A 70,002-nucleotide genomic window follows, 5' to 3' on the forward strand; every position below is an offset into this window, starting at 1 on the left:
TTTGTGAAAATGTTGCGTGCTAAGAGCTTAGCATACTCTTACACAAATTAGTCAATTGCTATGGTTCAAAAGCATATTTTGAAAATCTGAGATGACAGTGTTGTTAAGAAAAGGCTAAGCTTGAGAGCAGGCGCATTATTTTCATTTTATTTGCGATTTTCAGAACAGGAAGAGGCACCTCGGCGAGGTTCATGACAGTACCCCCCTCCTGACGCGTGGCTCCCGCAGCGCGCCGACCCCGGCCTCGAGGACGACCCGGAGGATGAGGCGCGGGGCGATCCGGGTGGAGGCGGTGGAAATCCCTCAAGAGGGAAGGATCTAAAATGTCCCTCCCCGGTACCCAGCACCTCTCCTCCGGACCGTACCCTTCCCAGTCCACGAGGTACTGCAGGCCCCTCACTCGGCGTCTCGAGTCCAGAATCGCTCGTACTGTGTATGCCGGGGACCCCTCGATGTCCAGAGGGGGTGGAGGGACCTCCGGTACCTCACTGCCTTGTAGGGGACCAGCTACCACCGGCCTGAGGAGAGACACATGAAACGAGGGGTTAATGCGATAATAAGAGGGAAGTTGCAATCTATAACGCACCTCGTTTATCCTCCTCATGACTTTAAATGGCCCCACACACTGCGGCCCCAGCATCCGGCAGGGCAGGCGGAGGGGCAGGTTTCGGGTCGAGAGCCCGACCCTGTCCCCCGGTGCGAACACCGGGGCCTCACTGCGGTGGTGGTCAGCGTCTTTCTTCTGCCGTTCACTGGCCTGCCTGAGAGAATCCTGGACTGCCCGCCAGGTCTCTCTAGAGCACTGTACCCACTCCTCCACCGCAGGCGCCTCGGTCTGACTCTGATGCCACGGAGCCAGGACCGGCTGGTAGCCCAGTACGCATTCGAATGGCGACATGTTCGTGGACGAATGCCGAAGAGAGTTCTGGGCCAACTCTGCCCACGGGACGTACCTCGCCCATTCTCCTGGCCGGTTCTGGCAATACGACCTCAGAAACCTACCCACTTCCTGGTTTACTCTCTCCACCTGCCCATTACTTTCGGGGTGATAACCAGAGGTAAGGCTGACCGAGATCCCCAGACGCTCCATAAACGCCCTCCAAACCCGGGACGTGAACTGGGGACCCCGATCGGAGACGATATCCTCTGGAATCCCATAGTGCCGGAAGACGTGGGTAAATAGAGCCTCTGCAGTCTGTAGGGCCGTAGGGAGACCAGGCAATGGGAGGAGACGGCAGGACTTAGAGAACCGATCCACAACGACCAGAACGGTAGTGTTCCCCTGGGATGGGGGAAGATCAGTAAGAAAATCTATCGAGATATGGGACCATGGCCATTGTGGAACCGGGAGGGGCTGTAACTTCCCTCTTGGAAGGTGCCTAGGAGCCTTACTCTGGGCGCATACCGAACAGGAAGACACATAGAGCCTCACATCCTTAGCTAAGGTGGGCCACCAGTATTTCCCCCTAAGACCCCGCACTGTCCTATCAATCCCTGGATAACCCGCAGACGGTAGTGTGTGAGCCCACCGAATCAATTTATCACGGACACCAAGCGGTACGTAACTTCGACCAGTCGGACACTGTGTAGGCGCAGGTTCAACCCTCAACGCCCGCTCGATGTCCGCGTCCACCTCCCATACCACTGGGGCACCCGCCGAGAGGCTGGAAGGATGGGAGTGGGTTCGATGGACCGGTCCTCGGTGTCATAGAGACGGGACAGCGCGTCGGCCTTCGTGTTGAGGGAACCTGGTCTGTAAGAGATCGTAAATCTAAAACGTGTAAAGAACATGGCCCACCTAGCCTGACGCGGATTCAGTCTCAATGCTGCTCAAATATACTCCAGATTACGGTGGTCAGTCCAGATGAGGAAAGGGTATTTAGCCCCCTCTAGCCAGTGTCTCCACACCTTCAGGGTATAGGTACCATAGCTAGTAACTCCCGGTCCCCCACATCATAGTTCCGCTCCGCCGGACCCAGCTTCTTAGAAAAGAAAGCGCAGGGACGGAGCTTTGGTGGCGTGCCCGAACGCTGAGACAGCACGGCTCCAACCCCAGCCTCGGACGCATCCACCTCCACTATGAATGCTATAACGAAGGGTCCGGATGTGCCAACACGGGAGCCCCAGTGAACAGTGCCTTCAACTGGTTGAAAGCTCCATCAGCCTCTGCTGACCACCGCAGACGCACCGGCCCCCCCTTCAGCAGTGAGGTAATGGGTGCCGCTACTTGGCCAAAACCCCGGATAAACCTCCGGTAGTAATTGGCAAATCCCAAAAACCGCTGCACCTCCTTTACCGTGGTCGGAGTCTGCCAATTACGCACGGCGTTAACGCGGTCACACTCTATCATCATCCCCGAACTGGAAATGCGATAACCCAGGAAGGAAACGGCTGGTTTGGAGAACACACATTTCTCAGCCTTGACGTATAGGTCATGCTTCAGCAGTCGCCCAAGAACCTTGCGCACCAGGGAAACATGCTTGGCGCGTGTGGTAGAATAAATCAAGATGTCATCAATATAGACGACCACACCCTGCTCGTGCAAGTCCCTGAGAATCTCATCTACAAAGGATTGAAAGACGGCTGGAGCATTCTTCAACCCATACGGCATGACGAGGTACTCATAGTGGCCTGATGTGGTACTAAATGCTGTTTTCCACTCGTCTCCTCCCCGAATACGCACCAGATTATACGCGCTCCTGAGGTCCAGTTTTGTGAAGAAACGCTCTCCGTGGAATGATTCCACCGCCGTAGCGATGAGAGGTAGTGGATAACTAAAACCCACTGTGATCGAATTGATAATCAATGCACGGACGCAGACCTCCCTCCTTTTTCCTCACAAAAAAGAAACTCGAGGAGACGGGTGACATGGAGGGCCGAATGTACTCCTGTCAGAGCTTCCGTGACATATGTTTCCATAGCCAGCGTCTCCTCCTGTGACAGTGGGTACACGTGACTCCGGGGAAGTGCAGCGTTCTCCAGGAGGTTTATCACGCAATCCCACCATCGATGGGGTGGTAATTTGGTCACTTTCTTCTTACTAAAATCGATAGCCAAATCGGCATATTCTGGGGGAATGCACACGGTGGAAACCTGGTCTGGACTCTCCACCGTCGTGGCACCGATGGAAACTCCTATACACCTATCTGACCACCCCTTAAGAGCCCCGTGTTTCCAGGAAATAAGGGGATTGTGAATAGCCAGCCAGGGAACCCCCAACACCACTGGAAACCCAGGTGAATCAATAAGATAGAAACTGATCCTCTCCCTGTGATTCCCCTGCGTTACCATGTCCAGCGGCCTCCCTGACCAGCCCTGACCCTAACGGTCGGCTATCTAAGGAGTGCATGGGGACAGGTGGGTCTATCTGCACTAACGGAATACCCAATTTACGGGCGAGTCCGCGATCCATAAAACTCCCAGCTGCGCCTGAATCGACTAGCGCCTTATGCTGAAGAGAGGGGAAAAACGCAGGGGAAAAAAAATAACAAAAACATGTGACCAACAAGGAGCTCTGGGTGAGTTTGGTGCTTGCTCACCTGGGGTGGCCAAGGAGTGTTCCGCCGACCATCTCGACTCCCAGAGGAACTCCTCCAGCACCGGTCCGAAGTGTGTCCTCTCCGTCCACAATAGGAGCAGGAGGAGCCCCCTCCTCTGATCCCCCTAGATGCAGCTCCTCCCAACTCCATCGGAGTGGGAGTGGGAGAGCTGGAGTAGACGTCGGTAGACCACTCCTCTCCCATCACTCCATCCTCTCCATCATCTGGTCCATCGCTGTATCGATCCGATGGAGGACAGCTGTGTGGTAATGGAAGCGCTCCTCCATAGTGGGGAGAGGGGTGGTCGCTGCTCCTGCTGACTCAATTTTTCTGGTGGTGCAGGCTTCTGTTACGATAACTAGGAGTGGTGGGTGGAATCAGGCGCAGAGAGCAGGGTTCAGTCGTTTTGTCAAATTTATTCCCCAGCGCAACAAAAATGGTTACGCCAGCACACAGGGCGTATATAAGTTGCCAGTCCAAACAATAGGACAGAAATAGTCCGGCGAATAAGGATATGAACAAAATAACACCATCCAACACAGAGTAACAAAAAACAAGCCCGCACAAATACCCAGCGGGCCTAGTGCCCTTAATTAACCTACAAACAAACCCTAATACAAAACAGGTGTACCCAATTACCCAATAACCAAAACAAACGGAAAGGAAATCGATGGCAGCTAATAGGCCGGCGACGACGACCGCCGAGCCCCGCCCGAACAGGAAGAGGCACCATCCTCGGCGAGGTTCGTGACAGTTGCCTCTGCCCATAAAAACAACGTCCTCTCTGGGCAGCTTCAAAAATAAAGTAAAAATATGTTTGATGTCATCTGTGCCTGTATATACAAAACATATAAATGAGCTCTCCACAATGAATTTCAATAGAACATTTGTAAAAAAAAAAAAAAAAAATTACACTGAATAACTCATTAGTCATATCTCAGTTTGCTCAGTTTGCTCGTTGCTTAGTCATGATGACTCGATTTTCAAATCAAATCAAAAATCAAATACGCAACAAATATTCCCTCTTATCTGGGACGCTAAGTCAGGCAAGCTTTATCTTGTCTATCTACAAAAGGAATATGAACTGGGTGGGCTGAGTTATTATTATTTATTTTCATTTTTATATTGAAGCACTAAACCTCTCACTAAAGGCTTCACTTCTACAAAAGTTTTACTTAAGCCGAAATGGTTCTCAAGTGGATCACTAAGAAAAGGGAAGCAGGTAGCCTAGCAGTGCTGGTTCCAAACCCCGAGCCGAATCGGTGACAAATCTGTCAATGTTCCCTGGAGCAAGACTTAATTAGGACTTAGTCCTAATTGCTCCTGTAAATTGCTCCGGATAAGAGTATCTGCTAAATGACATATGTTAATGTAAAAGCTCATCCCATGTTTAAAAATTGCCTTTTTTCCTTTGTGCAGATTTTCAATTCACCGAAAATTAAAAGTGGCAATCAAACCTTATCTCTTTTTTAAACAGGCAATACAGAGCTAGTTACCATTTCTATTTCATCCCCCGTAAAATATAGAAAAACATATTGTGGTTGAACTCAAATGTACTGCTTGAGAAAATACCTGAATTTATGGAAAATACGTTTAAGGAGGGTATTTTGTTTTTAAATGGTAGTGTACATTGAAATGGCAGAGTTGTGTCTTACATGGAGCTATACCTGGGGCTGATGCCATGCAAGCTCTCACACGCAGCATACACACAGGTCGTTACACATGTTGCTTTATTTTATCTTTTTGTTGGTTTGTCCTAGCCCAAACCATGAAAAACAGCCTCAAATCATTATTCTTCCTCCACATAACAGTTGTCACTGTGCTTTGGGTCAGGTAGTGTTCTCCTGCCATCCGCCAAAGCCAGATTTGTCTGTCGGGCTGCCAGATGGTGAAAGTGAATCATCACTCCAGCGTTTCCACTGCTCCAGAGCCCAATGGCAGCGAGCTTTACATCACTCCAGCAGACGCTTGGCATTGTAAATGGAGTTTCTCCCGACACAGACATCTGGCTCAGTAGCATCAGTTGCACGTTTTATGTAGAACATGCAGTTTTTCTCACATTGAGATTCAAACATGAATCACTGAGCCACCTCGTAACCTGGACCATTACAGTAGTGAGTTATTGTGCAGCTTGTTTGCTCTTTGCATTATATTTGACCCAGTACAGACAGAAGGCAGATCATTAATATACAGGCTGAACAGGAGGGGTTCCAGTATTGACCACTGGGGCACGCCCACATCATAGCTGAAAGTGGGCGAGAGCTCATTGCCACACTTGGTTCTGCCTTCAAGGTATGATTTCATCCATTTCAAGGCATCAGGGTAAAAATTTAACTTGGACAGTTTTGTGATGAGAACCTCATGGTTAACAGTATCAAAAGCTTTCCTTGGGTTAGAAATGCAGCCCCAACAACGCCACCTTTGTCCATCTTGGACTTTCACCTTTTCCAGAAGAAAGCAGTTGGCCGTTTCTGTGGAGTGTTTTGCTCTGAAAGCCAAACTGCACAGAGTGTAATGTAAAGGAGTTGTTGTTGAGGTGGACTATCAGTTGCTCTGCTACACACATTTCAGCAACCTTCAACACCACATGGAGTATATTGGATGAGCCTGTAGTTACTCATGTCAGCAGGATCACCTGATTTAAAGATGCCCATCTTCCAGAGCCTTGGAAAGACCCCTGACCAATTGATGTGTTAGTGACCTTAGTAAATGGGGTCAATGAGTGACTCTGTAGTTAAGGTAGAGTCCAACCCATCTTTGGCTAAGAGTTCGTTAGTGAGCTAATTACCTTGTTCACCTCTGACTCAGAAACCTCCCTTAGTGAATGACACTCAACCTAGCCCTGAGCCCAAGAAACCAGTGGGGAGGTGTTCTGTGTCAGTACTTTGACAGAGTAAAAAAAAAAAAGTCAGAATTGAAGACTTGCTATTTTGACTGCATCCTGTCATTCACATTGATTTCTAGTATTTTGCAGTGTTACTATGGTCTTTTTGAAATTGCTTTGGCACAGCTGTCAATTTTCTGGTTCTTAGATTAAACTGATATACTTTTTCACAATTTACTACCACCAATTTCGTTTTTTAATTCAGAGCCGACAGACAAGTTCTTTACTTTCTCCCCCTTCCACTTTCCTTTCTGTGGTAATGCTGCAGTTAGTTGGTTGTAATTTTGGGTAGAGCAGACATTTTCATAGATGTTAACTACATGTGTGACAACTCCAGTCTTATTTATGATATCACTTAAAGATTAAACAGTTTAAAAAATATATGGGTTTATTGTCAATTGGTATATTTGAGTTTAACCAAAATATTTGTATTGTTGCCAATGCTACAAAAGAGCAAAATGAGATAATAACTAGGTAAGACACTAAAGTGAGAGTGGTGTGGAGCCGTAGAGGGACTCCGCAGAACCGTCTTTGTTTCGGAGATGGCCTTAGTGTTGCGACGAGACCGGAGCTTACAGCTGCCGCTGAGAAAGCAGGGAAAGCTGAAGTACTAACACTAATTGCCTACCAGAATTATTTGTATTTATTAGGGATCCCCATTCTCTTCCCGGTGTCATGACTGAGTATCGGGTTACAGTCCAACAGAAATCTAACCCTCCCACAGAGGGATTGATGGAGGGAGGTGGTCTTATGACCTCACGCCCATCTTAAGATATAATGCAGGAGCAAACTCCCTTCTCGTCTCTAGTGTGTGAGACTGGAATGTTTGTGCCCTACATAGGAAGACTTCACAGCCCAAAACTACAGGATATCAAATTTCTTCAGCCAACATGGTGGTAACAATGACAGATGGAATATGAAAATGAATGTCAATTTTGTGATAACGAAAACCTGGAAGAGTTTCAATAATGTGTATATGTTTACATCCTTTTTGTTGTGTGGAAAATATCCAGATCAAAAGAGGAAGTTCATTGTTACAAAAACAGTGGTTTTAGTTGTCTAAACGAGATTATAGTAAGTTCTAATACCTTGCAACTGGCTACGCCCCAAGGAACCCAGAGAGCATGTCATAAAGACGGGAACGCCCCCTTCTACCCTGGGGTATAAAACATGCGAGTTAAGAATTTACATAGCACGCAGACCGCTAGTCTGGAGATAGGGTCCACGATTAGTCACGATCCCAAAACGAGGTTGAGGAAGACAAAGGAACCTCTTAACAATCAATGCTACGGTTGATTGCTGTATCTAGGAAGGTGAATTCAAGCAGGACCATCCGGTTGTTCTTTTCAAGTCACCGGTTGTCTACACGGCCTTCCTACCCACGGCTGATTAGCCGTCCTCGGAAGACCACTCTCACAGAACGAGTGCAAGGAAACAGACAACTAAAAAAGGACATTGTGACATCTTGTGGCCTCATCACATTAACATCACGACACTGGGGTCCAAACACATTAACTTCTTATGGCCAAAAGCCAGGGAAAATGCAACGCGGCAAATGCAAATAAAATTATATCAAAATCAAACTTTCATTAAATCACACATGTAAGATACTAAATTAAGCGGAGCTAGCATATGTGAGAGGCTCCTGCAACTTTTTTGCGAAATAATATAATTTAACCTATTTTATGGCACTTTTTACAACAAACGTTTCTTTCTAATACAAGATTAACTTTTTATATGAAAATTCCGAGTAATAAGCGACCAACGGACAATAAATCCACAGCGGAGGCCTACTCCCCACTAAACAACCAGACAGACATGGCGGAAGGCACATGCAACAACGTGACACTTACAGATCTTAGCCGAGCTTTGGGGGAGCTACGTGTTGCTATAGCTGTGGATCTTAAGGCCACTATTGCTGAACTGGACACCAAAATCGAGAGCATCATTCGAACGGTCGCTTCGCATGACCAGAGTATTGTGGAGGCGGGCTCTCGCCCCACCGACTTCTTCGCCAAGCTATTGAAGGATGCAATGGGTTCGGATGTTTTGGCTTCGGATCCCCAGCTGGACCGTGCACATCGCTCCCTCGTCCCTGTGCCTGGACCGGGCCAACGTCCTCGCCCAGTAATCATCTGTTGTCACAGTTTCAAGACCAAGGATCTTATCCTGCATGAAGCTCGAATGAGGGGCAACCTGTCACATAAAGGGCACCCATTCCATGTCTATGAGGATTATACGCCCGATGTGGCAAAGCATCGCGCCCGACGACAGAGATGTCTTGACCAAACTCTACAAACTCCATCTTCGCCCAGCCTTGCTCTTCCCTGCAAGACTAAGAATTACCCCACCTTCCGGTAAGAAGATTTGGCTATCCTCGGTTTTGGACGCAGAGAAGTTTATCCGGGAAAAAAAGCCAATCCCCCGTACACCTGTACGGAGTGCCTTGTCATTGTGTGTTAGGGTCTGCTCTTGGACTCGAATCCATACTATACCATAATGGGTGAAACCGTATTAAACGGTCTCAACAAGGGCTACCGAACATGTAAGATGCTGAGCCGACCAATGGATGGCGGTCAGAGCTCTCATTTAACGTTACGTTCACTTTCATCCCGGCTGTGCTCAGAGCATGCATATTTTTACTTCCAGGTTTGATCATTGACACTTTCGGATGGATATACTTATATTCCCCCATTTTTGTTTTTTTTCGTTATTTATTTTACAATCCTTAAATTATTCTTATTACCATACAATTTATTTATTGCTTGCAGGGGACTGGGGTGATGGTTGGGAAGGGGCAGACACCTGAATAGCAAGTTCATGTTTTGTGCCATTCTGACTTTGTCTAAGATGTGGGCCGCTCTCCCGACTAGATTCCCACCAGGCCTTTGTAGTGCTTGTGTCTGTGTGTAGGTGTGCGTACATATAATTATTATTTGTACTTTATTATTTTCTCTTAACATTTTGGTATTATCTATGTGTATATTTTAAATCAGTGTAGATTGTTATTCTGGGGTATTAATTTTTATGTGTGTATATGTGCATATGGATGTATATACATATTTCTTTTGTGTGTGTGTATATATGTGTATACTTATTTTCCACCATAATTTGCAAATAAATTCATAAAAATGTTTTTTTTCTCATTTTTGTCTGTCATAGTTGAAGTGTACCTATGATGAAAATTACAGGCCTCTCATCTTTTTAAGTGGGAAACTTGCACAATTGGTGGCTGACTAAATACTTTTTTGCCCCACTGTATCTACAATACAACATGTATATACTGCCATACAACAATGAACGTGCGTAGATTGCATGTGCGTATGCATGTGTACAGTGGTTCTACCTTTAAAAGTTGCATCAAACTGCGGCACCCTGCATGCTACTGCAGCATTCTGTGACAAATCTTTTAATTCTCAGCCATTTCTTCAGTTACTGCAAGTTATTGCTAGTTTGACCACCAGAGGGCATCTTTGAGAAGCATTTGATAGCATTCTGTATTGGCATTACCAGAGAATTTAAAACCTTTTTATAATAACAAAGATTCGTTTTATGAAATTTGGCTTTATTAATTTGATTAATATTATGGTGTTTCCATTCAAAGAAAAAAATTGCAGAGTAGGGTTGATTTGAGTGTTCTGGCCTTACAACAGCAGTCAAGCACCCAAGCTAACGTTGGCTAGCTACTTCCAGACACAAATGAGACCACTCTGACAATTTTACTTGCCCTAGCAGAGCGAGGCAGTTTTCGTGTTAACCATAGCGTTGGTAACTGTAAATGTGCTGCTGGAAACAATTTAATTACGATATTCAACAGGTGTTGAGCGCTGGTAAAGTAATTATTCTGAGCTCTGGTACACTCAGACGAGAGTGCTTTGAAATCCGTGTAGATGGCAGGCTGGACACATGACATTTTTAACAATGTTCTTTTCTGATAACTAGTTCATTGCATCCGCCGTGGAGCTCAGTTTCATAATTTGGCCATAATTCCCAGCTGATTGCCGTCGGTTTGAAGTAATCGCGAAAGAAAACATACCTTATTTTAGTGCCTTTTTCACCCTGCCAGCTCCTATCAGTATTGAGCACCAACTCGCCTTCCGACCGTTCTAGTCCCAGTTTATTGTTCAACGTCACAATGCCTGATTCGTTGGCAGTGACACCTGCTCACATTGTTTTGCAGTTAAAATGTAAACAACAAAAATAATACTGGAACACTGTGGGTTTCCCATTGTTTCCTATGGGGGAAAATATAGGCTTGTCTGTCTATTTCTCCAAATATCTCGCAATGTGAAGAGGTGGGTGTAACCGGTGTGAAATGGCTAGCTAGTTAGCGAGGTGCGCGATGATAGCGTTTCAATCGGTAATGTCACTCGCTCTGAGACAATCAAATTTTATTTAAAGCTGATGTCACAAAGTTCTGTACAGAAACCCAGCCTGAAACCCCAAACAGCAAGCAATGCAGGTGCAGAAGCACGGTGGCTAGGAAAAACTCCCTAGAAAGGCCAGAACCTAGGAAGAAACCAGGCTATGAGGGGTGGAGATTATAACAGAACATGGCCAAGATGTTCAAATGTTCATACATGACCAGCAGGGTGAAATAATAATAATCACAGTGGTTGTCGAGGGTGCAACACGTCAGCATCTCAGGAGTAAATGTCAGTTGACTTTTCATAGCCAATCATTCAGAGTATCTCTACTGCTCCTGCTGTCTCTAGAGAGTTGAAAACAGCAGGTCTGGGACAGATAGCACTTCCGGTGAACAGGTCAGGATTCCATAGCCACAGGCAGAACAGTTGAAACTGGAGCAGCAGTACGGCCAGGTGGGCTGGGGACAGCAAGGAGTCATCAGGCCAGGTAGTCCTGAGGCATGGTCCTAGGGCTCAGGTCCTGGGCGAGAGAGAGAGAGAGAGGAGAGAGAGCGCATACTCCACACAGGACACCGGATAGCACAGGAGAAATATCTCAGATTTAACTTCTTGGTGACAGGGGGGCAGTATTGAATAGCTTGGATGAATAAGGTGCCCAGAGTAAACTCTGTCCCAGATGCAAATATATGCATATTATTAGTAGTATTGGATAGAAAACACTCTGAAGTTTCTAAAACTGTTTCAATGATGTCTGTGAGTATAACAGAACTCATTTGGCAGGCGAAAATCTGAGACAAATCCAACCAGGAAATGGGAAATCTGAGGTCTGTAGTTTCATGTATGTGATTGCCTATTCAATATGCTGTGTCTATGGTGCCAGATTGCACTTCCCAAGGCTTCCAGCAGAGGTGAACAGTCTTTAGAAAGTTGTTTGAGGCTTCTATTGTGTAAGAGGGTCGAATAAGAGCTGTTTCAACAAGTGTACCAGGCTGTGGCCAATCAGTCGTTTACTGCGCGGTCACGCGGGCGCGCCGTGCCTTCTTTTTCCTCTGAAATGAATACGCTATTGTCCGGTTGGAATATTATTGAAGATTTATTATTTTAAAAATTAAGGATTTATTGTAAACATCGTTTGACATGTTTCTATAAACTGTAATAGAACTCTTGACTTTGTCTGGATTTTGCACTCGCGTAGTGTCTTTTTGGAATAGTGAACTAAACGCGCAAACAAAACAGAGGTATTTGGACATAAATATGGATGTAATCGAACATCCATATTCTTGTGGAAGTGGGAGTCCTGGGAGTGCATTCCGACGAAGATCAGCAAAGGTAAGTGAAGATTTATAAGATTTATATTACTTTTATTCACTCCACAACTTGGCGGGTAACTGTATGGCTTGCTTTTGTGGCTGAACTCTGTTCTCAGATTATTGAATATTGTGCTTTTGCCGTAAAGCTTTTTTGAAATCTGACACATGGTTGCATTAAGAACAAGTTCATCTTTAATTATATGTAAAACCAGTATCTTTCATCAAAGTTTATGATGAGTATTTCTGTTATTTGATGTGGCTTCTACATTTTCTCTGGATGTTTTGGAGGCATTTCTGAACATGGCGCCAATGTATACTGAGGTTTTTGGATATCAATATGAACTTGATCAAACAAAACATACATGTATTGTGTAATATTGAGTCCTGGGAGTGTCATCTGATTAAGATCGTCAAAGGTTAGTGATTAATTTTATATATATTTCTGCTTTTTGTGACACCTCTCTTTGGTTGGAAAATGGCTGAATGCTTTCTGTGACTAGTTGCTGACTTAACATAATGATATATTCTACTTTTGCCGAAAAGCCTTTTTGAAATCGGACACTGGTTGGATTAACGAGAAGTGTATCTTTAAAATGGTGTAAAATACTTGTATGGTTGAGGAATTTTAATTATGAGATTTAATGTGGTTTTGAATATGGCGCCCTGCAATTTCACTGGCTGTTGGCGAGGTGGGACGCAAAGCGTCCCGAACGATCCCAGAGAGGTTAACAGACTGACCCTAGCCCCCGACACAAACTATTGCAGCATAAGTACTGGAGGCTGAGACAGGAAGGGTCGGGAGACACCACAATACCACCGGACAGGGCCAAACAGGCAGGATATAACCCCACCCACTTTGCCAAAGCACAACCTGTAGTGGAAATTTCCTGTATTTACCAAATCATGAGAGCAAACCACACACAAGTCAGAGTTATCATAAATTCCATCTTTAATTATATGAGCTCCATCACAACCCTGTGACTCTCAGATCAATTCAGTGTCTATAAATGAATTCTCTGAGAGTCCTTACACATTGCAACTGAGATCCTTTATAGCAAAGACACACATAGCCAGACAGCATTGGCTATAAATTATCGTTCAGCTTTGTCTCCTAAACTATGTTCCTATCTCGCTCTCAGGACCATAAAACAAAACCTCATCAACAGGCATATATCAAATACACCCCTCCTGGACAAGATCACAGAGACAGTGACTGGCACACAGACATTGTGGAGCCAAGAGATAATTGGTTCCCCCTCAATCATCCCATAAAATGGTTTAGAAGATATGTTTACATTTACATTTTACATTTACATTTAAGTCATTTAGCAGACGCTCTTATCCAGAGCGACTTACAAATTGGTGAATTCACCTTCTGACATCCAGTGGAACAGCCACTTTACAATAGTGCATCTAAATCATTTAAGGGGGGGGGGGGGGGGTGAGAAGGATTACTTATCCTATCCTAGGTATTCCTTGAAGAGGTGGGGTTTCAGGTGTCTCCGGAAGGTGGTGATTGACTCCGCTGTCCTGGCGTCGTGAGGGACAGACAAGCTTGACCTTTCCCCTCTCTACGGCCCAAGTAACTGAACCCTGACAGAGAACAGAGAACTGCAACCGGCCAACAGTATTATCCAAAAATAGACATTCTAATGACATATCTCACATAAGCATGCAATAATAATAATAAAACATATTATTTATAAATGTTACCTAAATAATTCTGATTCCGCCATGACAAACCCCCACACAACTAGAGGGATATCTTCAACAAAAAACTTACCATCCTGAGACAAGGCCGAGTGTAGCCCATAAAGATCTCCGCCACAAAGATCTCCGCCACGGCACAAACCAAGGGGGGGTGCCAACCCAGACAGGAAGTTCACTCAACCCACTCAAGTGACGCACCACTTCCAGGGATGGCATGGAAGAGCACCAGTAAGCCAGTGACTAAGCGCCTGTAATAGGGTTAGAGGAAGAGAATCCCAGTGGAGAGAGGGGAACTGGCCAGGCAGAGAGAGCAAGGGTGGTTCGTTGCTCCAGTGCCGTTCCGTTCACCTTCAAACTCCTGGGCCAGACTACAATCAATCACAGGACCTACTGATGAGAAGAATGTTCAATAAAGACTTAAGGGTTGAGACCGAGTCTGCGTCGCTCACATTTCCATAAAAATTGAGCTCTATTGGAGACTTTGAAGTAGTTGTTCCCCTCGGCATTTGTGGAGTGATGGGTAATTATGATTCGAAAGTGGCTGTTGTCTATGTGTAAAGAGGGTCCCTGGTTCGGGACGGCAGTAAAACTGTTACACAGGCACCATTTAAAAATCTGGAGAATCTCTTCTTTGTAATTATGTATATCTAGGCAATGAGCTCGTTTGTCATCTGATCGCTAGGCCAGAAAAAGTTATATTTCCCCATACTTTTTCATTACGCAGACATAAGCACAGTTTATTTATTTTTTAAAGTTTTTTATTTATTTTACTAGGCAAGTCAGTTAAGAACAAATTCTTATTTTCAATGACTGCCTAGGAACAGTGGGTTAACTGCCTGTTCAGGGGCAGAACTACAGATTTGTACCTTGTCAGCTCGGGGATTCTAACTTGGAACCTTTCGGTTACTAGTCCAACGCTCTAACCACTAGGCTACCCTGCCGCCCCAGTTGACACCATCGAGGTGCGGATGTACACTTTCTACACTAGTTTATTTCCTCCAGTTTAGTCCGACGAACAGATTGTAGTGGTAAAATAAAACGGGATAGATTTTTAATGGAATCCTTAAGCATCCCTCCAGTCAAAACGATCTCTGCGAATCTCTTCCAGCTTAGTCAACGTTCTTATTAAGCCGTTGTTCAGCCTTGGGTGAATTCTGACTCCTATTTTCCAGCCTGTAGCTAGCCAGAACGAATTTACGAAAGTACAACGACTATACCATGTAGCCAAACTAAGAATGACGAGAATAATCAAGTCTATAGCTAATCTCCTGGCAAGTTTGATGTACAACTACTAACATACCGGTACATCCAGCTGTGTAATGATATGCTATGTGGTTCATAAGGACAGCGTAGTCCTTATGTTGTCAGCCAACATAACGTGTAAGGTAATTACATTGGTCATTAGGGCAAATCCGGTCTCTGATAGGGGGGTCACATTTAGCTCAGCTATCAGACTATTCTTTAGTGAAGGTTGAATAGTCTATTGTTCAGCTATTAGCCAAACTTGCAGCAAATTGCTGTTCCCCTCTCATTCCTTTCCATCTTCCACGCGTCATCATTCTGCTCTGGAGTGGCTTGCTTGCGGGCGTGCTGGCAGGATAGGGCAGCGTCTTCAGTTGAGGAGTCAAGAATTCTGCATACATTTGTATGAAGGTGTGGTTATTAACGGTCAAATTGTTGTCTTTTTGTCGAAATCAAAAATAATTGTTCTGAAAGCGACTTTTTTCCCGACACAAAAGGAAGTCAAAGCGGACACCTACGAAGATGGCATCTCATATAAGCAGCACTGGCTGTGTTGCTTATCCTAAAAACATTACACGTGCTGCTTTAGATTGAACGGTCATATCTCAGTTATTGTTTTCTTTACATTCAGAGAGCGAGCTGACCAAGGGGGGAGAAAATGTAGATATTGCCAGATGTTCACTGTGTGAGGACCAGGCCGTTGCTGGCAAAAAGTGTCCATAACCAGAGGTAATTAAACTGTTCTGTGTTCCTTTTCTCCGTGGAATCTGTCTCGCTTGCAATGAATTAAAAAACCCTTAAGATGTCAGCTGCTAATTTTCAGATTTACACCGCATACATTTCCACTGGACTATCTGTTGCTGCCAAGTCATGGGTTAGCCTTGCAATAACCAAGTGGTGAGAAACACAGCCCTCTATTTAAAATGTTTCAGGTACACTTTGAAAGAAGATACTGTATGTGACGCAGACACCTATTGGCATTATCTTCTATTGTTTGTCCTCACGGGAATGATTTTCAGGAGGGAAGTACTTGTGTGTGTGGTGTCCGCCATCCCTCTCCCAAATCAAATCAAATTTTATTTGTCACATACACATGGTTAGCAGATGTTAATGCGAGTGTAGCGAAATGCTTGTGCTTCTAGTTCCGACAATGCAGTAATAACCAACAAGTAATCTAACTAACCATTCCTAAACTATTGTCTTATACACAGTGTAAGGGGATAAAGAATATGTACATAAGGGGGGATAAAGAATATGTACATAAGGATATATGAATGAGTGATGGTACAGAGCAGCATAGGCAAGATACAGTAGATGGTATCGAGTACAGTATATACATATGAGATGAGTATGTAAACAAAGTGGCATAGTTAATGTGGCTAGTGATACATGTATTACATAAGGATGCAGTCGATGATATAGAGTACAGTATATACGTATGCATATGATATGAATAATGTAGGGTAAGTAACATTATATAAGGTAGCATTGTTTAAAGTGGCTAGTGATATATTTACATCATTTCCCATCACTTCCCATTATTAAAGTGGCTGGAGTTGAGTCAGTGTCAGTGTGTTGGCAGCAGCCACTCAATGTTAGTGGTGGCTGTTTAACAGTCTGATGGCCTTGAAATAGAAGCTGTTTTTCAGTCTCTCGGTCCCAGCTTTGATGCACCTGTACTGACCTCGCCTTCTGGATGATAGCGGGGTGAACAGGCAGTGGCTCGGGTGGTTGATGTCCTTGATGATCTTTATGGCCTTCCTGTAACATCGGGTGGGGTCCTGGAGGGCAGGTAGTTTGCCCCCGGTGATGCATTGTGCAGACCTCACTACCCTCTGGAGAGCCTTACGGTTGAGGGCGGAGCAGTTGCCGTACCAGGCGGTGATACAGCCCGCCAGGATGCTCTCGATTGTGCATCTGTAGAAGTTTGTGTGCTTTTGGTGACAAGCCGAATTTCTTCAGCCTCCTGAGGTTGAAGAGGCGCTGCATGCTCCTTCTTCACGATGCTGTCTGTGTGAGTGGACCAATTCAGTTTGTCTGTGATGTGTATGCCGAGGAACTTAAAACTTGCTACTCTCTCCACTACTGTTCCATCGATGTGGATAGGGGGGTGTTCCCTCTGCTGTTTCCTGAAGTCCACAATCATCTCCTTAGTTTTGTTGACGTTGAGTGTGAGGTTATTTTCCTGACACCACACTCCGAGGGCCCTCACCTCCTCCCTGTAGGCCGTCTCGTCGTTGTTGGTAATCAAGCCTACCACTGTTGTGTCGTCCGCAAACTTGATGATTTGAGTTGGAGGCGTGCGTGGCCACGCAGTCGTGGGTGAACAGGGAGTACAGGAGAGGGCTCAGAACGCACCCTTGTGGGGCCCCAGTGTTGAGGATCAGCGGGGAGGAGATGTTGTTTGCCTACCCTCACCACCTGGGGGCGGTTCGTCAGGAAGTCCAGTACCCAGTTGCACAGGGCGGGGTCGAGACCCAGGGTCTCGAGCTTGATGACGAGCTTGGAGGGTACTATGGTGTTGAATGCCGAGCTGTGGTCGATGAACAGCATTCTCACATAGGTATTCCTCTTGTCCAGATGGGTTAGGGCAGTGTGCAGTGTGGTTGAGATTGCATCGTCTGTGGACCTATTTGGGCGGTGAGCAAATTGGAGTGGGTCTAGGGTGTCAGGTAGGGTGGAGGTGATATGGTCCTTGACTAGATATGACTGATCCCCCTAAATCCTCTAGGTTATATCAGCTGTTTTGTTGAACCCCTCCTGCATCTGAAATGGCTGACAGAGGGCACGGCCTGATCATAGAGATGATGTCACTTGGTTGGGTCAACAGGAAGTATTATTAGAGATGCTTTACATTGGAATCCCAGAGTTAATGATCCAAGGTCAGTTTTGCATTTCACCTCCTGATTTAAGATGACTGACCGTGTTAGAATAAAAAGGCTTAATCATGCTCTTGTCTGCATGTATGTTTTGATGTGAGAGGAATCCAGTCTCGACAGCGCAATTGGGATGAACTGAGAGAATATTAGGGTAGCACTGTCATTCATGAATCATATGCTCTCTCTCCCCCCACCTCATCTAATGCACACCATATGTGCATTGAAGTACAGATTTGCCTTCCTTTTAACTAGGCATGTCAGATAAGAATGACGGCCTAGGAACTGCCTTGTTCAGGGGCAGAAAGACAGATGTTTACCTTTTCTGCTCAGGGATTCAATCTTGCAACCTTCTGGTTACTAGGACAACGCTCTACCCACCTGCCCGCCCAAGATTGAACTCGTATTACAATTAAAATCCACTTTCAATAAAGCGTTTCACATTCTCCACTGGTTGAAACACTATCCTGTGTCCTCAGATGAGTTAGATATGCATAGGTTTTTTTCCTGTATATGAATTAAATCAATCATGTATAGTTAATGTGTAATCATTGATATCACAGGAGCAGTAAACCGCTGTTGTAGTGTAATACATACATGCAGACACCGCATCGTTTGATATGACTGAAAAAGAATGTCAGTCATACATGAACCGCACATGATCGGTGAATATATTCAATGTACAAGCTACAATATGGGAATCTCATGCGTGGTAATAACTAAAATACGTGTGTATAGGTCTTGCATCCTTCGCACAATAAAGGTATTCTACTCTAGGCTTCATTAATTCCATTCAGACTTGAGGTTCATGGATTTGTATGAATATTAGTTCAGAACTTTACGTTTAAGGTCCATACCCAGATAGGCAAGTTATTTTTAATCCGACACTAAGTAAATAGCTAGCCATGTTACTTCAGCTGCACTGCAAGGCAAGCTTACACAATTGTGCAGTCAATGCTTTAGCCAGCTAGATTCTTTCCATCCACTGTTTCACAAGACAACAGCCTGGTTTGTTGGTTCTCAGGAGTCCCTGAAAGACAAATTCATTTTCGTAATTTAACTGACAGAAAAAGCCGCACAAACGCCTCTACATTAACACATTCCTCAAATTGTACATTTGCTTGACTCATTAAGACAACTTCCATCTATTTTATCAGCAATCTTTGTTGAGCGCCTGTTAGTGGAATTTCTAAATTCCTGTATGTTTTATAGCCAAAACCAAATTCGCACTCATTTCTAATTCATTAATGATTTGTAAGTTCATTAATTATACATGAAGTAGATTGAGACCAGTCTTAAAAGCCAAGGTAACAGCGTTTAATTCAAGTGAGTACTAACCACATACACATATTTCCACAGGTTATAAACTGAAAATGACGTCAGCGTTTCCTAAACGTTCTATCTATTTCACAAGTAGAGGGGCCCTCTAGCTCTCGTGCCTTCGCATTATCAGCACGAAGTCAAGGCCAGTCAGTATAAATCAACATTCTAGACAACCTGGAGATGGGCCGTTCCTACCACCTGGAGATTGTACAAATGTATGAACTAAGGAACAGACCTTCATTGTTACTAAACTCCTGACTACATTATATACAATTGGGAATGGGAGCAAGAGAAAATTCATATGTACAGTACATTATAGCATTTGGACTAGTCAGTTCTGATTGGAATGTATACATTAGTCATTTCAACCATAATTTCCTCTAACAATCCTCCCTTTGATCAAATATTATACATTCAAATCTACATCTAATTTTATCAAACATAAAAAATAAAAATATGAACCAACATTATTATTTAAATGTTTATCCGACTCTTCACCCATCATTAATCAAATCTAACCTTAACCTTAATTTAACCCTTAAACCTACATCAGAATTATAACTCTTCTTAACAGGATTTTGTTTTACAATCTTTATTAAAAAAACAGTCTAATATTGAAACAAAGTACAATCTAATTCTATCCTCAACACTAGTCTCATCAAACATAAATTCCCCAATGATGAAAGATCCAGATTTGTCCACTTGTCCTGTAGTCAAGCATTCAGTCCTCCACGGGTCAGAACCTGGAAGCATCCCACACCGCATCATCTATTGTCATAGATTACTCCAGAGAGTCCTGGAAATAATAACTTTCATACATACACGCAATCAACCACGTCCTTACAAAACTAACAGTCACACAGATGAAGGTAGCCCATAACACAACATTTTTCCATACACACTGTCAACCCAATTTAGTTCAGAGAAGTATCCACCCCAGAGTTTCTGCCAACCCGTGAGCCAGGGTGGTCAAACCAGCTGAGGCTTCGGGCACTGATTCGTCCGGAGCTGTGTTATTTGGGATGTAAGCACAAACATGGTCCTGATTATCACGCATACTTCTCCCTTTTCAGCCATTAACATATCTAATGCAATTCTATTCTGCCAAGCCTTCCAGCTGGTTGCTTCAGTCTGTTCTACAAAACCTTTAATAACATCTCTGGTATACCTGTTAAAGCGCTGTTGATTATCATAAATATAATTAATCCAGTCCACGTTCTTGTGAGAGTAGAGCCCCGGAAATGCTTAACTCTAATCCTGCTAGAATCTGATTTCTTGCTTTGACTCCTCTGGCACGCCCTTGGAATCCCAATGTTATCAGTCAATAAGAGACCCAGATGGAATAGCTCTTTTCTCCCATTTGGCTATACTTCATGTCTTGGTGTTGAATGAGTGTCAAAGGCATTACATTGGAGCATAATCCTGTCCAATCTGTTGGTAAAACCCCACCCTGACATCATTTCCCAGGAGTACTGTACCGGGCCAAACGGTAATAATCTCCTCCGGTCACTGTAAAGGGAGGAACCTGGGGATTTAAATAGTGCAAATCAATACAACGGTCATTATCTGGCATTCCTGCTTTCGTGAACAGCTTTACCATACCGGCCCAAACTCCTCTCCTCTACCGTACTAGGGTGTCGACCAAGACCTGGTCATCTCAATCATACCACAACCCTAGATTCTCCTTCATTACTGTTTAGAGGGTTAGGCTTATCTTTATGCAATGCATCCCTCTCTCCGGATTACAATCAAAAACTCTCACCTTCACTCTACCTTCTTCCATACTGGGTGAGTGGATTCATATAGCCCTCTCTCCAAATGAGCTATGACCTGTGTCCACGATCAATATGGGAACCTGCACGATATCTCTTTTATTTTGGAACAAACTCCTTATCGTCTAAACCATGGGTCAAATTACCACTCTCCGCATACTCGAGTAGGACGAGCTGTATCAGGAACATGTCAATCACGATAAGACAGCTCAGACGAACAGCTTCCATGTGAAGCCCCACCCTCTCCCCTAGAACACATCGCTTAGCAAGAGCCAGACACATCTTCACTTCTATGAACAACAACAGTGAGGAAAGGACAGGTAAGGTATTTTTCATTCGAGAGATGGCCCCCAGAATTCTGTTAATTCCAGTTCTCCTCTCGAACTCTGTTATTGTTCGACAGTGTCAAATGTGCCTTACCCTCCCGCAGTGCGATATGAATCCGGGTAGCTCTTTCAGCTAGCTGTCACCAGGAGTCCTTGGTATGGTCCCCCCAACAGGCCTATGGGACTGGATTGAGTGACTTCACCTGTAGTGCATAAAATCTTGGACATACAGTTTCTCATTTATTAGCTAAAATTGTTTGTTTTTTTATCAGTTAATCATCCCGTAGGTCACATCCTATTCTAGAACACAATTTACCCATCCCCCCTTTGTTACCTGGCTCTGCCCAGGTAACAACCTTACCTACTCTAAATAATGACTTAGGTAAGATTAGTATATTATCCTTCTGTTCTGACATTATCATTTAGGAGCGCCCCTTTCATTTTCCACATGTCCAATTCTCGCTTTTGTCTCCACTCAGTAACTGTTATCTACACATTGTTATCTTTGCTCGTCCTGGCTCCCCTTCTAAAACTTCTCTCTGCTCTCCAACCTTCAAGGTCTCTGCAGTGCGGGGGAGGGCTCTTCTGTCTGCCTTTTCCCCTATCTGTCTGTAGCTCTCATGTTTCCAAATTTGAACTACATGTCTCACTGTTTGGCTTTATCAAAAATCATTGGACTGGCCACCCTACATAGCCTGGTTCCTCTCTAGGTTTCTTCCTAGGTTTTGGCCTTTCTAAGGAGTTTTTCCTAGCCACCGTGCTTCTACACCTGCATTGCTTGCTGTTTGGGGTTTTAGGCTGGGTACAGCACTTTGAGATATCAGCTGATGTACGAAGGGCTATATAAATAAATTAGATTTGATTTGTGGTCTGGAGCAATGAAGCCATCCTGCTGTGCAAGCTCGCAATTTTTAAAGGAGTGTGTCTCTTCAGTCCCCGCTGTTCCTTACGGTGTGTGTTTAAATCTTATCCTGATGCAGAATAGATTGCAACGTATTCATGGCTCTGTACCTTCCGTAGTTCGGACTTGGAGATTGTGAAGAGATGTCTTGTGGGAAATGCATGGGTGTCCGAGCTGTGTGCTAGTAGTTTAAAAATAGACAGCTCGGTACATTCAGCTTGTCAACACTTCTTACACAAACAAGTAGTGATGAAGTCAAGCTCTTCCCATTTGAGCCATGAGAGATTGACATGCATATCATTAAAGAAGAAATGTCCATATTTGGATGGAAACTAAGCTAGTGAGAGGTATCAAGGAAAGTTGTAATTTCAGTTGAAAATTACCAACCCACAGCCCTGCTGGCCTCACTTTGGCAAAACACCATCTACTATAACATTGTGTCAGTTTATCCTACTGGACATTGGAAAGCTTTTGCTTTGACACCCATTGTCTGTCCTAGATGGGAAATTGGTGTGCAACACTTATCTCCCTCCAGTGGATGGTTCAGAGTTCCATGCTTACAAAAGGGTTGATTGATACACGTCAGATGACAAGCCTACTACATGCGCCTTGGTGTTAAACGCAAATCAGATACAATTAAGGTAGCTAAAACAGTTAGGATTGTTTTATATAAAACACTTTATTTGACATGTTAGAGACATTACACCCAAAGAATGTATCCAGAAGAAACATAAATGACGCTCCTCAAAGAGGTCTTTGACATGTCGTTGACCTGTTGAGAGAGAGAACCTATTAGTTCAGTTATGGTCTGCCAGGGTCTGAAAAGCATAAAACAAGACCAACCTCTTTTCGGGTTGTCCTGATTCACACATTGTCCACTACAGGGGCCGCCAGAGGGACTACTGTCATCACAGATGACCACATCACAATGGACAAAGACCTAGGAATCGACGATTTGATGGTGTCAGATTTTTGTTTTTTAAAGGGATGATTGCCACTCACACAAAATTAACCAATAAAGATTGTTACCTGGCCACTCGGCTCACTCGCATCCTCGGCGAAGGAAAACATATAGACCGCAAAGCATTTGACGTGAGGGGGGGAAGTGGACCCTGGCGTCAGCTACCACCGGGTGGAAGACCACAAGGTATGGATCACCGGGGTTCTCACAGCTGCCAGTGTAGAGAGAGGGACTAAGTTAGGAACAAGAAAACGCTGCAAACCCCAACCGCCTTGTAGCGGTGTCATGAATGTCCTGTGAGGATCAGATCAATTTACAGCAGAAGTGGGTTCTTTCTCCCCCTCCAGTATGAACTAAAGGAATGTCTTTGTTAACAGGCTTTTCCCACCAAAAATCACCATATCTTTCAAAAACATATTTCATATACAATGTAAAGGCTCGAGACTTCCTACCTGTAGAGTGAGCACCTTTCTAGTAAAAATCACAAAATAAAAACCAATATGACATTCATTTTCTATAGCTAATCTCTGACCAGTCTTATGTTAGAAATATTGTTTCAGTATTCACTTTTGAACATGTTAGAGAAACTCCCCTAGAAAATGTGCATAGTAAGTAGCCATGCCACGAGGGTCATCAGAGAGCGGTTCAGACTGACGGAACCGTCCCCGGCGGCCAGAGTGCATAAAAGGATTGGTAACAGAAATTAACATTAGACCAGAAAACCCGTGAGGCGCAAGCTACACATTTGGAACTTTCCTAAACTCACAAGTACCTAGAAAAGCAAACTTAAGTGGGACCATTCTGCTACTATATCCAAACCATCCTACTCTCATCACCCACTGAAGAATCAGTGGCCCATCTTCCAGAACGAGTGAAAGGATAATCCAACCTGTAGTTCTGTTCAAGACTCGTCATTGGAGTCACGAACAACCAACGACATTGTGACCTCGTGTAGCCAATCCGAGAGAAGACCCAACCACCTACCTTTCCACGGCGGCATCCCACATAAATACATTCATGATTTTACTCCAAGCTGGCGCTGGTTCGTGTGTTCAAAAATGTATCAACGATAAGTGTCTCTTATGGAACGGGGGAGGGGGAGAGACATCTTGTAACAAGCCATCATATTGTGTCAGTCTGCTAGGGACCTGTGTGTTTAGCTAGTAATTCAATTAAACCAATTTGTATAGTACTGAATCATAAGGCTGGGGTTTTTGCAGCTGCAAGGTGGATACGATGTCATGGTTAATAAGTTGACTTTATCAATGTAATAGATTTCTACCGTCTAGAGTTTAAGTCGGGAGACGGTAACTCTTTAAAACCGCTTCCTCGGCACCCCAAATCCTAACATGATTAATTTAGAGTTGGTTAACAATTAAACAGTCCTCAGATAATTCAAGGTCACGTCAGTGGTTTGTTGGTTTTAATTTCTGATCTTTTGGCCCATCAGACCTGGATGAATCTGATTTAGTACATTTTTATTTATTTTAAAGAACAGAAATTGGGCTGCCTAATTGAAGAAAAAATGCATTTATTTTCTGTCAACAATATTACTTTTGGTCTACTGCAATGGCTTGTTAAATGACGGATGTCAAACATGTATATTCAATTACATTGACATGAGGTGAGATGTCTCTCTAAAATGGTCCTTAAAATTCTAAATGATCCAGAATGGTCAGACTCCAGGCGACCTGAATATTGATCAATTGACCGTGGTTTAACCAAAGTTGCCGAATAGACAGTCGGTATCAACATCAACAAGACAAAAAGAAGCTCTTCATTTTAATTAAGAATTTAATGCAACGCGCCAGAGCAATTCTTCCGCTGTCGGAATCGATTGGACATGACTTCAACAGGGTCACCAGTAGGGATCAGCCAATGAAGTTGGTAGTCCCACCCAGAGGACTACATTCAAAATTGTGAAAGTGCATGCAAATGCAGCATTTTGGCCATTAGAGGCCAATATCATTCTCTCTGTCTGGGCTACAATTGTAGACGGTTGGGTAATTATGCTTTTCAACTGTGAAAGGCTGTTGTGCTGCTAATGAGGGAGTTCTATTAACCTGAGCCGAGGTGCACCAGTCCATGGCCCCTGAAATGAATGGATAAAAGCAGTGAGGGAGGAGCACCCTTCTAAAATTGAACAGTAGCCTTACATTTAGATTTTTGTCCTAACACTACACAGCTGATTCAGATTAACAAAGCTGATTGATTATTTGAATCAGCTTTGTAGGGCTAGGGGAGGGGAATAAAATGAAAATGTGCAGCCCTTTGGGGTTCAGCTGACTGAGTGTGGGAAGCATTTGTAATAGGGTAAAAGTTGCATACCCCTGGGCTGTAGGTGGTCAAATATTAGGTTCTGAAGCTGTGTATTTTATTGAAACAATTCTGTTCTACAATGGTTCTTTTCTTTCGCTCAGGGTAAGTAGTAGCCTAGAAGACCTGTGACGCAAACATTTGAGTTCTTAATCAATCATAATATTTTGTCAAATGCCTTACAGGTTGTTTTGCCTATTGATGGCAGCTGTGGGCATACAAGCACAACAGACACCTTCTATAAGTATGCATTTTGCACCCTGCAAATTCAAGCACTAAGCGTTTGACAATATTTTTAACTAACCTTTCCCATTCCAGATGACCTCAACGCTGAGGCTGGTAACGTTATTCGTTTGAGTGTCGCTCCTCTTTGAAGAGGTTACACTGTCTTCAGTGAGTTTGCCTCTTATGATTCTTTCTCTCCTTTCATAATTCATGGCTTGATATTGCTCGTCAACTATTGTGTTCACACCATCTCCATCCCTTCCAGATGACACACAAATCATACACCTGGCCTTGCTACTCAGTGTGGATTCAGCTTTAAATTTGACCCCATGGGGAATGCCATGTTTTTTGCTTCTCTTCAAAACTGCTTTTCCCAAAACATGGTAACCCTAAGAACTGTAGTGTCTTCAAATGGACAGTTTGCCTTTCAGTGTCATTGCATTTGCAACCCATAATGTAGCAACGTCATTTTATTTAACCTTTGACCTGGAGTCATGCTGAGACCAGGCTCTTTTACAGATGAGCCCTGTATACACCAAGATACAAGTCAATATTTGCATCACTAGATGGAAAAATGAAATCATTGAAAACGAACACATTCTTCAGTAAAAAGGTCCTCAATAAGCCTGAGTTGCCGTAGCGGTGCTAATTCATACAACTTTAGAGCATGGAGGTTATTAGAAGTACGGTGCCAGAAACATTGAAGCAGTTTTACTGAACTCTGTGGCTATCAAAAGGATCTCCATTGTTAGCCACCCCTGGGTCTGGTATCTCTTAACGATGACGGAAGGTACAGCAGAAGTTTATGGAGGGCTTTCAGAGGGCCAGCCAACTTTCTGATACAGACTGCAGTGATGTGAACTACTGAGCTCTTCTCCTGTAGTGTGGCTTCAATACAGTGGCAACTGCATTCATATAGGCAAAGGCTTTTTTTCCTTCCCCCTTCATTTTAGGATGATAAGATGATCAGCTTGGTCATGCAGTTCAGGCTGCCAGGAAACCACATGACTGAAGACCCTGTGTATAGCGTGGGCAAAACCTGTAGCTACACCCCCTGGACCTCCCGAGAGATTCTGTGCGACCGCAACTACATGGAGGCAAGTGAGCAGTGCATGCCCTAATGGACATGTTTACAGTCGAGCTTGTCGTACTGCCTGTATAAATTATCTGTCTAGAGCTACAACTGTCCAGTGATTCATTTCTTCTGCGACACGAGGTCATGACTCTCTCTCAATTCCACTCGCCTCTTCAAAATGCACATAGGACCACTTTAGAGGTGAGGAATCTTGGCCCATTCTCAATGCATTTAAGGAGGTGAGTGGACAGATTGAGAACTGGCCCTTGATTTCCTATTGTATGGGAGGGAGAAAATGGATAAGGAATAATTGGCTTTCTTCTCTAGGTGTCTGTCAAAAGGACTGTTCCAGACATCCAAACCGTCGCCGAACAGCCCACTGGGGGCCCGAAAGCAAGGAGCGCCAACTTCCGGAGAGGAGCTGAGGTAGCCATATTTCAGTTTCTGTAATTTCACTACAAGATGACAGGATGGCGCTAAACAAAATGTGCGTTTGTCAATTTTGTTTAATTCATGTTTCCATTTCCTGAGACAGCTGTTGCTTCAGGATACAAAATGACAGCAGTAGTCTTTAGTCCTAGCAAGAAGGTCATGAATGTGGATGAGGTCCAAAGAAAGGGCTATGCAATAGCCAACACTCCCACACGGCTGGTGTTAAGAAGCCCTCATAATGCAGAGGAGACATACCTCCAGAATGTAAGCTGACTTCCTCCATGAACTGGGTCATGTTCAGTAGAGCAAACATTTGGAAAGGGTGGCCCTACCTGAACTCTGCAACACATTGTTAATACGGTTTGCCCTACTGAACACGGCCCTGGTGTGGTTGCCCCCTGAACAGGTAGCTTGGGGTTCCGATGCGGGTACTCAACCTCAACCTTCTTTGAGCAGAAGCGGCTGGTTAATCGAGTAGATGCCACGGCTGTTTGTCCAACACCAGGTTGAGTGAAATAATTTAAGATCCTTTAAACCCAGGTCTTAATTGGCTCCAGACTAGACTTTCATTTGTGTTATGTAGTGTTCAGTTGGGAAAATGTTTTGGGGTGAACTTTTTCAAAATAATGGCACATTTGTTTTCAGTTGCAAAATGTTCTGTTATGATGTGCACTTGGCTTCTTGTGTCACTGCAGAGGCGGTGGCCTTTACTTAAGAAGTGATCACCTGGTACATGCCCAAGCACACAGACCCACTTTTCTCCTCTGATGCATTCACCATGGAGGTGTACATGGGAATTGACACTAAGAGGCTGGACACTGAGGAAATGGCTGCCACAAACTACTTGGTTTTAGTCACGGAGGCTCATATTATTGTTGAAATTCCGGTGGGGGCGGTTGGCGGCTATTTCAAGGTCAGCGTTGGATGAGTAAAATGTTCCTGTTTAATTTCTAAATCTTATTTGTAGAGCCTTTTTCAGTGGCTTGCAATAACCCTTTGCCATCTCTTATGGGTAAACTCCTAGAAACGTTGTCTTGTGTAAAATGTTTCTTATTGAGCAATTGTCTGCTTAATCAGGCTAATATACAATTGATTGCAAAATTGTGTGAATGCTGCATAAAATTACACTTAAACATACTCTACCACTTGTCTTTGCAGTTTGTCCTTTAGCCACTTGAAATTTGAGACCAAATATCCACACTAAAGTATTGTTTACCAGACTTTTTAGGGAGCCGGTAGCTTTGCCACTGTCAACTGAATGCAAGCAACACTCGGCTGCTGTTTACATACTTTACGTGTCAGTTGCTTTGAAAATGCACACCTCCGGAAATGCAAGTTGACAACCATATTCACCTACCAGCTCTCTAAAGTCTGGTAAACAATACTTTCCTTTGGATATTTTGTCTTAAATTACGAGCGGCTAAAAGACAAGCGGTAGAATAATTGTATTTAACTTTCTGGCTTATAAGGAACATTGACCTGTTTTTGCACTCAATTGTGTATTACAGCCTGACTGCGTCACTCGTCTCCCTTACAGAGCCATATTCAGGATGACCAGTACTTTGTCACTTACACCATTGAGCCCATGCTTGAGTTGCTGTGGATTGAGGTCTCAAACGAGGACACCAGCTACAAAGTCCTCTTCCCTATCACAACACCTCCGATGGCCAGGCCTCCACAAGTTCGCAACTGTGTCTGGTTTAGTTAAACAGTGCCTATGGTAATTTGGGATGCCTGGGTTGTTCATTAGGCACAAAACAGAAGAAAATGTACTGAAACGGGGAGGCAATACCCGGACTTATCCAATAACAAATGTCTATTTTCAACTTCCATTGTACCGCATTTCAAAATGTTTTCCTTTGTTTGCCAATGAACAGACACGCCCTTAGACACAGTTCCTGAGCAGGCAGTGTTTGTGCTTGAGTTGGGAACCTTCAACCTTGATGTGGAGCTGCTGAACATCACCTTTCCCACCATGGTGCTAACTGTTGCAGAGTGCAACGCCAGAGGCTTCAATGTTCAGGAGCAGAGATCCCCGGACAACACCTTGAAGACCTTCAGGATGGAGGTGCCCTTCTCAGACCCGGTGGTCTTTAAGGAGGTGTGTTTCTGTTAAATGCGAAGCCACACGCAGTAATTTGTACATGTCCTAATAAGTGGGCCACCAACAAAATATAAATAATGGCACAAATGTCCCTCATTTACTCAAGTGTTTCCATTATTTTGGCAGTTGCCAATAGTGCTTGATTTAGAGGAATGAGGGCGACATTACTTTAAGTGTATAGTTTGTTTTCCCCATATGTACTTGTCACTTGACGTTGAATAAGGTTCTGTTAGCATTATTGTTGTATCAATTGACCAATGCTTTTAACTTCACAACAGAGAAGGGCGGAACAAGGTGTCTTCAGCTGATCTACGGTCTGGTCATCTTTCCAGAGTACGCTCCTTTCTCTCACACTGCCGTTGTGGATGCTGTACTGCTGGAATTTGGTATGTCTCTGGACTACGCCAAACTACTGTTGAATGGTTTCCTCTCGTTAATGATTCCCCTGACAGGAAATTGGCAGTGAAAGCCCAACTAGCCATACTGTAGGTTTTTCCTATGCAGTCTCTCTACAAAGAAAATGTTAAGCTTTAGAGTATTTTTCACCCAGTTGTCCTGTTCCTGATTTGCCAGGATCGTGTTTATTCAGGCCCACCGTTGCAAAACAAGGGTTTCTTCTTGGACAAGTTCAAGTAGTACCTTCCCGTTTTTTTTGTGCTTAATGAACACAACCCTGTTTGTCCTTGTAGTGCCACCCTCAGTCACTGGCATCTGTGATCAGGAGAACTTCCACATCACTGTGGACTACAGGAACCAAGATCCCTTTTCGTGGTCTTGGTTGGCAAGCGGCTGCTTAACCATGAGCTTGCTCAATAGTATTTAACAGAGGGCGACGCAGACTTCACCATCACATTGCCCTTCTCTTCACCGGACGCAGTGTTTGAGGTACGACGCTCTCCCAAAACATGTTAACCTAAATTGCTGCAGCTAGCCTCGCTTTCCTTACCCTGTATACATGCATACGATATTGGACTAATGAACTCTCCCATTGGTTCCCAGTCAGTTCACTCGTCCTCTGTCAGGAGCAGACTGGATGTGGCTCTGTTGAATCCTTATAACATGACCATCAAATACTTTTCCCTGGCTTGCAGCTTCCTGAAAACGCTGACTGGTTGGTTCTCAAACAATTGCTTCCGATAGTCGTTTGACATGGTTACCAAACCTGGGTTCCTTGCAAATACTGTGAGTCTAATAGTAGTGCCAGATGGGCATGGTTTGCACTTTTGGTGCTATTCCATTGGTTCAAGCTCAATTGTCACAAATACCGAACCCAGGTCTGATGGCTACCTGTCTTTTGCTCCCGCACCTCCAAGAGTGTTTCTCTAACGGAATGATGACTGCGCTGGCGGTGAAGGTGGAGTCCGCTCCTGGTCTGAACCCCGGTCAGCTGACCCTGAGTGACCCCCGCCTGTGGTCCCACCTACCACGATCGCTTCGCCTACTTCCACTTCACTGTGAACTCCTGTGGCACCACCAGGAAGGTAAAATGACTATTACCCTGATGTGATATGGACTGTTTGCTTCTGCAGGCTGTAATAAGCAATTCCCCTCTACTACAGTTTATCAACAACGTCATGCTGTATGAGAACGAAATCTCCTTGCCAGATGAACTTGAGGTGAAGCTGAATGCCATGGCGTCTTCAGAGGAGGAATATCAGTAAGTGTATTACGCATCACAATTGTGGCTATTAGCTTTTATAGTTTTTTTTTTCCTTCACCATTTGCTCAATGCTTTGTATACAGGGAAAATGTGCCTCTACTACCAGTGTCCACTCCACTGCTTGAAGTTGCCGCAGGTTGAAGGGGGGGTAGTGTTGCCTATAAATTACTAGTGTTCATCGGGGCACAACAGGATATGATAAACGAGCGTTTCTTAATGGACAAGTTCAGATGGTGCCCACTGAACACGACCCCTGGTTGTCTTGTTCTGTGTTCCAGACGCCTCGTATAACACGTTCCACCAGGAGGAGGACTATCCATGTTAACATGGTGACATGTTGTTTTTGGGCCTAAACAGGTGTGGTTCCTGAGTAATTAGCAACCTATCATGCTTGGCAGGCCATTTTATTTTGGCTACCGTGGCTATGCCCCCATCCATAGGTCCTGAGTGGTCACAATGCTTAAAAAGCCGTGTGCGGTCTGTCACCAGATCGCCACCCAATTTAACACTTATGGGAGATTCTGGCGTGTACGATCACATGCTTGAGTGGTCCCTGCAGCGTACCATTGGAATGGAACGTAATGCTGCAACAAACGACTCAACCGCGTTGTCTGAAAAGCATCTAAACAATGTTTTGTACTGATGAGAAATAAAGGTCTTCACAACTTTATTCCGCCTTAAATGTTAACGTTATCATCTAGTCTAAATAACAGGTTGACCTGTTTTACAATGTGATGCGGTACAAGGGAGCCATGTAAATCTAGTTTGAAAAATATGGCATGCCGTTCACTGTGCCCGTTGCCTGAGATCTTAACTTAGTTTGGCCACTTCAGCATGTGACAAATCTTTGTACTTGTTAAGGCGTACACATGACAAGTAGTTTACAGTTAATTAATCAAAAAGCCACCTCCCCCTCCCCTTGTTGTCACCTCCCCAAATTCAACCGTAGCACAAAAGCTAAACAGAGTAGCAAGATATAACCTCCCAAAAATGGATTGAGCTTAGTCCTTGGGGGAAGATATTGTGGAGAGGATGATGCAGGAAATATTACTAAGATGGGGGATTTATCAACAGTTTTTCTAAGGCAAATACCCCTGGGAAGGGATGTCTGATCTGGCAACCCTGAGGTACCGTAGTTTACACTCTGATGCCGTGTTCAAATCAACTAACGACTTCAGTGCATTCAAGACAATGGGGGTACTCCAGTTGAGATCATAAGGCAGTCGAGTCTGACAGACGCTTACGTGATAACCCGACTGCATTGTATGGCGTTAGCATTAGCTCATATGCAGTACCACCTTCAAAAGTGTTTTACACATGTGTCATTACAATCTAGGCAAGAATCAGAAAGCATGAATAAAACACTAAGTACATTATACTTACAGTACAGTAGAAACGACAACACGTTACGCAGAAAATAAGGCACTTTGAAAGGAATGCACGCATGTCCACAGTTATTTGTAAGGGAGGCAATAAATGTGCAAGGCCTGTATACCTGATCTGGGGAAGTGCTTGGACTTTCTTTTGAAGGAAAGTTTGTCCAGCTCATAAAATTCTCAAATAGAAATGGTCTGCAACAGTGAAATGGGCTACTTTTATGAAACTTATAAAATTAGAAGGTAGTGTGCCTTGGTTTGAGGTCAGCGCGGGTTAACTGTGCACTTTTTGGAACAGGGAGTGCATTCTGACATCACACGCATAAAATCAAGTCGCCCCAGTGGGAGTTGATGATATTGGGAACTCGCGTGTGAAAAGGTTGTTGGCGTTACCTACCCTTTTTACTCAATGTTATCCTTTTGGTTTGCTACAGTTCCGTGTTCAGCCGAACTGATGTCAAGTCGAATGGAAATCAAGAGCGGCTGGCAAGCTTAGCTTGCCTTTCCGATTGGTGTCATACAACTGCTCTTAACACTGACTGCGTACTTGTTGGTTTTGGGTTGAATTCAGGCACAAGTGACCTCTTGTGTTTAAAACAGTTATTGCACTAAACAAAGGATGGTTCACACGCCTGTGCAACATGGTTGTTTGAAATGCAATTTTACCTTAATGAAATGGTCGCAAAAACCTAAATTTGGCCATGTGGACACGGGAGTAACTTTGCAGCTGTTTATTAAATCAAATGTCACAGCAGTTTAAAAAAACAGGCTGAATGTTGTGTATCATAGACACCACATTCACATGGCTGTGCACGAAATGGGCAGTTCAGATTTGTCACTTCAGCTGCAACTATATTGTTTGCAAAATCCTGACCATTGTCTGTCGGCTGAAGTGGCTTTGTACTGGTGTGGGCGTTTGTCTCAAGTGTTTTATTTTTTTGAGCAGTGTATATCCCCTGCTTTTTTTCAGAACATTAACTGTGTAGGTAGATGTGGAAAGGTGCTGGAGGGGGGGTTCACATATCTCTGCTATAAGACACTACTTTAAGTCCATTTCTCAGCTAATAGCCCATCCTGCTACGCTTGTGAAAAGCTAATCGTTTTTCACTTTTCCACATGTTAACGGTTCCATTTGATAAAGTGGTTTTTTAACCTTAATCGGTTAACCCCAATTCATACATTTAGGCACAGTCGATAGTGTGCTGGACTTCGGGCTCGCATGTCGATGGTTTGAAACCTGCTCCCTGCTTGTTTCAATACGTTATTGTGCCGGTGTCATAGTAAATAGCCTGGATTGTTAATCCCATCTCCTTCCAGTCTTCCACGCATCATTCTCCGCCTGAGTGGCTCGCTTGTGGGCGTGCTGGCAGGATCTTCAGTTCTGCATAAGAATTCAGCATAGCAAGTTTGTATGAAGGTCTGGTTATTCACAGGCAATAGTAGTATGCTCTAAACCACTCTGGTGACAAACTTTGCCATTTTTTCTTTCCATCGTCCACATGGCTATGAGAACCCCCTCAGATTAATGCAGATGAAGGGAGTTAGATATGCATAGGAAGTGTAGTGTACTGTCTTTCTGTATATATGAATTACAAATCTTCCTTTGCTTAAATCATGTTTCTAGACTATTGCATAGTTACAATGTGTAATTGTCCTAGGAGCAGGAGTGGTGAACACAAGTGTATAATTGTAATGCAGACACGGCATCAAAGAATGGAGTGTGATGCACCTGGTATTGGATATGACTGAAAGGAACTTGACAAAATATGCACAATTGTTTCTCTACGTTAACTAGCATATTCCTCTCAATCGTACATTTTTACCTTGACTCGTTATGTTATAATTACTTACATTCGCTTCCACCGTAATGTTCTGTCAGCCATCTTTACTGAAGAAAGTGAACAGGGACGGGTGGGTCGCGTCAAATTTGTAATTGGAACCACTCGATATGTTTGCTTATAAAAACCCTGGGACCCAAAGAGCACGCGTTATGCATAACTCCCCTTTGCTGTGGTCTGGAGCAATGAAGCCGTGACGCTGGGTACCTCAAAGTCCCACGGTGTAAGCTCGCAAGGAGGAACCACTGTAGCCTAATTGGAAGTGACGGTTACTTAAATGGAATGAATTTTAATATCTGATTGGCAATTGCGATAGAGCTGTGATCATAATTGAAAACTTAACATGCATATGAATTATTCCATGATGAAACAAGGTTACAAACAGCAATGGATTGAGGATGTGGGTAGTACGAGGCTGTAGTATTGTGCCCACAAATGTTGTTTTTTTTTAAAGAATTGGCCGATTGTATATTATACATTTGGCGTATTACAGGTTAATCTTAATAGACGTTTAAGTCTGAAGCAGAAAGTGAATATCCAGAGGTTGGTATTAAAAATATAGAGTAATATTGCTAAGGTAGACTACAATGTAAACATTGCTCAATTAATGCAACAGGTTAAACTGATGAGGTTACTGGAAAGGGGCCCTGGGATTGTTTACTTTAGGTCTATTCCACTTAATGGAACACTGTTATCTGATGTGTTTGAGTAGGATTCTTTCTTCCAGGACTGATGGAAGTCCACTACAGTATGTAAACTTCTTATGGCTGGGGGCAGGATTGAGTAGCTTGGATGAATAAGGTGCCCGGAGTAAACTGCCTGGTACTCTGGCTCAGAAGCTAAGATATGCATATTATTAGTAGATTTGGATAGAAAACACAAAGTTCATTTAACAGTTTTAGAAAACTGTTAAAGTCCTGGAGAATAAACCCTCCCCCTCACAGCTTCCCATGTCCCTTAATGTTGATGTGGTTGTTACTGACAAAAAGCATATGGCTGAGCTCCTTTAATCACCACTTCATTAAGTCAGGATTCCTCTTTGACTCAGCCATGCCTCCTTGCCTGTCCAATGTGACTATTCCTGATGCTCTTCCCTTTTTTTCCCCCTTCCCCACTACAATGTTTCTCCCCACAGGCATTCACTGAGTCTGAGATGCTACAAGAGTTCCTGAAACTTTACACCAAAAAACCATCTGGGTCACAGAGAGAGAACTGTTCCATAAAGTAACTAATTTTGGCATTCCGGATAGCCCGACTACACTTATCATTTGCTTGAATGAGAGCCATTCTGCCTGAGTATGCGTGGGCCGAGCCTTTTGCCAAATGCAATTCTTGAGGTAAGATCACGGTCGAACCAGGGGCTGAACCCGTTTTTAAATATTTTCTTCATGGTGTGATTGTTAACAATACCACTGAAAATATCAAAGGTACAAGCATCTTCGACAGAGGGGATTAAGCTGATTCTATACAATTTTACAGAATAACTCAAACTGCAGTTATACTGCAAAATTACTGCAGTAAAAAGTTATTTTGGACAGTATTTGCAGAATACTGCAGTTATACTACACTGACTATAATCTTTTTTCAGAAGGGATGTGGTAGCTAACTAGCTTACTTGTTTACAAATTGGTGAATGTGCTAAAAAGCTACCTAGCTAAACACAGCAAAAAGTCCACCGTCGCTAGACCAGACATGACTGGCAAAAAGTGCTCTTCACTGACGAGTCGTTTTGTCTCGCCAGGGGTGATGGTCGGATTCGCGTTTATCGTCGATGGAATGAGCGTTACACCAAGGACTGTACTCTAGAGCGGGATCGATTTGGAGGTGGAGGGTCCGTAATGGTCTGGGGCGGTGTGTCACAGCATTATCTGACTGAGCTGTCATTGCAAGCAATCTCAACGCTGTGCTTTAAAGGGAAGACATCCTCCTCCCACATGTGGTACCCTTCCTGCAGGCTCATCCTGACATGACCCTCCAGCATGACAATGCCACTAGTCATACCGCTCATTCTGTGTGTTTTTTCCTGCAGGACAGGAATGTCAGTGTTCTGTCATAGCCAGTGAAGAGCCCGGATCTCAATCCCATTGAGCACATCTGGGACCTGTTGGCTCGGAGGGTGAGGGCTAGGGCAACCCCCCCCCCCCCCCCCCCAAACAATGTCCGGGAACTTGCAGGTGCCTTGGTGGAAGAGTGGGGTAACATCTCACAGCAAGAACTGGCAAATCTGATGCAGTCCATTGATATGCAATGCAGTTGGTGGCCACGCCAGATACTAACTTTTCCCCCCCCTTCATTCAGGGACACATTATTCAATTTCTGTTAGTCACATGTCTGTGGAACTTTGTTCAGTTTGTCTGTTGAAACTTATGTTCATACAAATATTTATACAGTTGACAGTGGGAGGACGTTCTTTTTTGCTGAGTTTAGTTGACTGCTGTTGCTAGCCAGAAAGGACTTGTTTTGAAAGTTCAGTCATCTTATCCTAAGGCTAAATGTGTTCTTAAACTATGATTTTGAACATTCAAAGAAACTGCGAAATGTCCATAGCAACTGGGAAACGTCCATGCAGGCATTGTCACCTTACCTTGCTAAATTACTGGTTGTCGCGCTCTTCGTTATATCACAATCAGCATTCACCATTGCACCCACACCTGTCTTTACTATAACAACTAGCGTAGACATGTCAGCAAATAGCTGTCTTAAAACACAAAACCGATTTGGAAAACAAAACTTGAGCATTAATGCCTGCAGTGTAAACAAGGCTTGAGAGCACAGCTTGCAATTCAAATTTTCATAATTTACTGACATGAGATGGCACCAGATCTCTTATTCAGGACAGAGAAGCTGTCTCCAAATATATTTTAATACTGCCATGTCATTCTGTAGGACAGACTCAACACTCCAGTGTCCACTACATCCAAGAGAACTCTTCTGTATGCTTCATCCAAGAAAGTTTCATATAAATCCAGAAAGTAATATTTCTTTGCTCATCAGGTAAAAATAATAGATACACTGCTCAGTCAGGTGATGAATACCAATGTTTATTGAATGTTTTTCACAAGGATCAAAACACAACGTAAAGAAAAAGGCAGAAAGAGTAGCATGCATCCACCACTGTTCACAAAACTAGCCATTTATTCCCTCCACTCTCCTGGTAAGGCATCTCTCTCTTAAACAGGACAATCCATTCCAAAACCAACATTTATCAGATGTTTCCAAAAAGTGGCCCTTGTTGAGACAAGACTCATCTTGACAACTTTTGTCTGAAATCTGACACTTTGGTTTTGAAGTGTACTTTCCCTTTAACCAGCAGCATCAGGTAATTTAACTGCAACACAATTCACTAGCTTAAGCTAACAACGCAGGGTCACACAGAAGGCGGCGGCGGATAATGGACATGGCACACAGGTGGCGGATTAACTGATGGACATCCACGGCTAAATAAATAAAGGGACGAAGAGAGAACTGCTACAGATGTCCCCGTCAAACTCTGGACAAAAAGATTCAACGAGAGATAAGAATGTATTTTTTTTAGCCACACAATATCAAATCTATAAGGATGGTGTTTATTCTAAAGAAGAACTAACTGGTGATAGGCATTCAAATGATGGTACTTTCACTATATATACATATTTTTTTACTAAGACATCAAAAAGATATGGGGGGGGGGTGAGATCGGAAAGCTTTCATCGCTTTATACTTTTCACGTTATCCGATGGCAGACTACTTGATCTGCCCCTCCACTCCTTTCACCTATCTACAATATTATGGGGGTCTGGGTTTGAATGATGCAGGGCCTTTGAAAGTTCCAATGCAGCTGTTTATCTAAATATTAAATCATTTCTGGGTAACAATTAAGCACCTTAGTGTGTTTTTGACTATTTTAATTGAAAACAAAAACTGCTTCTTAGCAAAGAGCAATTTCCCAAGCAAGAATTTTGCTAGGACTGTTGGAGTGGTCTGAGTGGTGAACTGAACATTTACCTCTTAAGGCAAAGAAGTTTGGGACTCTTTCCTTTGGTCTAACTAATTTACTACATGGTGATGTCACCATGGAAGGCCAAAACTCCATCCTACCAAAACAGGCAAACATTTTAGGCACGCTTTTCAAACAGCTCTTACACTAAAAGGGCCAAATATTACACCATTTAACCACCTGCCCCCAAAACACACATATTGGACTATAATTTGTGCCTTCCTGTACTATAATCATTCTAAAAATGTTATTCAACTGAGCCATTTATACTTTGTTAGTATTCAACTGAGCCATTTATACTTTGTTAGTATTCTTCTCTTTTGTTTCTTATTATTGTTGCATTGTCGAGAAGGAACCTGTAAGGAAGCATTCCGTGTATCACATACATACAACCAATACAACTTGAAGGGCCTTATCATTTTCACAGTATTATTCCAACCTCAGTGTAGAAATGTATATAAAAACAGGGAAATCACATTTGACTGCACTGAGCTTTTAAAGATTATCCCTCTCTAGAAATGCACTGCTGGGTTAAAAATGGCGAGATGTGGGAGGCCACACACACACACACGAGGGGCTGTCTTCAGGCAGGCATGTAGGGGGGAGGGGGCTCTTTCACTGGCATCTTCATTGCCATCTCGTAGGTGGGCAGGATGTACTGAGGGAGAGAGAAAGTTAATCATTCATTTCATTAAACAATAAATCAATTTAGAAATATAGCCAACTTCACAGTGTGAAAGGACCAGAGATGGGCATGAATCATATTTGCAACATTTGATAATGTTAATCTGTCTCAAACAATCTGGGAAGGAGACTGGGTGTACTGTATCAGTAACGTGCATATATTATGACGTTATTAAGTGTTTTCCAGATTAGACTAATTTACAGTCGGCTACTTTGTCCACTTTTCAACTCTAGTCAGAAAGACTGCAGAGCCCTCTTCCGCTAGAATGAACAAAATGCACTTTCTAGCGATCTATTGATATAGTACAGGTGCCTGGTCAGTCAAAGTGAACGATGACAGAGAAACACTGCTGGTTTGGCAGTCATCTGTCCCACCTCTTAGTAACTTTGGGTGTGTGATGTACGCTGTGGTTCCAGTCACATTTCTTTACACGGAGGGAGAATGTGGTAAAGATAAGTCAAAATCCACTCTGCCCATTGTTTTCAGACACATTCATTTATTTTATTTTGCAGGCAGGGTCCGACATCATTGATGGACCACTGACCCGGGACAAGTAAAAATGTGTGTGGCGCCAGAGGATCTCGTCAGTCACTGGCCTGACAGAGACAGTAACTTTTCGCATTCCAGTTCAACATTTACCTGCTCAGTCGCAGTCTACTATTGAAGACAACACACGTAAATGTCATGCTATTTGTATTTTAGAAATATGATTGGCCATTCATTCAAGCACCACCACGCTCCCACGAGTCACATTATCTCAAGCAGTAGCATTTGTCTTGGAAAGCCTACTGTAGCCATTTCGATTGCTCTTTTGGAAATAGTGTCCTATTTTAAAATCTTCACAAAATGACAATTTAGAAACAAATGAATGCAATTAATAGAATGCAGTTCTAAACAATGGAGTAATGACTTGCATTGCTAAATTATATTACACAGATGTTTAATACACAATAACCAAATAGCTGAATATAGAGAGAAAGCATGCCAACATATAGGCCCCTGCATGTCCACAATGCATTTAAGAACTACACTATGTTCGGGCCAGTAGATCACCACTCCGGGCCAGTGAGAAGTGAACGTTGCACCCTGGCTAGTTTCATATACAGCCACGGAGTGGTGGCGCATAGGCCAATTACTGTGCTTTGATTGACAAACAGCAAGCTTGGCTAGTCTTTAAAAGGTGTCGAACTGACTCAAAGTTAATCTCATACAGTACCAGTCAAACGTTGACACCTACTCATTCAAGGGTTTCTTTTCTTTTTACTATTTTCTACATTGTAGAATAAAAGTGATGAAATAACACACATGGAATCATGCACTAACCAAAAAAGTGTTAAACAAATCAAAATCAAACAGGTGTGCCTTGGAAAGAAATTCCACAAAATTATTTTTAACGCGTTTGAGCCAACAAGGTAGGGGTGGAATACAGAAGGTAGCCCTATTTGGTAAAATACCAAGTCCATATTATGGCAAGAACAGCTCAAATAAGCAAGGAGAAACAACATTCATTACTTTAAGACGGGTATGTCAAGAATTTTAAAGTTTCTTCAAGTGCAGTCGCAAAAACCATAAAGCGCTATGATGAAACAAGCTCTCATGAGGACTGCCACAGGAAAGGAAGACCCAGAGTTACCGCTGCTGTAGAGCATAAGTTCATTAGTTACCAGCCTCAGAAAATACAGCCCAAATAAATGCTTCAGAGTTCAAGTAACAGACACAACAACTGTGAAATCAGGCCTTCATGGTCAAATTACTGCAAAGAAACCACTAAAGGACACCAATAAGAAGAAGAGGCTTGCTTGGGCAAGAAACAAGCAATGGACATGGAAATCTGTCCTTTGGTCTGATGAGTCAAATTTGAGATTTTTGGATCCAACCGCCGTGTCTTTGAGACGCAGAGTAGGCACTCTTAACCAGCATGGCTACCACAGCATTCTCCAGCAATACGCCATCCCATCTGGTTTGCACTTAGTGGGACTATCATTTGTTTTTCAACAGGATAATGACCCAACAAACCCTTGGGCTTTAAGGGCTATTTGACCAAGAAGTAGATTGATGGAGTGCTGCATCAGATGACCTGGCCTCCACAATCACCCGACCTCAACCCAATTGAGATGGTTTGGAATGAGTTGCACCACAGTGAAGGGAAAAGCAGCCAACAAGTGCTCAGCATATGTGGGAACTCCTACAAGACTGTGAGAAAAGTATTCCAGGTGAAGCTGGTTGAGAGAATGTCAAAGCCGCCAAAGAGGATGTGCAAAGCTGTCATCAAGGCAAAGTATTGCTTCTTTGAAGATTTAAAAAAATATATTTTTTTGTATTAACACTTTAGCTACTACACGCGTTATTTCATAATTTTTATGTCTTCATTATTCTTCTACAATGTAGAAAAAGGTTAACAAAAAAACAACTTTGACTAGTACTGTATATTCTTAATAAATCATACAATGTAGTTTATACACCCAGTCCACAAACATTAAGAAGACATTCCTAATATTGAGTTTCACCCCTTTTGTCCTCAGAACTGCCTGAATTCATTAGGAATTGACTTGACAAGGTGCTGAATGGCCCATGTTGACTCCAATGTTTCCCACAGCTGTGCCAAGTTGGCCAAATGTCCTTTGGGTGGTGGACCATTCTTGATACACACAGGAAACTGTTAATTTTTTTTTTAACAGCAGCGTTGCAGTTCTTGACATAAAAACTGGTGCGCCTGGCACTTACTAACATACCCCGTTCAAAAGGCAATTAAATCTTCTGTCTGACCCATTCACCCTCTGAATGGCACACACACACATTCCATATCAAAATTATCTCAAGGCTTAAATCCTTCTTTAACCTGTCTCCTCCCCTTCATCGACACTAATTTGAAGTGGATTTAACAGGTGACATCAATAAGGGATCATAGCTCTCACATGGAATCACCTGGTCAGTCGATGTCATGGAAAGATTGCCTAATGTTTCGTACACAGTGTACGCCCATAGTATCACATCGGGACAAGTAACGATCCTGTTTGTATTTTTGATATGAAGTCCATCAGGACTTGCCAGACCGTGACGTTAAAGTGAGTGACTCGTCAGTAGCCTACCAAATTCCATCGGTAAGATAGCTGTTCATTTGGCTCCCTAATTTGCATACTGGTAGGCCTTTTTGCGATTAATTATGCAAACATTTGATGAAGATGGTAAATCCTCTTCACTGCAGAAACAATAGGTAGGATCTCTCCACTAGCCTAACTCTGGTCCAAAATATGATCAAATAAAACAGATAAAAATAATGATACTGATATTGATTTAATCAAAGTATTGACAATGGAGTAGTCAGCTGCTGCTGCTGCTTTCTGTGTAGCAAAGCCTATGTTTGACACCTGCTTCATTCTTCAATCATACCTGTATGGCAGATAGATGATAAAATACGTCTTAAAAAAGGAATCTTGAAGCTCCTGGAAGTCAGCCGACTCTTATAGGATTCTTTAAAGGTCCAGTGCAGTCAAAATTCAAATGTTTCCGGTGTTTTATCATATTGTACACCAGCTGATAAAACTAACACTAATTAGTGTGAAAATACCATATAGCATTAGGAATGTACCAGAGGCCACCAAAATAGTTTGTTCTGCAAAAATGTCTTTAACCGGGGGAGCCTGGCTTGCTACTTTTTGAATTATTGGGCTAGCAACTTGTGCTTGTGGAAAACAGTTATTTTTATTCTGCAGTTTTTACTTCGGTTGATCGAGCACACATTTTTTCCTCGAGGCAAGTCTAAGTTCGGTAGACAAAGTCCACGCCCCTTCGTCTGTAAATGGTCAACTACTCCTAGTGGAAGATGGAACTATGGACAGGATTCTTCAATTAAGTGTACTACTCCTAGTGGAAGATGGAACTATGGACAGGATTCTTCAATTAAGTGTTTGTTGTCATTCAAATCTTTTCACTTGAAATACTGCTCCAAACATCTTAGACCTCTGAAATCGTCAACACTAATTACAGATTTATCTTAGATTAATTCAGACTATTTTGATGAAGTATTTCAGGCTGTTGTTGCTCAAGAGGGATAAACAATAGTAATATTTGCATACTATATTGTAATTTTTTAAGTGAAGGTCTTTAGGGAGTATTCGAGCAGACGTTTGCGTCGCCTAGTCAAGTTCTGCTAGGAGCAAACCGAACCTGTTTGCAGACTGCTTAAAGATGTGAAAGGTATGCTTCAGATGTAATTACCGTTATCAGAGTCGGGGCTTTTCAGTCACAAACATACCTGGGGAGGCGCCGTAAAGGCAGGGTAGACGGCAATCTCCGGCACGTTTCTGTTGTTGATGTACTTGTAGCAATTCCACACGCAGTTGATCAGGTAAGCCTGAGGGGAAAGTGGTCAAAATGTTTAGTCCTTCTACCTGATCCAGTGATGCTCAATCCTGGTCCTAGAGAGCCACAATGTGTTCAGGCTTTTGTTATAGCCCAGCTCAAAACACCCCTGATTCAGCATCTGAAGGCCTATAACCCATCTACTAAATTACATTCATGGATTGGTAATTCAGACCAAATCTCACATGAACACTAACAAGTGCAGTAAATCAAATAAATTGCATATCCTTGGGAATGGAGTGCAGCATTCAATCACAGCTATTTCCCCAAAGACCTTCATGATGATGAGAAAAGTGAAGAAGACGAGGACGAAGAGCAGCAGGCAGCTGGAGTCCATGGAGAGCAGGTTGTCCTTGTAGGGGAAGTCTGGCTGAGAGGCGAGGAGAGAGACATTCAGCACATACAGAAGCTAAACAAAACCCCATAAAGACAGACAGGCCAGGTGACAACGATAGTGAGAACACATTTAAACCCTCTATATATATTACAGAGCGAGATTAATGAGTTAGCCAGCTAACATTCCCAAGTACTCAAATTACTTTAGTTCTCTCTGAATATAAACTCTAACTTTGAATCAGCAACCCATATTAATATTTTTCTTTAATTAACTGCTTTCATAGAGTGGTGAGGAGCAGTCTACCATACCCGGAAGCTAACTCAACATTAATTTTCTGTATATTTAGAGTTCACGCAAAGAGTTTTAGCTTTGTTTTACTACCGACAGTTAAAGCTCATATCGGGATTGTATATAGATTACTTATAATCTAAGTAATTAGTGTGTCTCAATTGTTTTTTGTTTTTTTTACCCTTAACCTTTTTTCAACTGACCATCGTATTTGTTGATTAAAATCGGGCTTTAATAATATGAGTAATCCAGAAAAGTTAATTGGCACGAGAAAACTTGAGAAAATAGCAACGCTAGAGATCGCAATGACTACAATGCATGGCTAAATTATTTCTGGACACTAACAGCCCTGCTACACTACAGCGTCCGGAGTTGCCATCAGACATCAGCCATTGAAGGATGCTTCCTTTGAAATCAATAAAAGCTGCTATACAACTCGCGTTGAGTCACAGCGTTCAAGCTCCAGAATCTCTGACTGATATCGCACACTTTCATTACATCTTGTGAATTGAAATAATGAGAAATAAAGTTGATTTTGGTTGCATAATGGCCCCCACTAGACACCACTGGCTATTTTACTAAGATTTATGAAGTTAAGAAGCTACTAGTTAACAGAAACTCTAGCTAGCTACATTGACAATGTTCACAATGTAAACAAAAGCAACGTGTAATTAGCGGATATTCAGTACAACCACTAGAAACAATGAGTACTTGCGGAAAAACTGGACCAAAACCATGGTACTTACGCATAATAGATCAATATGTAACAGTACAGATTTTTTAAAATAAAGATGCTCTTCCACTCTGCTCCTTCGCTCTCAAAACAACACGCTCTGTGTAAGCATGTAGAACGCCACATTGACACAACGCTGAAGGTAACGCAACTCTTATAGTGGAGCTGAAGTGTAAGGGTCTCGCGGAGCGCCTCCTCACCACTTGATTGTGCTTTGACCAGAAAACGAAGAGCATTAACTGGATGTTTTATAGCAGATTTGTATTTTTCTGTATCATAAGAATGTCAGCTGGTTATCATAAAATTGTTCCTGTTAATTGTTAGAATAAAACAATTATTTAAAATTTAAAACATTCACAAGACTTCTGGTTTGCTTCATAATTGTGATTTGTGAGACTAGCTGACAGGCAGTGGTGAAGGACTAGACTGACTCACCAGCTCCTTCATGTAGTCCTTTATCCTGGGCAGGTAGGTGAGGGAGCTGATGGCCACCAGGCAACTCAGAGCAAAGTCAAAGAGCTGGTAGCAAAAGAACGGGATAAGCCAGCCGTCACGATGCTACGGGGGGGAGGAAGGGAAAACCACACACATTACTAAACAAAAGTGTGAAAGGATGGCCATTTCACTAGAGTTCATCAGGAGGTTTGTCAAGCAAGGGCCATATGTAGCCATAGCAAAAGCTTCATCTAAATGTTGGGTACTATGTTGAGGATGTCACAAAATCAAGAGTTTCTATGTACAGTGCCTTCAAAAACTATTCATACCTCTTGACTTATTCCACGTGTTACAGTCTGAATTCAAAATGGGTTAAATATACTTTTTTGTATTGTTATAGGTTTTGGTTTTTCCATTTATGTTTTGAGCTTGGTCTTTTAGCACATAGGGCGCACCGATTGGTGTCACCTCGTTAGACGGAAGGTGCTCCAGTTGTCTTGAGAGATGTGGAGGGCCAACACCTTTAGTTGACTCTCCCTGTTTGATCAAAATAAAAATTCCTTTGTCTGATCTTACCTGTTTTACATTTACATTTAAGTCATTTAGCAGACGCTCTTATCCAGAGCGACTTACAAATTGGTGAATGTTTTCATTTTGCTCCACTTTTTGGTTTGCTTCCTGTCTAAGTTTGGTAGTGGGTGCTCATGGTGGATCTTTTTTAGGTCCCAGTTGTTGCTATGCAACGTTCAGTGGACACCCTCCTAAAATCCACCCGTTTCATTTTGGTTGTTGTCAGTGACTTTGTTCGTTCCCCCCTTCTGTTTGAACAACATTTTTGGTTTTCTTATTTTCACCATGTCACTTAGGTTAGTAATGTGGAGTAACTACAAGGTTATTGATCCATCCGAAGTGTAATTAATAACTTCACCACGCTCAAAGGGATATACAAATTATTTACCCATCTACCAATAGGTGTTTCTTTACGAGGCATTGGAAAACATCCCTGATCGGTGGTTGAATCGGTTTGAAATTAACTGCTCGAGCTAGGGACCTTATAGATGATTGTATGAGTGGGCTACAGAGATGAGGTAGTCATTTAAATATTGTGTTACACTACTATTGCACACAGTGTGAGTCCATGTGACTTGTTTATAAAGTTAAAAACATAATACCACCTTGACATTATGGGGTATTGTGTGTAGGCCAGTGATACACAATCTCAATTTAATCCATTTTAAAAATTCTGTCTGTAGCACAAACAAACGTTGTTTTTTTTTAAAGTCAAGGGGTGTGAATGATTTCTGAAGGCACTGTACACGTCTTTGCTTAGGTCATCATGACTGGTATTTAGCAGGGGAGGCTACAGCCAGCAATGGACCTACTGTGTGAACACTGAATACAGGGCATCAACAAGGGTAACCTAAGAGCCTGCAGTCACAGCTAAGGCATAACGCTCTATGCTTACGCAGAACCTCTACGAGACGCAAGCATTAGCTGTGCGTCGCCATTTAAACTAGCAGATCTAGTTGGGTCCACGTCACATAGCCGACAAACCTGTCCGAATGGATGCCCATCAGGCAGGCCTGGTGAGGTAAACATGATAATCATTAGAGCAACATTGTGTAGCAAACATTCTGCTTGCCCTGGTGGGGCCAGTAGAATGCACAAGTAAGGAGTTTGCATCCAGTGAGTCAATGTCCATTGCTGGAAAAGCATTAAATACGTTAGAAATGGTCCTTTTAGACACCAGGATGTGACAAAGGGCTGCCACCTGAGTTGTATTCATTAGGGCACATATCGTTTTAAAACATTTTGCAATGCAAACTCAAAATGAGTGTTTATTATTTGACAACTCCAGGTAGTCCCTCCCTGTTTCAGTCCGCTTTCTTTCGTAATGGTTGAGGTTCAATAACATAATTTCAACCTCCTATTTTACACACTCCTCCAGGGGTATTTGTCGTAGGCCCGCTATACATGTTCATTTAATTTGTATTCAGGGTTTAGAATAGCCGCGACCAAAAGGTCTATTATTAGAAAGTAGGAAAACAAGGTTTTCATGAGTGTGTATTTAGGAGCAGACATTTGCATAACAAACCAAGAGAGTAGTCAGGATGAAAGATTATGCAGGGGGGTATTTTCCCACCCCTGAGCAAAAATGTTGAGAAGTTGACTCGAGAATTTGTAATTGTCATGAATTTCATTATGGACATGATGTGGATGAAAACACGCTCATACAGACACACAATTCAGAAAGGAAATAACTTACAGTAATGGCTCCATAGACCATCATGGCGCTGATAGTGAGCATCAGCAGAGAGATGGCGAATCCCACACAGGCATTCTCTATAAACACACAGATAGACATTCATTAGGGTAAAATACTTTATTGAAGGACAAATAGGGTTGCAAAGGGTGGGAAACTTCCCGGTAAATTTCCTGAATTTTTCTGGAAATTTTCCATGGGAAGTTAAACCTTGGAATTTGGGGAATGTTGCTTAAATTCATTTTTAAAAAGTTAGCTTATAACAGTGAACCTTTTTGTGGGATACACATAAGGCAATTCTAGGTCCTGTGGCATATTTTGGTTAAACTATCCCCAATTCTATGGAATTGCAACATTGCAATAGCAATGTGCAGATGATTCTCAAGATCTTGCACACTAATGAGATGCCCACACTACTACACGGTCTGAGCTAAGGACTACATGCTTTCTGGTATGTTTTGATTACAATACTGGGTGGGGTGAATATATTTTTTGACATACATGATTTTTTGTTAACTAGTAAATAGTAGCCTACAGCAAAGTGTGTTTAAATAATTTCTAACTTGTTAACTATTTCTGCTAGTTAGTTTTTGCTATCATGTGGGTTTTAGCTTGCTTGAGCCTGCTAACAGTGTTAATTCACCTGTTTGCATGCATGTTTCATTTTAAAACATTTATCTCACAAAGGAGTTTAATTTAACTGCTTATCTATTTATTTGTACATGGAATTGTATTTGTTATTTTTGTACTCTTTTTTTCTAATCATTACAGGAAAATGCCACCGGCACTATCTGATGTGTGGAGACATTTCACTGCAGCTAATGTAGAAGGAAAAGCTGTGTACATTTGCAAATACTGCGCCAAATCATATGTGAAGAATGCAACAAAGATGCAGAATCATCTGGCGAAGTGCATAACGTTCCCTCATCACTCACAACAAGCAACCTCTGACAAAAGTCCCTCTACTTCCATTCGAGGTGAAAATTATGAATCAGACACCTTATCGATAGCAACAGCTCATTGTCCTCCTGAAAATCAGTTTTTTTTTACTCAATGGAGGAACGTAGTCAGAGAAATGCTGATGAATGTCATGCTCGAGCTGTGTATGGAACTGGTTCACCTCTGATGCTCACAGGCAATGTGTATTGGAAGAGATTTCTGAATGTTCTTCACCCAGCATACACCCCTCCAACCAGACATGCTTTATTTACCTCCTGCTAAGCTCGGGAATGATTAAGTCATTGAGGAGAGGCATGTGTGGTTCAGTCACAAGGCTCTCAAGGTCTATTATTCACACAGTCACTCTTAAACTGTGCAGGAAGCCATCGATTTCTCGGGTATTTGAAGAGGGCCCTCTTCTTCCACACCTTGTACTTTGATATCACTAACAGACTATAGGTTAGCGGTTTAGTCCCTCATCTTTTGTCTGTAAACAATATACTTTTATTTTGTGGACTTTATTTAGACAGTAGGTGGGGGACATAGAAAGGGATGGACAGCATTGAAGAAGTCTTGGACCAGTGATTTTGAACCATTCCTGCAGGGTGAAATCGGATGTGTAGATGCCAAACTCTGGCTCACGATCTCCTTCTTTAACATAGTAAATAAGTGGGAAGAGACCGATTAGAAATGGCACTGATGAAGCCACAGCAGTGCCAGGCTTTGATAATAGCCCAATCAATTCACTGAATGCTGACATTGTATCAAAGCTAGGATTTATGTAGCGCACCCCCCACCCTGTAAACAGCAAGTCAACCACAGAGTGCATAGAACTGGGTCAAGTTTCATGATAGCGATAGAATTTAGGCTTAAGTGTGTTTTAACAATGCATCTTTTCTACAACGGCCAAAGACTCGTTTCCCAAAACATCATGCAGAGAGAACGGTCGACAAGTGCGTCAGAGGCATAGGGACCTTACAGATAAGATCGAAAGTAAGGGAGCACTGCTCTCGGATCAGCTTTGTCCATTAAAATTTTAACTTAAAATTATAATTATTTCACAATACTTACAACGGATCGACTCCTATTACCACCTATGGCTGCAAATACGAGGCGCCTTATTCTAATGGACACCCAATACAAATGCAATGCATGGCTAAATTACTTCCGGACACTAACAGCCCTGCTACACTACAGCCATCGGGCGTCCGGAGTTGCCGCCAGACATTAACCATTAAGGGAATGCCCCCTATGAAATCATTAAAAGCTGCTATACTGCTCGCGTTGAGTCACATCCAACAGCAGTGTTCAAGCTCCAGAATCTCAGAGGTTCCATTTTTGACTGACACCTTCATTCCATCTTGTGAATTGAAATGAGAAATATCGTTGATTATGGTTGCACAATGTCCCCCACTAGACACCACTGGCTATTTTACTAATAGTCAAAAAGTCAAGAAACTACTAGTTAGTCAATGTAGCTAGTTCGAGTTTCTGCTGTGTTCACAACGTAAACAAAAGCAACGTGTAATTATAAGATATTTAGTACAACCACTAAAAACAACTTAAGAGTGCTTGTGAAAATGAACAATAAGAATTATTTCACAATACTAACAATGGATCAGCTCCTATTACCACCTACAGCCAAAAATATCGAGTCACATCATTGTGCACGTGTTACACATCATGAAATATATTGAGACAAATTATAAACAGAAGCCTGAAGGTATCAAAATAGAACTTCATTGATTAGTATTAAATGTATTTCAATGATTGAAATAGGCCTATAGCCTCCTGTTTATAATGCCATAATTGTATGTTTTCATTGAAATCATCGACAGTGGCTTGCGAAAGTATTCACCCCATTTCTCCAATTTTGAAGCCTTTACAACCTGGAATTAAAAATACATTTTTGGGGGGTTTGTATCATTTGATTTCCACAAAATGCCTACCACTTTGAAGATAAAATATTTTTTGTAAAACAAACACTGAAAACTTCAGCGTGCATAACTATTCACCCCCCCAAAGTCAATACTTTGTAGAGCTACCTTTTGCTGCAAGTCTCTTGGGGTATGTCTCGATAAGCTTGGCACATCTAGCCACTGGGATTTTTGACCATTCTTCAAGGCAAAACTGCTCCTTCAAGTTGGATGGGTTCCCCTGGTGTACAGCAATCTTTAAGTCATACCACAGAGTCTCAATTGGATTGAGGTCTGGGCTTTGACTAGGCCATTCCAAGACATTTAAAATGTTTCCCCTTAAACCACTCAAGTGTTGCTTTAGCAGTATGCTTAGTCATTGTCCTGCTGGAAGGAGAACCCCATCCCAGTCTCAAATCTCTGGAAGACTCAAACAGGTTTCCCTCAAGAATTTCCCTGTATTTAGCGCCATCCATCATTCTGACCAGTTTCCAGTCCTTGCTGATGAAAAACAACCCCACAGCATGATGCTGCCACCACCATGCTTCAACCGTGGGGATGGTGTTCTCGGGTTGATGAGAGGTTTTGGGTTCGCGCCAGACACAGCGTTTTCCTTCATGGCCAAAAAAAGCTAAATTGTAGTCCGCTGTGAAACTTTGCAACTCTTTCAGGGTTACCTTTGGTCTCTTTGTTGCCCCTCTGATTAATGCCCTCCTTGCCTGGTCCATGAGTTTTGGTGGGCGGCCCTCTCTTGGCAGGTTTGTTGTTGGTGCCATATTCTTTCCATGTTTTAATAATGGATTTAATGGTGCTCTGTGGGATGTTCAAAGTTCCTGACATGTTTTTATTACCCAACCCTGATCCTTACTTCTCCACAACTTTATCCCAGACCTATTTGGAGAGCTCCTTGGTCTGCATGGTGCCGCTTCCTTGGTGGTGCCCCTTGCTTTGTGGTGTTGCAGACTCTGGGGCCTTTCAGAACAGGTGTATATATACACACTGAGATCATGTGACAAATCTTGTGACACTTAAAGTCCACCTGTGTGCAATCTAACTAATTATGTGACTTCTGAAGGTAATTTGTTGCACCAGATCTTATTTAGGGGCTTCATAGCAAAGGGGGTGAATACATATGCACGCACCACTCATCAGTTTTTTATTTTTTTCATTTCACTTCACCAATTTGGACTATTTTGTGTATGTCCATTACATGAGTCCGTATTGGGCTAAAAAGGTTAAAGACGCAGGCATTTGGTGATAGTTATCCATGGCGATGTTATCAAGTGGATTTGGCTGTGTCTCTGTGTGTGTCTCTCAGTGTGTGTGGGACAGCCATGAGGTACCAGTATATAAAAAGGTAGTGCAGCTTTGCTAACTACGTGGAAATGTTAACAAATATTGTATAAATCAGGGGACGATGCTAAATCATGCTAGCTACTGCCTGCAGCAATTGTGGACGATGTCACTAATGGTGAACATAGACAACTCAAGTTGAACATGAGCCACACATGAAGATTAGATAAACGAACCTTTAAGGACATTCCCCTCTCCTTGGAAGGTGTGGCTAAAGTAGTGCTCGATGACCTCATACTGCAAGTCGACGGTGGGCACATTCTCTGGGTGGGTCACGGCCACAGTCAGCAGGATGCCCATCAACAGGTTCACCACCTGGCAAGAGAGAGAAAGGTATTGTTAGACTATGTTCTTGAATACATAGCCTGCTCCTAGATCCGTTTGTGTTGGTTTGCCAACGCCTATAATTTGGCGTGAGTGACAATGACCATAGGAGTTGTCAAGACATTACAAATAGATCTGACTGGGCACCAGGCTAGGATACAGTCTGTTGTAGATTATAACATCTATATTTTAATACACCAGTTTCTGTTTCAACTTACGTTTCCTTTCCGCAGACATGAATGATAGACTAAGGAATGTCAGTAAAAGTGGTAAAAAAAAGGAGTAGAAAGGGCAGAGAGATGTAGCCAAGCTGGATAGAAAGAAGGGAATGGAGGGAGATGTAGAGCCACATTCCATGAAACATTTAGTCTGGATAGTGTTCTCAAAAAAAACTTGTTAGTTTCTCTCAAGGTCAACTTCCCATCCGCCACCACTACACATGGTGGGCCTAAGCCTAACCAATTTATTTCATGAGGCCGATAGTCCCTTGTGGTTTAGGAACAACATTATTATTCATTTCCACTGAAATAACGACTGTACAATGTTGGACCTGGGACCGTCATCACAAAGGAAGATAGGCTTCTGAGTGTTTTAAAGATACATATTTGGCCGTTGTAGGAAAGATGCAACATGGGCTTCCCAAAACACAACGTAGAGAGAAATTGCTAAGGCATCGTTGGAGCAGGTGTGGAAAAGAGCTGTGCCGGGTAGTAAGACAAAACGAGTATCATAACAGATACAGGCATTTTTTTTTTTTTTAAGATGGTTATGATCATAGCATTTTGTAATTATCTGTGATTGGGGAAAAAAAGTACTTTTCGGATGCCAGCACGTATCTTTCTCATGTCAGTCAGTCATGTGCAAGGTTCAACGTGGTCTAAGTAACTCAACTGGCTAGTTTGGCCGTCTGTAAAGAGAAGGGTGTTGTCCTTGATGATATTTATGGTCTTCCCGATGAGGTCAGTACAGGTGCATCAAAGCTGGGACCGAGAGACTGAAAAACAGCTTCTATCTCAAGGCCATCAGACTGTTAAACAGCCACCACTAACATTGAGTGGCTGCTGCCAACACACTGACTCAACTCCAGCCACTTTAATAATGGGAATTGATGGGAAAGGATGTAAAATATATCACTAGCCACTTTAAACAATGCTACCTAATATAATGTTTACATACCCTACATTATTCATCTCATATGTATACGTATATACTGTACTCTATCATCTACTGCATCCTTATGTAATACATGTATCACTAGCCACTTTAACTATGCCACTTTGTTTAACTATGCCACTCATCTCATATGTATATACTGTACTCGATACCATCTACTGTATCTTGCCTACGCTGCTCTGCACCATCACTCATTCATATCTTTATGTACATATTCTTTATCCCCTTACACTGTGTATAAGAAATTCGTTTTGGAATTGTTAGTTAGATTACTTGTTGGTTATTACTGCATTGTCGGAACTGGAAGCACAAGCATTTTGCTACACTCGCATTAACATCTGCTAACCATGTGTATGTGACAAATAAGATTTGATTTGTACGTTGATCCTTGCTGTTCTGTTTGGATAGAGTGAAGCTGTATTTCTCCATCCACTCTACATAATTTCCCCGATCAGTTTCTCGCCCACTGCAAATTGGAGGACAAACACACCCCTCTGCACACGGCTCATAATCTGCATCTTTTTTTTGCATTGAGAATGTGTAGGGAGGTATTTTGCCAACATATATTTAGGCATATTAAAACACTTCCGTTTTTTTCCAATCACGAATATCATTTGATCTGATTATCAACTGTCAATTTACAGATCTGATTGTGAGTATGGTCATGTTGGCACAGCTCTAGTGTCAATACTGATAATATCGAAGGGAGCACTGCTCTCGGATTAGCTTTCTCCATTAGAATCTTAGTTTAAAATGATCTCACAATACTGACGACGGATCAGCTCCTATTACCACCTACATGTATGTGTATATGTGTATATGTGTATATGTATATATATATACACACACACACACACACACACACACACACACATATGTATATGTATGTGTATACATACATACACATACATACATACATATACACATATATACATATATGTGTATATATACATATACATACATACACGTATATATATACATATATGTATACATATATGTATACATACACACATACACGTGTATATATATATGTATATATATACGTATGTATATACGTATGTGTATATATATACACATATACATATACATACATACACGTATAAGAACATATACATACATACACGTATAAGAACATCCAATTGTCAAAGGTATATGAAATACAAATTGTAGAGAGAGAAATAGTCCTATAATTCCCATAACCTAAAACTTCTTACCAGGGAATATTGAAGACTCATGTTGAAAGGAACCACCAGCTTTCATATGTTCTCATGTTCTGAGCAAGGAACGTAAACGTTAGCTTTCTTATATTGCAAATATGTACTTTAACTTTCTTCTCCAACACTGTGTTTTGGCATTATTTAAACCAAATTTAACATGTTTCATTATATATTTGAGGCTAAATTGATTTATTGATGTATTATATTAAGTTAAAATACGTGTTAATTCAGTATTGTTGTAATTATCATTATTACAAATAAATATTATTTATTTATTAAAATCGTCCGACTAATGGGTATCGGCTTCTTTTGGTCCTCCAATAAAATCGGTATCGGCGTTAAAAAATCATAATCGGTCGACCTCTAATCCTGAGGCTGCATTTACTGTAGCTGGGGACTTTAGCAAAGCTAATTTGAGAACAAGGCTACCTAAATTCTATCAGCATATCGATTGCAGTACACAAGTGAGTAACACAGTCGACCATTGCTACTCTAACTTCCGCAATGGATACAACGTCCTCTCCCGTCCTCCTTTCGGGTAAAATCTGACCATGACTCCATCTTGATGCTCCCTCCCATAGGCAGGAACGAAAACAAGCAGCGCCCAATGAAGATTGCTTCAATCACGTGGACTGGGATATATTCCGGGTAGCCTCAGAGAACAACATTGACGTATACGCTGACTCAGTGAGCGAGTTTATGAAGGACGTGTATAGGAGACGTTGTACCCACTGACTATTAAAACCTTCCCTAAACAGAAACCATGGATTGATGGCAGCATTCAAGCAAAACTGAAAGCACGTCCCACCGCATTTAATCATGGCAAGGCAACGGGGAATATGGCTGAATATAAACAATGTAGTTATTCCCTCCACAAGACAAACAAAGAAGCAAAGTGTCAGTATAGAGACAAACTGGAGTCGCAATTCCATGGCTCCAACACGAGACATTTATGGCAGGGTCTACAGACAATCACAGTTTACAAAAAGAAAACCAGCCCCGTCACGGACATCGACGTCTTACTACCAGAAAAACTGAACAACTTCTTTGCTCGCTTTGAGGACAATACAGTGCCATCGACACGACCCGCTACCAAAGACTGTGGGCTCTCCTCCTCCATGGCTGACGTGAGTAAAACATTTAAACGTGTTAATCCTCGCAAGGCTGCCTGCCCAGACGGCATCCCTTGCTGAGTCCTCAGAGCATGCGCAGACCAGCTGGCTGGTGTGTTTACGGACATATTCAATCAATACCTATCCCAGTCTGCTGTCCACACATTCTTCAAGATGGTCACCATTTCTCCTGTTCCCAAGAAAGCTAAGGTATCTCAACTAAAGAGATATCGCCCCATAGCACTCACTTCTGTCATCATGAAGTGCTTTGAGAGACTAATCAAGGATCATATCACCGCCACACTACCGGTCACCCTAGACCCACTTCAATTTGCTTACCGCCCCAATAGATCCACATTGCCCTAACCCATCTGGACAAGAGGAATACCTTTGTAAGAATGCTGTTCATTGACTACAGCTCAGCATTCAACACCATAGTACCCTCCAAACTCATCATTAAGCTTGAGTCCCTGGGTCTTGACTCGAGGTCGACCGATTATGATTTTTCAACGCCGATTATTGGAGGACCAAAAAAACAAAACAAAAAAACTTACTTTAACTTAATATAATTTAAATAATGCAAAAACAAAGTGTTGGAGAGGAACGTAAAAGTGCAATATGTGCTATGTAAGAACGCTAACGTTTCAGTTCCTTGCTCAGAACATGAGAACTGGTGGTTCCTTTTAACATGAGTCTTCAATATTCCAAGGTAAGAAGTTTTAGGCTTTAGTTATTAGAGGACTATTTCCCTCTATACCATTTGTATTTCATTAACCTTTGACTATTGGATGTTCTTATAGGCACTTTAGTATTGCCAGTGTAACAGTATAGCTTCCGTCCCTCTCCTCGCTCCTCCCTGGGCTCGAACCAGCAACACAACGACAACAGCCACCACATCGAAGCGTTACCCATGCAGAGCAAGGGAAACAACCACCCCAAGGCTCAGAGCGAGTGAAGTTTGAAACGCTATTAGCGCGCGCTAACTAGCCAGCCATTTCACTTCAGTCACACCAGCCTCATCTCGGGAGTTGATAGGTTTGAAGTCATAAACAGCGCAATGCTTGATGCACAACGAAGAACTGCTGGCAAAACGCACAAAAGTGCTGTTTGAATGAATGTTTACGCGCCTGCTTCTGCCTACCACCACTCAGTCAGATACTTGTATGCTCAGTCAGATTATATGCAACACAGGACACGCTAGATAATATCTAGTAATATCATCAACCATGTGTAGTTAACTAGTGATTATGATGGATTGTTTTTTTATAAGATAAGTTTAATGCTAGCTAGCAACTTACCTTGGCTTACTGCATTTGCGTAACAGGCAGTCTCCTTGTGGAGTGCAACGAGAGAGAGGCAGGTCGTTATTGCGTTGGAATAGTTAACTGTGAGTTAACTGCAAGATTGGACCCCCCGAGCTGACAAGGTGAAAATCTGTCTTTCTGCCCCTGAACAAGGCAGTTAACCCACCGTTCCTAGGCCGTCATTGTAAATAAGAATGTGTTCTTAACTGACTTGCCTAGTTGAATAAAGATTAAATAAAAAGGTGTTGAAAAAAAATATATATATATATATATATAAAAAATAAAAAATAATCGGTGCCCAAAAATACAGATTTCCGATTGTTATGAAAACTTGAAATCGCCCATTCCGATTAATCGGTCGACCTCTAGTCTTGACCCCGCACTGTGCAACTGGGTCCGGGACTTCCTGACAGTCCACTCCCAGGTGGTGAAGGAAGGAAACAATCTCCACTTCGATGACCCTCAACACTGAGGCCCCACAAGGGTGTGTGCTCAGCCCTCTCCTGTACTCCCTGTTCACCCACGACTGCGTGGCCATGCACGCCTCCAACTCAATCATCAAGTTTGCAGATGACAACAGTGGTAGGCTTGATTACCAACAACAAGACAGCCTACAAGGGAGGAGGTGAGGGCCCTTGGAGTGTGGTGTCAGGAAAATAAGCTCTTACTCAATGTCAGCAAAACAAGAGATTATCATGGACTTCAGGAAACAGCAAAGGGAGCACCCCCCTATCCACATCGATGGGACAGCAGTGGAGAAGGTGGAAGGTTTTAACTTCCTCAATGTACATAGCACAGACGGTGTGGTGAAGAAGGCTGAAACCTCAGAAGGCTGAAAAAAAATGTGGCTTGTCACCAAAAACCCTTAACTTTTACAGGTACACAATCGAGAGCATCCTGTCAAGTTGTATCACCGCCTGGTACGGCAACTGCACCGCCCACAACCGCAGGGCTCTCCAGAGGGTGGTGTAGTCTGCACAAAGCATCACCGGGGGCTAACTACCTGCCCTCCAGGACACCTACAACACCCAAAGTCACAGGAAGGCAAAAAAGATCAAGGACAATAACCACCCAATCCACTGCCTGTTCACCCCTCTTACCATCCAGGAGGTGAGGTCAGTACAGGTGCATCAAAACTGGGACAGAGGGATAGAAGCTGTTTTTCAATCTCAAGGCCATCAGACTGTTAAACAGCCATCCCTAGCACAGAGGCAGCTGTCTACCTACAGACTTGATATCATTGGCCACTATAAAAGGAACACTTGTCACTTTAATAATGCCACTTTAAGAATGTTTACATATCTGGCATTACTTATCTCATAAGTATATACTGTATAGTGTATCCTATTATAAACTATCTATTGCATCTTAGCTGCTCGGTCACTCCTCATCCATATATTTTATATATTCTTATCCCATTCCTTTACTAGATTGTGTATTAGGTGTTGTGGAATTTGTTAGGTATTAGGTTGTTATGGAATGTTAGATACTGCTAACCTGTCGGATCTAGAGGCATAAGCATTTCGCTACACTTGCAATAACATCTGCTAACCAATCAAATTTGATTTTATGTCTATCAAGTCTATGAGACCGGTCTGGTGCAGAAGCATGAATGTTTCACTTCCCTACCTGTAACTCCTGAATGGTCCGAATTGTCCCTTTCTGACCACTTCTTCCATGTGTAAACATGCATGGAAAGGGATGCGGTCAAAAAGTGATTGAATTCAAGTGGATTTACCCTAACATTACTGTTACCTGACACGCTGGTAACAGTTAACCTACGTTAGAACAACCTCCGATATGCAACGGGGGGAGCTGAAGGTCCATACGGGTAACGTTAACCGCTAGTTAGTTAGCTAGCTAGCTAGCTAGCTATCCGATAACATTAGCGCCAATATAGCAAATTCCATATAGATACAATGTTACAAAAGTATGGCACGCATCAGATATCAAACTAACTTTCTTGACAAAGATGGTCTTCGATTTAGCTTTTTGGTAGTTAGCACAATGGCCTACTCTCCATAGTACAGTGGCAACCAGGGGGTACTGCAACATAACCGCAAATAAGCTAACACTAGCTAGTTAACGTTTTTTGCTAGCACAATCTAAAAAGCCAGGCGACATTGACATTTGTACGTACCATGTACCAAGTGCCGAGAATGATGGTTCCCGTCCTGACATGGCAACACCCACAGCATCGCGTTGTGTAGAACCTGTGTCGATTCGGTTTAAAATGGTGCATGTCTTCCTCAAGAGTAGGAAACATCGCTGAAAAAGCTGGGCGACTAAGAAAGCCTCCGCCATCAACAACCGACACTGATATGAAACGCCCACTTATGTGACGCATGTTGAAAGAAAACACAAAACGATTAGCTGTTTTGATTGACAACATATTTTGGCCATTGTGGAGCTAGGATGATGAACGTCAACCAATCAGCTGCCTCACCACACTGACATATCTGCAAAACTGTCCCTGTGGCGCAATCAGGGGTTGATGATGGGGAAATTCCTTTCCTTTCCTACATCTCTATTGTTAGTTTCGCTTCTCTTACATCAGTTTCCCTTCTCTAAAAGCATGCTCTCTTAAAAAAAACAAAAATGTTATTCAGAACTTTCTTTTAATTGTTCTACCCTTATACTAAATACGGGCCTGCATCTTTCACTTCTGCTTTATGGGGTTTATGCAGTGCTTAACCTGGGCAGGAGTTCACCGGAGCTGAGTATGGGCAACTCAAATGTTTTACTGCTTGAGCTCCTGTTTCTCTTATAGCATATTAGCTCAAATGTATTGTGGAGCTCCTGCACCCAAATGTAAACAGTACCGGCACCCAAAATGAGTACCGGCACTTATTTCAATTCAAGTAAAGCACTGGGTTTACGAGTTACAAATAAAGATAATCTGTTAACATGAATAGAATACATATCTCAAGTGAATGCATACTGTATTCAGGTCAATGCCTCAGCAATGCAGAAGTCTTTTGGAGTGTTTTGTTGTTGTTTTAATACCCTGGCTAATGTTGGAATGATGGATACAAAACAGCAAATAACTATGTGTAGACCAAAGACCATGTATGGAATTAGGGTATTATTACGTGTGACAAATTCAACTGAGATTCAGTCAAAGTACTTATCCTTTGAGCTCTAGATGGCAGGAGAGTACTTGTGATATAGTAGGTTTGACTTACTCTGAAGTTAGACGTGGCAATGTGTTATGCAGGTTGATGTTTATAGGGTTAACAGTGTGGTTAAAGTTATTATTATTATATATATATTAAATGTAACCTTTATTTAACTAGGCATGTCATTTAAGAACAAATTCTTATTTACAATGACGGCCTACCCCGGCCAAACCCTGACGACGCTGGGCCAATTGTGTGCCGCCCTATGGGATTCCCAAATACGTCCGGATGTGATACAGCCTGGATATGAACCAGGAACTACAGTGACTCCTCTTGCACTGACATGCAGTGCCTTCGACCGCTGCTCCACTTAGGAGCCCTAAAGTTAGGGTTAAGGTTTGGTTTACAATTAGATGTTATGACTTTGTGTCTTTGCCTGCTAGCGACCATTCTGCAAAGCTGCCTCCAGAACAAGATTCATGACGAAAAACGCTAACCTGCATGTGTTATCCAAACTATTCAAATCTGGATATACTGATTTAACACTTGTGTGTGATGCATGAAGTTAAGCTAAACAACGGTTACGATTCACATGCCAATATCTCCACTCACATACAGAGCATTCGAAAAGTATTCAGACCCCTTCACTTTTCCACATTTTGTTACTTTACAGCCTTATTCTAAAATTGATTAAATAATTGTTTTCCCTTATCAATCTAAACACAATACCCCATAATAACAAAGTGAAAACAGATTTTTAGACATTAATCCACCTGTGGTAAATTCAATTGATTGGACAAGATTTGGAAAGGTACACAACTGTCCATATAAGGTTCCACAGTTGACAGTGCATGTCACAGAAAAAACCAAGCCATTAGGTCAAAGGAATTGTCCGTAGAGCTCTGAGACGAGTGTGTTGAGGCACAGATATGGGGAAGGGTACCAAAACATTTCTGCATTATTGAAGGTCCCCAAGAATACAGCGACCTCCATCATTCTTAAATGGAAAAAGTTTGGAACCACCAAGACTCTTCCTAGAGCTGGCCCGCCCGGCCAAACTGAGCAATTGGGGGAGAAGGGCGTTGGTCAGGGAGGTGACCAAGAACCCGATGGTCACTCTGACAGAGCTCTAGAGTTCCTTATTGGAGATGGGTGAACCTTCCAGAAGGACAACCATCTCTGCAGCACTCCACAAATCAGACCTTTATGGTAGAGTGTCCAAACGGAAGCCACTCCTTAGTAAATTGCACATGACAGCCTGCTTGGAGTTTGCCAAAAGGCACCTAAAGACTCTCAGACCATGAGAAAAAAGATGCTCTGGTCTGATGAAACCAAGATTGAACTCTTTGGCCTGAATGCCAAGCGTCACATCTGGAGGAAACCTGGCAGCATCCCTACGGTGAAGCATGGTGGTGGTAACATTATGCCGTGCAGATGTTTTTCAGCAGCAGGGACGGGAGACTAGTCAGAATCGAGGGAAAGATGAATGGAGCAAAGTACATAGAGATCCTTGATGAAAACCTGCTCCAGAGTGCTCAGGACTTCAGACTGGGCGAAGGTTCATATAATATAATCTGCTTCAGAAAAGTAGTAATACAGTTCTTCATGACCTCAGTGATTCAACACCGTGTATTGACATTGATCAGAGTCAGAGGGATATTGTTTTTGGCTCTGCTTCATAATAAGTTGTCTCAGGGTTGCAACACAAGCAGTATATTGTGTGAGGGATGTCACTCATTAAGCAATAATAATAATGAGTGATGCTTCAAATGATTACAAGGTACAAGGTAGACTCACTACATTAATTACATGCAACACAGTTGTATGTACAGTGTCCATTTCATCAAGGTGTGTGTAACATCCAAAATTAACACATTTTACAGATCATAATAAAAATATGGATTTTTTTTTAGTTAAAATTACATATAAAGTACATTATGGTTACAAAAGAGCGAAAGTCAGTCAAAAAGTTCTAATAAATAGAAACATTTCTGTTAGGAAACTACACATGACAAAACTAAATCAAAATATATAGTGTTTTCACACCAATAACAATCACTACATGTATTGTATTTTTTTGGAGACAAAAAGCATGCTAGCCCTTTCACTTCATCATGTACCTAAGCTACATACACACACACACACCTGGATTGAGTTTCTGGAGAAATAGAAACCCAATAATCATTACATTTGTTTTGATTAATCTTGTTATATTGATTTTATTATCTTACATTTTGTGCATTAAATTGTGTGTGTTCATGTTCACAGGGCTCCCTTGATCTCAGTGGTGACCAACCCTTTATAAATTAAAAGTATCTTCATTTACTGTAAGTGGATATCTGCAGGTTTAAATCATTTTTTATTTTACCAGGTAGGCTAGTTGAGAACAAGTTCTCATTTACAACTGCGACCTGGCCAAGATAAAGCAAAGCAGTATGACACATACACAGAGTTACACAGAGAATAAACAAACATACAGTCAATAACAAAATAGAAAAAAAAGTATATGTAGTGTGTGCAAATGAGGCAAGATAAGGAAGTTAAAGCAATAAATAGGCCATAGTAGCAAAATAATTACAATTTAGCAATTTAAACACTGGAGTGATAGATGTGCAGAAGATGAATGGCAAGTAGAGATACTGGGGTGCAAAGGAGAAAGAAAAAAAAACAGTATGGGGATTAGGTAGTTGGATGGGCTATCTACAGGTGCAGTGATCTGTGAGGTGCTCTGACAGCTGATGCTTAAAGTTAGTGAGGGAGATATGAGTCTCCAGCTTTAGTGATTTTTGCAGTTCGTTCCAGTCATTGGCAGCAGAGAACTGGAAGGAAAGGCGGCCAATGGAGAAATTGGCTTTGGAGGTGACCTGTGAAATATACCTGCTGGAGCGCGTGCTACGGGGGGTGATGCTAATGTGACCAGTGAGCTGAGATAAGGCGTAGCTTTTACCTAGCAAAGACTTATAGATGACCTGGAGCCAGTGGGTTTGCCGACGAATATGAAGCGAGGGCCAGGCAACGAGAGCATACAGGTCGCAGTAGTGGGTAGTATATGGGGCTTTGGTGACAAAGCGGATGGCACTGTGATAGACTGCATCCAATTTGCTGAGTAGAGTGTCAGGGGCTATTTTGTAAATGACACAGCCGAAGTCAAGGATTGGTAGGATAGTCAGTTTTATGAGGGTATGTTTGGCAGCATGAGTGAAGGATGCTTTGTTCCGAACAGGAAGCCGATCCTAGATTTAATTTTGTATTGGATGCTTAATATGAGTCTGGAATGAGAGTTTAGAGTGTAACCAGACACCTAGGTATTTGTAGTTGTCCACATATTCTAAGTCAGAACCGTCCAGAGTAGTGATGCTGGACAGGCGGGCAGGTGCGGGCAGCGATCAGTTGAAGAGCATTCATTTTGTTTTACTTGCATTTAAGAGCAGTTGGAGGCCACGGAAGGAGAGTTGTATGACACTGAAGCGCATCTGGAGGTTAGTTGTCCAAAGAAGGGCCAGAAGTATACAGAAAGTTGTCGTCTGCGTAGAGGTGGATCAGAGAATCACCAGCAGCAAGAACGACATCATTGATGTATACATTCTTCTTTATATAATAATAAATGCCATTTAGTAGATGCTTTTATTCAAAGCGACTTACAGTCATGCATGCATAAGGAAGCTACGCAATAAACTCCTTTGTCTTAGGTTTCTGATATCCTCCGTTCAAAGTGTTCTGCTGGTTGACAGTGTAGTCTTTCTTCTTCTTCATGTTATAGATCATGAGTGTTAATTAACAGAGCGGCAGCCAATACCAATCTCCCCACCACTCCAGCAATAATAGCTGCAAAGAGGAATAATCTAATAAGAGGGTTGGACTAAAAGTACCACAGAGCAAACAGAGGCTGGTGGGAGGAGCTATAGGAGGACGGACTCATTGTAATGGCTGGAATAGAATAAATGGAATGATATAAAACACAAACATATGGAAACCACGTTTGACTCCGTTCCACGGATTCCATTTCAGCCATTACAATGAGCCCATCCTCTTAGAGCTGCTCCCACCAGCCTCCTCTAAGTGCATCTGTTAGTAAATATGGAGGAAGTAATATACTGAATAATACGCTAGATAAGTTATAGTAAATAATTCAGACGTTACCTGCAAGAGTTTTTTTGTCTGCTAGATGAACCTCGCTCTTTGCCAATGGCGGATCCTATCAGGAATCAAGGTAAGACCCAGATGCAGACACGTCAAATTGACAATGGTTTAATATTCCAACAGGGGCAGGCAATAGACAGGTCAAGGCAGGCAGGGGTCAACAATCCAGAGGTGGGTCAAAGGTACAGGTCGGCAGGCAAGCTCAGGGGCCGGCAGAGTGGTCATGTTGTCTCTCCTTATAATGGGAACACTTTTATCCTCTTCGTCGATGTCATTGAACAAGGAGTCCTCTTGACTCATTGTCAATGTAAATGTTGAGATTGTGGTAAACCTCACTGTGCCATGGTCATTTGAACTGCTGCTGCCTTTGGACACTGAAAGGAGTGGAAGCATGTTTGGTCAGAGATGTTTGGTACTGAGAAATGTAAAAAAAACTCAGACACAGACAGACGCACATACACACCCAGACATAAAATGAACAGGATTACCTTCCGCCCACTCTCCAGAGACTGAGCCAGGCCCAGAGCCAGAAACATCTAGATGATTTCCAGATCCATACAAGACTTCTCGAGGTATATAATACTGCTTACAGGACATACAGACACAAGGACAACTTCAGTGTAGAAATGACCCAAGAAGTCATTAGGCCATTGCCCATACAAGCCAATAACTGTCTGCACCTCTGTACTAATACCTATCTCTCTATAGAAACAGAAATTGTAACCGATTGAAACAGAAACAGAAAATAACAGAGTATTTCTAAAATGTTAATGGTAGTTTAGTGATTTAGTGAATTAATTCTAGTATTTACAGGGTTAACTTTCATGTAACCCTTTTAGCTACGTCATACTTGAGTAGCTTTAAGGACTACAAAAGAAAAGACTAGAACAACATTATTCTCAACATTATTCTGTGAGTCAACCAGTGAATCATGTGGTCCAAAGTCAAGTGCTACGCCAGCAGTATCATCACCACACGAGCAACACAGGCCATTTCCTCCCTTCACAACACAACATGGCTGATACATAATGACTCAAGATGAGGCACTGCCGGCAAGCTGTCATTGTCCTACAAAAAAAAACCTGGGGGGACAATAGCATTGGCTGGATTCTACAAAGTGTGTGAGTGTCAATACACTTACAGACTAACCCAGTAAGAGATAACAAACCGAACACTGGATATTTTGTCTGCCATAAGGAAATGGTTGGTAGAAGTGTGATTTACAACAGAAATGCTCATGAGGTGTCGGACAGAATCCAGTGAGGGGCTAGAGCCTAGAATATATGACCTCAACAACAATATAAGACCTCATCCATTTTCCAAGTTGGCATAGCAGTCAGACATCCTTTGTTCTCGTTTTGTCGTGTCCAGTGTATATATAAATAAACATATTTTCTTCGCTTATCTTTTCATATTTTTTTTTCTAAAAACTCAACTTCAAAACACTCTCCTGCAACCCGCCTCACCAATTAAAAAAATAAATAAAAGTATTATTCACCTCAAATCTGAAATCCACAACAGAAGCTAGCCAGAAGTTAGCTGGCTAACGTTAGTATTCAGCTAACCATGGTTGGCGGTCATCAGCTATCCTTTAGCTTGAAAAGCTATCGCCAGGTTTGTACAACGCGACTCAGACCAGAGCATACCAGACCTATTTTCTCTCCATATCCCTGGATTTCTATCGCAAGCTCTGGACATTTACACCTGGATCTTGCAGCTAGCTAGCTGCTATCCAAGTAACTATTGGCTAACGTCGGTCTCGGATCAAACATCAATTATTCCGGAGCTAGCCAGCTGAAGAGTTCCATCAGCCACTCCTGGGCTACAATCACCTATCCGGACCCGTTTTACTCCCGATGCGGAGCCCCCACCTGGCCTTCACGACTGGACTACCGACGTTATCTGCCCACGGGAGTTATCCAACTGGCCCCTTCGTCGCGACGTACCCTGAACACCCAAATGCGGCCCGCTAATCGTTAGCTGTCTTATCGGCTGCTATCTGAATAGGTCTATCAGACAAATTTCTTGGGCCAATATAACTATATCTATTTTGCCAATTGGATTGGTCCCCTCTACCACACAGAACCCCACTAATCTACCGACAGAAACGCACGAGGTGGCTAAAAACAGACCTCCATCCTCTGCCAGCTTGCTAACCATGGCCCGGCTAGCTGTCTGAATCGCCGTGACCCCAACCAACCTCCCTACTCACTGGACCCTTATGATCACTCGGTGAAGCATGCCTCTCCTTAATGTCAATATGCCTTGTCCATTGATGTTCTGGTTAGTGTTTATTGGCTTATTTCACTGTAGAGCCTCTAGCCCTGCTCATTATACGTTATCCAAACTTTCAGTTCCACCACCCACACATGCGATGACATCACCTGGTTTCAATGATGTTTCTAGAGACAATATCTCTCTCCTCATCACTCAATGCCTAGGTTTACCTCCACTGTATTCACATCTTATCATACCTTTGTCTGTAAATTATACTTTGAAGCTGTTTTATCGCCCCCAGAAACCTGCTACTTTTACTCTCTGTTCCGGACGTCCTAGACGACCAATTCTCATATATTTTAGTCGTACCCTTATTCTACTCCTCCTCTGTTCCTCTGGTGATGTAGAGGTGAATCCAGGCCCTGCAGTGCCTAACTCCACTCATATTCCCCAGGCACTCTCTTTTGGTGACTTCTGTAACCGTAATGGCCTTGGTTTCATGCATGTTAACAGTAGAAGCCTCCTCTTTAAGTTTGCTTAATTCACTGCTTTAGCACACTCTGCCAACCTCATAGATATCATCCTAACCAACTTGCCCTCTAAATACACCTCTGCTGTTTTCAACCAAGATCTCAGCAATCACTGCCTCATTGCCTGCATCCGTAATGGATCAGTGGTCAAACGACCTCCACTCATCACTGTCAAACGCTCCCTGAAACACTTCAGCGAGCAGGTCTTTCTAATCAACCTGGCCCGGGTATCCTGGAAGGATCTTGACCTCATCCCGTCAGTAGAGGATGCCTGATTTTTGTTTTTAAATGCCTTTCTCACCATCTTAAATAAGCATGCCCCATTCAAGAAATTTAGAACCAGGAACAGATATAGCCCTTGGTTCTCTTCAGACCCGACTGCCCTTAAACAACACAAAAACATCCTGTTGCGTTCTGTATTAGCATCGAACAGCCCCCGTGATATGCAACATTTCAGGGAAGTTAGAAACCAATATACACAGGCAGTTAGAAAAGCCAAGGCTAGCTTTTTCAAGCAGAAATTTGCTTCCTGCAACACAAACTAAAAATGTTCTGGGACACTGTAAAGTCCATGGAGAATAAGAGCACCTCCTCCCAGTTGCCCACTGCACAGAGGATAGGAGACTCTGTCACCACAGATTAATCCACTATAATTGAGAATTTCAATAAGCATTTTTCTACGGCTGTCCATGCTTTCCACCTGGCTACCCCTACCCCGGTCAACAGCACTGCACCCCCCACAACAACTCGCCCAAGCCTTCCCCATTTCTCCTTCTCCCAAATCCAGTCAGCTGATGTTCTGAAAGAGCTGTAAAATCTGGACCCCTACAAATCAGCCGGGATAGACAATCTGGACCCTTTCTTTCTAAAATGATCTGCCGAAATTGTTGCAAACACTATTACTAGACTGTTCAACCTCTCTTTCGTGTCGTCTGAGATTCCCAAAGATTGGAAAGCAGCTGCGGTCATCCCCCTCTTCAAAGGGGGAGACAATCTTGACCCAAACTGCTACAGACCTATATCTATCCTACTCTGCCTTTCTAAGGTCTTCGAAAGCCAAGTCAACAAACAGATTACCGACCATTTCGTGTCCCACCGCACCTTCTCCGCTATGCAATCTGGTTTCAGAGCTGGTCACGGGTGCACCTCAGCCACGCTCAAGGTCCTAAACGATATCTTAACCTCCATCGATAAGAAACAATACTGTGCAGCCTTATTCATTGACCTGGCCAAGGCTTTCGACTCTGTCAATCACCACATCCTCATCGGCAGACTCGATAGCCTTGGTTTCTCAAATGGTTGCCTCGCCTGGTTCACCAACTACTTCTCTGAGAGAGTTCAGTGTGTCAAATCGGAGGGCCTGTTGTCCGGGCCTGGGGCAGTCTCTATGGGGGTGCCACAGAGTTCAATTCTTGGGCCGACTCTCTTCTCTGTATACATCAATGATGTCGCTCTTGCTGCTGGTGAGTCTCTGATCCACCTCTACGCAGACGACACCTTTCTGTATACTTCTGGCCCTTCTTTGGACACTGTATTAACAACCCTCCAGGTGAGCTTCAATGCCATACAACTCTCCAACTGCTCTTAAATACAAGTAAAACTAAATGCATGCTCTTCAACCCATCGCTGCCTGCACCTGCCTGCCCGTCCAGCATCACTACTCTGGACGGTTCTGACTTAGAATATGTGGACAACTACAAATAACTAGGTGCCTGGTTAGACTGTAAACTCTCATTCCAGACTCACATCAAACATCTCCAATCCAAAGTTAAATCTAGAATTGGCTTCCTGTTTCGCAAAAAAGCATCCTTCACTCATGCTGTCAAACATACCCAAGTAAAACTGACCATCCTACCAATCCTCGACTTCGGCGATGTCATTTACAAAATAGCCTCCAATACCCTACTCAATAAATTGGATGCAGTCTATCACAGTGCCATCCGTTTTGTCACCAAAGCCCCATATACTACCCACCACTGCGACCTGTACGCTCTCGTTGGCTGGCCCTCGCTTCATACTTGTCGCCAAACCCACTGGCTCCAGGTCATCTACAAGACCCTGTTAGTCCCCCCTTATCTCAGCTCGCTGGTCACCTGTAGCACGCGCTTCAGCAGGTATATCTCTCTGATCACCCCCAAAGCCAATTCCTCCTTTGGCCGCCACTCCTTCCAGTTCTCTGCTGCCAATGACTGGAACGGACTACAAAAATCTCTGAAACTCCCTCACTAGATTTAAGAACAAGCTCTCAGAGCAGCTCACAGATTACTACACCTGTACATAGCCCATCTATAATTTAGCCCATCTTCCCCTACTGTATTCATTTATTTTGCTCCTTTGCACCCCATTATTTCTATTTCTACTTTGCACATTCTTCTACTGCAAATCTACCATTCCAGTGTTTTACTTGCTATATTGTATTTACTTTGCCACCATGGCCTTTTTTTGCCTTTACCTCCCTTATCTCACCTCATTTGCTCACATTGTATATAGACTTATTTTTCTACTGTATTATTGACTGTATGTTTGTTTTACTCCATGTGTAACTCTGTGTCGTTGTATGTGTCAAACTGCTTTGCTTTATCTTGGCCAGGTCGCAATTGTAAATGAGAACTTGTTCTCAACTTGCCTACCTGGTTAAATAAAGGTGAAATAAATACAAATTTGTAAAATAAAATAATAGTTTAATTTCTCACTTATGATGTTCTTTCACTAATTCAAAGACAGAATTAGGCCATAATATTATGTCAGTATCATGGTGATACTGAGAAGAAATAATAGATTTTACTCTTCATGCCCTGTGAAATTAATAGGTCTGTGAAATTAATCTCTACACAATAATGGTGAGTGATATGCACTTAGTTGTGTCCCTGACACTGTCATTATCACACATGAACACTATCATCACACATGAGTGCACATCTTTTTAAGATGCAACTGTAATCCTGCATATTGAGAAGAAAAATGACACTGATATGTACTTTTCAGAGCGGAATCTTATCTTGTAATTTTTCACCAAAAATGTGAATGTGATTGAGCAGAGGTTGTGGGCTCTATTTTAACAAGCTTAACGCAACAGGAAATCTTAGCGCTGGTGGTAGCTTTCACAACTGGGTGCAGTAACTGGCGTTGGTGCGAAAGGCCTGGGTTTTGATGAATAAACAAGTTGTGGGTGTGTCGAGGCTTGACACCTCACTGGCCAATCAGAAAGTGCTCCATGGCTAAATATTGGGTTGCTTCAAGTTGTGTATTTGCGGTCTTTTATGCATTTTGTTGTCATCAACTCCAATTCAAATGTTAGTCCGTTATAGCCTAGTTCATTAAATAGCCTGCCCCATATTTGCT

The 70,002-nt window shown here is 42.6% G+C and overlaps 1 protein-coding gene and 1 pseudogene across 1 annotated transcript; one reads left to right on the forward strand and one right to left on the reverse strand.

Annotated features, from left to right (window-relative positions):
- Positions 1–26,714: 26,714 nt before the first annotated feature.
- Positions 26,715–31,314, forward strand: LOC135557264 (uncharacterized; annotated as a pseudogene).
- Positions 31,315–37,257: 5,943 nt separating this feature from the next.
- LOC135557483 (lysosomal-associated transmembrane protein 4A-like) lies at positions 37,258–59,016 on the reverse strand. Its single transcript, XM_064990759.1, has 7 exons — positions 58,795–59,016; positions 51,701–51,839; positions 47,320–47,396; positions 45,054–45,176; positions 43,535–43,630; positions 43,154–43,252; positions 37,258–38,871 (listed from the first exon to the last, which is right to left on the reverse strand). Exons 1-7 carry the CDS (start codon positions 58,999–59,001, stop codon positions 38,797–38,799), a joined length of 816 nt encoding a protein of 271 aa, XP_064846831.1. The 5' UTR covers positions 59,002–59,016; the 3' UTR covers positions 37,258–38,796.
- Positions 59,017–70,002: the final 10,986 nt, after the last annotated feature.

Source organism: Oncorhynchus masou, chromosome 16 (genome assembly GCF_036934945.1).
Source record: "Oncorhynchus masou masou isolate Uvic2021 chromosome 16, UVic_Omas_1.1, whole genome shotgun sequence".
Lineage (NCBI taxonomy): Eukaryota > Metazoa > Chordata > Actinopteri > Salmoniformes > Salmonidae > Oncorhynchus > Oncorhynchus masou.

What these genes read in the sequence shown, in the direction of transcription:
- LOC135557483 (XM_064990759.1), bottom strand. Translation starts at nt 59,001, where the DNA reads ATGCGTCACATAAGTGGGCGTTTCATATCAGTGTCGGTTGTTGATGGC. An exon ending in TGGTCTATGGAGCCATTACT is followed by an intron (nt 45,177 to 47,319) that starts GTAAGTTATTTC and finishes TCCCCCCCGTAG; the next exon opens with CATCGTGACGGCTGGCTTAT. An exon ending in CTTTTCTCATCATCATGAAG is followed by an intron (nt 43,253 to 43,534) that starts GTCTTTGGGGAA and finishes CTTTCCCCTCAG; the next exon opens with GCTTACCTGATCAACTGCGT.